Consider the following 72,089-nt stretch of genomic DNA (forward strand, 5'->3'; position numbering starts at 1 on the left):
TAGGAGTGGAAAGAACTGAAGACTCTACGGTCTACGGAAGTTATGCAAGCATCTTAATCTTACACAAACGTCAAATGCAAAGCAAGCAGCTTTTTGTTGAGCAGCACAACATATGATCCTGACTAGAGCAAGAGCAAAATATTTGCTAGGAACTAGCAAATATTTCTTTTTATTCCTCACAATAAACTCTCAAATGTGAGCTTTCATGTAGAATTTGGTTTTGAAATGTAAAAAATGTGAACACCACACCTTTAAGAACAATTCATCCACACAGACAAGTGAAAGTCTAAACAGACATTTAATACAAACTCAAGACGGTGTCAATATCATTTGATACACTTCTTTTAGACAACAAAGACTTTAAATAGACAACTGTGTGCATTTTAATTGTATAAAAAGTCATATAAATGAAGAAGCATTGAATAGCAGTGTTGCTAAAAGCATTGTTCTCCCCACTACTTTTTGTATTTTCTCTTTCTTGAGAGTCTTAGGCTGTTCCTGGCGGAATCAGTAAGGCATTGTGTTTTCTCTGAAGGAGGAGTGAAGGTGCTGCTGGGAGAAGAAACCATTGCTTCACTGACACTTTCAGACGTCCACATCACCACAATATCAGCAGAGTTGCTGGGGAATCAGTCAGGAAAGGAATTAGGAAATCCAAGACATTTGCACATTCGAAACGTTTAGCGAACAATATTGGAATTGTACCAGTTGCTCTTTGTAGAAACATCAGACGGGCCAGGCTCATCACTGGCAGAAACTGAAATGTAAGAAAAATCCTTAATGGCATAACTCAAAATATTTATTGGCCTGAAACACACCAGAAATGAGTAATATTACACACCAGTGCTTCTCTGTTCTGTCCGCTCCAGAGCAGAAAGCAGGCCGTTTTCCTGCAAAAGCAAAACGGTATTGACATGCCACAGAATGTAAATCTTCTCACCCAAAGGATAGTTCATGCAAAAATAAAACTGTACACACTACTTACTCAAAATCAAGTGGTTTCCTTCATAAGTTTCTATTTTATAATTGAAAACAAAAAAATGAAGATATTTTGAAGAATGTTGGAAACCAGTAACCATTGACTTCCTTAGTAGATAAAACAAATACTGTGAATAGCCATGTTTTCATCCACCTGTTTTATTAACATTTTGTAATATACAAATAAACTCTATAAAAAAAAATAAAATAAAAAAAACTTACAGTGCATCTGTAAAGTATTCATAACGCTTCACTTTTTCCACATTTTTTATGTTACAGCCTTATTCCAAAATGGATTTAATTAATGTATTTCTCAAAATTCTACACACAATACCCCACAATGACAATGACAAATTTATTAAAAATAAAAACCTGAAAAATCACATGTACATAAGTATTCACAGCCTTTGCTCAATACTTTGTTGATGCACCTTTGGCAGCAATTACAGCCTCAAGTCCTTTTGAATATGATGCAACAAGCTTGGCACACCTGTCTTTGAAAATTGCTGCCCATTCCTCTTTGCAGTACCTCTCAAGCTCTATCAGGTTGGATGGGAAGCGAGGATGAACAGCCATTTTCAGATCTCTCCAGAGATGTTCAATAGGATTTAGGTCTGGGTTCTGGCTGGGCCATTCAAGGACATTCAGTTGTTGTGAAGCCACTCCATTGATATTTTTGGCGGTGTGCTTTAGGTCATTGTCCTGCTGGAAGATGAACCATCGGCCCAGTTTGAGGTCAAGAGCACTCTGAAGCAGGTTTTCCCTCAGGATGTCTCTGTACATTGCTGCATTCATCTTTCCCTTTATCCTGACTAGTCTTCCAGTTCCTGCTGCTGAAAAACATCCCCACAACATGATGCTGCCACCACCATGCTTTACTGTAGGGATGGTATTAGCCTGGTGATGAGCGGTGCCTGGTTTTCTCCAAACGTAACACCTGGCATTCACTCCAAAGAGTTCAATTTTAGTCTCATCAGAGCAGAGAATTTTGTTTCTTATGGTCTGAGAGTCCTTCAGATGCCTTTTGGCAAATTCCAGGCGGAGAGTGGCTTCCGTCTGGCCACTCTACCCTACAAGCCTGATTGGTGGATTGCAGCAAAGATGGTTTTCCTTCTGTAAGGTTTTCCTTTCTCCACAGAAGAACGCTGGAGTTCAGACAGAGTGACCATCGGGTTATTAATCACCTCCCTGACTTAGGCCCTTCTCCCCCGATCACTCAGCTTAGATGGCTGGCCAGCTCTTCTTTGTCCTCATGCTTGGTTTGTGCTTTGACATGCACTGTCAACCCTGGGACCTTATATAGATAGGTGTATGCCTTTTCAAATCATGTCCAATCAACTGAATTTACCACAGGTGAACTCCAATTAAGCTGCTGAAACATCTCAAGAACAGAATGTACCTGAGCTCAATTTAGAGCTTCACGGCAAAGGCTGTGAATACTTATGTACATGTGATTTTTCAGCTTTTTTATTTTTAATAAATCTGCAGCAATATAAAAAAATCCTTTTTCACATTGTCCTTATGGGGTATTGTGTGTAGAATTTTGAGGAAATAAATGAATTGAATCCATTTTGGAATAAGGCTGAAACATAAAAAAAATGTGGAAAAAGTGAAGCGCGATGAATACTTTCCGGACGTTTGTGACAGTGAAGGGAGAGCAAATGATGACAGAATTGTGATATTTTGGGTGAACTATGCCTTTTAACACTTCGTAATAACATCAGAAAAGAGTATTATGTGTACTGTGTGTGTGCATGTGTTGGCACACAATGGTCACCTGATTAGCTCTTGAGCCTCTCTCTAAGCACAAAGGGACATGTTGTATATACTCCTTTAGTGGAAACAAACCCTGACACATGGAGCACTTCTCAATCTGTGCTGATCTGCAAAGAAGAAGATGATCAATAGGTGACTCCTTAAGTTTTTATGGCTTATATGTAGGTGTTTCTACACAGATCTGTTAGAATTTTCACAGAATGTTTGCTGAAGTTACTTCTCAGATTGATGAGTGTCCTCCATCAACTGTCTTCTGTTCCTCGTCCGCCGGACAACTACAATCACATCAAATCAAACAAAAGTAAAATATATTATGAATGAAGACACGCATATGTATCTCTGCTAAAATCTTAAAAGAAGTGTATTCTCTAATAACCTCATTCCAGCAATACTATGAAATATTTAAACCTAAAACAACTTCCATTCGGGATTAAAAAGTTTACTCCAGTTTTCTGTGTCCCATGATCCTTCAGAAATCATTACAATATGCTGTTCTATTATGTTCATCTAAAAAAAGAAGGAAAACAAAAAAACGTTTAAAAATTCATAAAAAGAAAATTCGTAATAACAACACTTAAAAGCATGATACATTTAAGTATTTAATATATATGTGGTAGATCAGGGGTGCCCAAACTCAGTCCTGGAGTGCCGGTGTCCTGCATATTTTAGTTCCAACTCTAATTAAATACATTTGAACCAGCTAATCAAGTTCTTACTAGGGCTGTTTCTCAATTTGCATTCTTCCGCGGTCTTGCGTCCTCGTGTTCTCCATCAGACAACTCTGCTCAATAACAGGCTAATGGCCGCCGATGCGCTGTCTCTCCGAAATTATGAATATTTAAAATAGGCACTATGATTAAAAGTAAACTGCATAGTTCCAATCAAAGCAACTACATTCTCGACTAAAAAAAGCCTCAAAAGTACATGATGTTGTCCAACAGCAGCAATGTGTCAAACTGTAGTGTCTCTGCTTGTCACTGTATGTGGGCAGAGTAAAACATCAAGTGTGAAGGGTAAAGAGGCTGTACGATTACAGTTATTTGTAGAATTTGGCACAGCTATCGACCAATCAGATTCAAAAACCAGACAGAACTGTTATATGTGTGTATATAAATACACACACACACACACACACACACACACACACACACACACACACACACACATAGACTTTTCTAACAATAGATATATTAACGACCAGCCAAGTATATTTGGTCACTTTTGGCGACACCACAAATTTTCGCCAAAATGCTTCTGACCGTAGTTTCTGAATCTCCTAAAATGTCCGGGATTCTGGTTTTACTTTCGCTTTCTAAAGTTGCCGTTATTTGTATGCGTTTTTGCAGCCGTGAGAGAAACTTTAAATGATTAATCATTTAATAAACGACTCAGATAAACTTTACTATATACTCGGAGAGAAAAAATGACATCTTTAATGGCAGCTAAATATTTGTTAGAAATGGCTAATCAAATAATTTGCCTTATTTTAATAATCTACACTTTTTATTCTAGTAATTATTATAATATTAACAATATTGTTTATTTTTCTATTCATTTTTTCTGATATTTATTTCTCATTTGCTGTATATTTTAATTTAATGATGTTAATATATTACATACTTTATACATATCTAAAATGCTTTGGCGATACTGTAAATGTCAAGCCATCAAAGCAACTTTAGAGAGAGAGAGAGCAGTCTTTACCTGTCAGTGGGTGTACATGGCTCCTAAATGGCACAAAAGTAAGAGAAATAGTGGATTTATTTTATTTCAGCAGCCTTTTTGTTAAATAACTTTAAAACATTGAAAAGAAAAGGTATGTAACATTGTAATAATATATAAAAATATAGTTGAAATTAGCATTATTATTTTTTGTTTGTCGCATGTAGTTGACCATTTATGTGCTGTGGTTAAAAGGTGTTTCAATCCGGCTACCACCACAAGTATATTTCAAACCTGTAGGAAGCACTGATATATATATGCAGTCAAACCGAATAATAAAAGTAAATATTTTAATGGTACCTTTGAATTCTATTGTACCGCAAAAATATGAATTCTACTACTGCTACTACTAATAATAATATTAATAGTTTCTTGAGCAGATCATCCTATTATAATGATTTCTGAAGGACCACACGTCAGTAGACTGATGAAGTTATGCTTCAAAATCAGATTTAAATGTATAAATTCAATTTTAAACTACAATAAATGAAAAGCATGTTCAATTGCAATAATAATTCACACTTATGACTGTATTTTGATGAAATAAAAACAGCCGTAGTAAGCAGAAGAGTAATTTTAAAAACATTACAGTTGTTACAGATCCCAAGGTTTTGATCAGTAATAAAAAAATACAACAAAATAAAATAAAAAAGTCTAAAATAAATTAATAAATTATTAATTTCTTCCAAATCTTTTTTTTAATTATTTCTCTCCCAGGAAACCCTGAAGTCCTTTAACACTTATAAGACTAAAGGTTTCCTTGCTGTAATACACCTAAAACATGGATTGCTGTAAAACCCATGGTGGGGAAAGTGCTAACAACAATACGAAATAACTAGATATGGTCATTATACCATCAGTAAAATGTAAAGGTGGTGTAAAACATTTTTCCAGTGCTGTACCTTGTGACTGCTGGTCCTGCTGGTCCGCTTCTCCATCACAGTAAGCTGCGTGCATCTCGATGCTGCTGATGGGGAAGAGTTTGGAGCACATGGGACACTCCATCTGCTCACTGAGAGGAGCAGCCGGCTCTGCAGGATCAGCATCCTGCTCCATCATCATCATCATCTCCTCGTCTGCTGCCGGAGCGTCTCCTCCATCCTCCACCTCCATCACCTCGCTGTCAGCACGAGACTGGGCCTGCCAACCACAATCAAATTAGATTCTGGTTTCTATTATATTTCTTTCTAGAAGTAGGTCATTGAAATGAACACAACAATTAATTTTGTAGAATTTTCCCTGAAAATATTCTAACAAAGGTTTATTATAATGTTTATGCACATAGAAGTTATTGTGTTTCACATTGACAAACCAATTAAAGACTTGATATATGATACTGAAAAAATCTGTGTTGTTATTATGACAATGAATGAAACTTTTAAAATGTATTCAAACATGAATATTTATTTCACAATGTTTCTTTACACAATTGTTTGCTGAATATTATTTGATGATTCTTATTTTTTTTTATTTTACAAATTACATAAAACAAAATGTTTAGATAAAAAAATACTTATAAACCATAGTGTATATATGTATATATATATATATATATATATATATATATATATATATATATATATATATATATATATACAGGGGTTGGACAATGAAACTGAAACGCCTGGTTTTAGACCACAATAATTGTAGGGCCTCTTTTTTTAGCCAATACAGCATCAATTCATCTCTGGAACGACAAATACAAGTCCTGCACAGTGGCCAGAAGGATTTTGCATCATTCTTCTTGCAGAAAAGTGGCCAGGGGTCCGTTCTTCATACCTCGCTTAAATGATCTAAGATGATTTGGCAGATCCTGGATCTTTTAATCTTGATAACTGATCTCTGGCTAATTTGGTTCTTCAAACCAGTTTGTGAATCAGATTAAAATGACAGGATGAACTGATCTGAGATCTCTGCGTGTGTTGTGAAGGACTGATCTTTCGATACTTGAAATCATGATCAGCAATACAACGATTGGCTGACGACACAGCAGTGTAATGACATCATCTGATTAATATTCAATTATTCATGTGATCAAAATGACAAAATTCGCAGTAAACCGTTTGTTATACATGATACGCAATAACCTTCCACATTTGTTGTGAGCTGCAGGCTTTACAATTTCATATGTCAAGAGTATTTTGCTAATTATCTAGTTTTCTATTTTGAACGAATTAATCTGTGTAATAACTGGCTAATTAAAAGCATTTTGATATTGGTGAAGGTGTCTGAATCTTTCACAAAGCATCATATCACCGGCACATTATCTGTCTAGACATGTCAATGACTGCCTAAATTATTATTCCTTTATAAAAACACACACACACAAAAAAACTGTTGATGATTGTGCATGTTGTCTAATAAAGCTGGTTATCATCAATAACCAAATCCAGCTAATTGAGTAATCCACGTACAAAGAACGGACCCCAGGTCACTATGTGATGCTGGTGGAGGAAAACATTTACACACTCGCTCCTCCAAACCCTCCAAAGTGGCTCTGGTGACTGTGCAGGCCATGGGATAAGTTCAACTTCACTTTATGTTCATCAAACCAGTCTGTCATCAGTCTTACTGTGTGTATTGGTGCATTATCATCCTTATACATGCCATTGCCATCAGGATACAATGTTTGAATATTGGGTGCACATACTCTTTCAGGTCTAGAACAAGTATTGGTCCTAGGGAAGGCCATGAAATTGCAGCTCAAATCATCCCTGACCCACCCCCTTGCTTCACTCTGAACATGCAACAGTCTGGGTGGTACACTTCTTTGAGGCTTCTCCACACCGTAACTCTCCCAGATAAGGGAAAAAACAATGAAGGTGGACTCAACAGAGAACAATACATATTTAACATTGTCCACAGCCCAAGATTTACACTGCTGGCCCCATTAAAACTGACGTTTGGCATTGGCACAAGTGACTAAAGATTTGGCTATAGCAGCCCGGCCATGTAAATTGACCCTGTGGAGCTCCTGACGAACAGTTTTGGAGGAAACAGGAGAGTTGAGGTGCACATTTAATCCTGAGTTGGGCAGTTTTACATTTTTTGGATACAGTCCAGGTTAGCACCCAAACATCCCTTTGAGACAGCTTCCTCTTACTTACACAGTTAATCCTGTTGGATGTGGTTTGTCCTTCTTGCTGGTATTACCCTGGATACAGGGGCTCTTGATACATCACAGAAATGCTATCTTGGTTACAGATGTACCAGCAAGACAAGCACCAACAATTTGTCCAATTTTTAAACTATAATGTTGTGCCCATCGTAATATTTTAAGCAAAACTGTGCTATTATTTTACTAATTAAACGTTCACACTCTGCTCTTACTGGTGGAATGTGCAATCAATGATGACTGGCCACCAGGCTGCTCACATTTAGCCATGAAACCTTCAACACTAAATTTGCCTGTTTTAATTTATACCACATATACTACAATATATATAGTACAGTTTATACTACAATATAGATAGGCCCGCACACATGTACGCATGCATAGTCAAGCCCGAAATTTTTCATGGCCCTGGCAGCTTTTATTGAATTATATAAATTTTTGTTTAAATGTAAAAAAAAAAAAAAAAAAAAAAAAAAAAAAAACAGATTTTTTTCCCCACAATGGCTTCTCTAGAACATTGTCCTATTATCTTTTGGGAGAAGAACTTGCTGGTTTTTTTTTTTGGTGCTGGTTTGTATTTTTAAAACTCATTTAAATCTTATTTGCAACCTTTCACCCTCCCTCGGGAAGCCAGTACGGAAAGCCATTTTTACAGCTGATAAAAACATGTTTACAGCCTGGTACAAACAATGGCTTTGGTGCATATAGTCATAATTAACCTTTATGACAACTGTGAGGGGGTGAATTTTAATTTATAACTCATCCGTTTTGTTTTTATAAAGTTATATTAAGTCTGCAAAAATTAAGGGCGTGGCCACTTGAGTGACAGCTAAGTCTTGCTGCTCGCTGTCTCGTCACTCGCCACTGAACTCAGCATATACATCGTATTTTTTGTTTTGTTTAATGTTTCTTTACAGAGTCAGTTGCCTTTTGGAATTATTTCCTGCAATTATCAGATACTATAGCATGCTGTTTGCACTTAAACCGTTTAAGCTGCCTCCATTTCCCAGGTGAGTGTAGTTATATACTTATATACCATGTCTATAAATGTATTTGTTTTACTTAAGATAATTTATCATTTATAATTTTGTTTAGACCTGTAAAGCACTTCAGAATCTGACAGAACCATATCTGAAAGTTGAAACGTTGAAATCTGAAACATTGCAATACAGTGTTATGGTTGATTTTCATAAATAGCCTTGCATTTACTAACACAGACTATATCTGAAGTGTTTGGTAGTAATTTGTGTTTTCCTCCTGTAGAAAAACATCATAAGAGCAATGTTTAGTGGCTCAATGTATTAAAAGTCTAAACACTTTATTGATATAGTATACAACCAAGAACATGTGGTCAGAACACAAACGAGTCACAGGCAATGAAGTATTAAACGCTTCTCCCAAAGAAAAGCCTGTCTAAGCAAAATGCCAGCATGTGTCTGTAGCTCTGCTCACGCTCCGCCTCGTTGCCCTTGTTTGGTATCCTGTGGTCGGTGAGATGACGCACAAACAAAATGGTAACGGTTGGCCACTCTTACGTGTAGCTTCTTTTGCAATGTTCAGAAACCTATGGGTGACGTCACCGATACCATGTCCATATCTTTTACAGTCTATGCTCTGGTGCAGCGTTGCAGTATGGTTTTGTTGTCAGTACTGGTGAATTTAGACAACATGTGCTTTACTGAGAACACTTCAGTGAGGAATTACTATGGACTGGTCAAACGTTATGTAATAAAGATTTATGACTTGTACAATACCATGTAAAAAAGCATTATTATTTCATTATTTTTTATATTATTATATTATTTTTCATTATTTCATGTGGGTCAAAATTATGAATGAAAATCATTAGAATATTAAGTAAAGGTCATGCTTCATGAAGATATTTTGTAAATACATCAAAACAGACAACTTTAAAGTTGGTTTTCCCAGTCTTTTTGATTTTATAGGAACCCTCAGATTTCAAAAACTGTATGATAGTTATATAGATCCGCTGTACCTGTGCAGGACTTGTCATCATCAGCTCTGGTGTGCTGCTTTCACTCATCTGTGTCTCTAGATTAAGACAAGTAAACCAATTTTACTTTTATACCACAGGAAAATGCATCATAAACTGTTTAACAACTGGTCACACACCTGGACAAACTGTCGGATCCTCTTCACAAGCCTCCAGATTGGGAGTCTCGTCTACATGCTGCTCAGCTGGATACTGTGATCCAGTTTCATCTGAAGTGTCCCATAGAGCACTGTTCCTGTCGATGAAATGTAGAAAAAGAGACTTAAAACAATTTTGCGCTTTTTTTAACATTTAATTTTTTTAGCCTTTCTAAACCATTTTAAGGGATGTAAACAAACAAAATGGTCCCAGAATATTTCCTGTTTTACATTTTTAATATCTATAGCTTCTGAGAATCCGAAAAGAGACACATATTGATAAATAATGTTATGATAGCTGTTTTAACATTTAGTTGTGATTGAATTGCCTCATCACAGTTATGCAATTGTTTGATAACAAGCAGGTAATGTTCATGGGCCAATCACATGACTACATTGAACTGGTCTCTAGAGCTTGATCAGCATTTTCACTATGGACAACTGGAGCTGGAATATTCTGGCAGATATTTATTATTTACTGCATAATTGAAAAAAAACAAATAAATACACGGTTCCCCACTTAAAGCCAAACATTTAATTCCTAGACTTATAGGATGAATTTAAATGACTTCTAATGACTGAAAAAACAGGTCATTATTGTGCTTATATCTTATATTAATAATATACCATTAATATAATATGTTAAAATAATAAAATAATTAAAATCAATAGTATATCATTGTATGTATCTTGAATATCATTTTGCATGACTTTAAATATCAGAAAGAGCTTTACTGGCAGGTGTGATCACACATACGAGGAATTTGTTTTCATGACAGAGCTTCTACAGGGCAACAGAATTACAGAGACAGGACAAAAAACAGATAATAAATATATTTGAAAAAATAGAAGTAGGTAGTGAATGCAAATATACAAATTGACAAGTGTATGTAGAGCTATATTTCTATATACAACGTTATATGTGCAGCTGTTATGTGCAAATTGGCATGTAAAGTGTGTTGTTAAATAAGTGTATATGTGTATAAAAGTGTATAGCAAGTAATGATGTTGGTTTCACAATTATTATTATCACGTGTTCATGAGATGGATTGCCTGAGGGAAGAAACTGTTTCTGTGTCAGGCTGTTCTGGTGCGCAGTGCTCTGTAGCGTCGACCAGAAGGTAATAGTTCAAAGAGGCAGTGTGCTGGGTGTGAGGGGTCCAGAGTGATTTTGGCACCCCTTTTGCTCGCTCTGGATAAGTATAGTTCTTGGGGAGTAGGAAGGGTTGAACCAGTGATTCGCTCAGCAGTCAAACTATTCGACGTAGTCTTTGGAGATCGTATTTAGTAGCTGAGCTAAACCAGACAGTTATTGATGTGACTGATTCAATGATGGAGGTGTAGAACTGTTTCAGCAGCTCCTTTGGGAGGTTTAATAGTGAGTATGAAAAAAAACAATGGATCATTTACCTCAGAATTTACATTTAGCTTTTCTGTCATCTAACACCCAGTCTTTGAAGCGGCCATTTTGAAGCCAAAGCTCTTAAAATGTATGTTACCCAAACATGTTAGCCTTAGGTAACAGAGTCTGGTGAATGTTTGTGACTGCAATTGACTGCCAATTGTTAAATGTGAAAAAAACTAAATAGAGCTACAAAATAGTCTAACAATAACAATAGTCATGAGAAAGCATAATATGGTATGGAAAAAAATGACATTTTGATAAATGGGAACTTAAATTTAATGCGACAAACAATTTTCAATGTCTGGAATAGACCTTCTGAAATGCCATAATATTCCAGAAATCTTTGTAAACCCTTTATATATATATATAACAGTTCTGTCTGGTTCTTGAATCTGACTGGCTGGTAGCCGTGTGATATTCTGCAATAACAGCACTGGCCCAGCCTCGTCACCCTTCACCCTTGTGATACATATATATTTATATATATATATTTATATATATATATATATATATATTTATATATATATATATATATATATATATATATATATATATATATATATATATATATATATATATATATATATATATATATATATATATATATATATATATATATATATATGTATATTTATATATATATATATATATATATATATTTATATATATATATTTATATATATATATATTTATATATATATATTTATATATATATATTTATATATATATATATTAATATATATATATATATATATATATATATATATATATATATATATATATATATATATATATATATATATATATATATATATATAGTTACCAGGGGGGAAAACATGAGACATGAGAAAATTGATATTTCTCTGATTGTATTAGGTCTGGTTTTGAGTAAAACGTTCATATTTGTTTTACTCTATAAAAGTGTGATAGCGTTTCTTCCAAATTTCAAATGCAGATAATGTATTGACAGAATGGTCAGAATAGCAAAAGTATTCATTAGTTGTATTTGAAAACCAGGGCTGCTTCATCAAATATTCATCTTTAGTTAAAACATTGACACTGTGTAATATATTACATTTTACTTTTTTTTTTTTTTTGAAGGAAGGAATTCCCGTCTTTTTATAGTTTAGTGAACAAAATACTATTATACCTGATATGTTTATCCGCAGCTCTAGTTTCAGGCTCTTCTTGGCTGAAGAAAGGGGTTTTGTCCTGTTGAGAAAGCAAACAAGATTCTTAAGAACATTCCTAACATTTTATTCCTGTCAATACTGCAGTGTCACCTTGTGGTTAATAATGGAATTACACCAAAACACACAAAAAAATAGAAACTGAGCAATGAATTCAAAATAAAAAGATGTACAACATGTACAATTCACAATTCGAAGAGAAAAAAAAGTTAAACTGCTATGGAAGCACCAACCATTAAACTCCTGCTAAACATAATAAATTAGAATTTTCCCTCACTTGGCAACAAATCCTTCAAAATGATTACATAATTTAATCGATCACTTGGAAATTCTTAGTTTCTCTGGATTTAAAATTAATAAAAGGTTGTATTTAGTGCATTTTTTATGCATTTACTCTAAATGACAAATACATAAGCTCTAATATTGTTATATTTACTTTTGAAACAAAACCATAGTGGCATTCCCAATACATTTATTTTAAACATATTTAAGGTAAAACTGAAACGTGTGGAGGGTGGGAAATACTCAAATGTTTAGATGTTTTGTGCACTCAGAATCAATTGCATTATAAAACCCACCATTGAAGAACAATTCAGGTGCTAAAAAGTGTGAAATCAGGGCTTCTGCAGGTTTCTTCAAGTCAAATTCAAGACTTTTAAAAACCCTTTAAGACTATTAAGAAGGACATTTTAGACTTATACACGGCTGAACACATATTTCTAATGGCCCAGTTAATTCTGTAATAGGGTCTGTATTAACGGAAGATCATGTAAAGGGATGTGTTGCTTTAGTTTTTTCCCTGATTAGGGCATTCAATTTTGAGAATCTCTAAGAGCTGTTTTTGTGTATCTTTGCACTAAAAAAAAGTTTTCGTCCAGGCCATGGTACACTGGAACAGCTCTATACCCTCACCAGGGATCTCGTCCCTGCATGAACAGAGTAGGAGTTTTGTTCACATTGCCGGCAATATGTCAGACTTGTTCCCAGTGCATGGTGGACTCCGGCAGGGCTGCCCTTTGTCACCAATTCTGTTCCGAATTTTAAGGACAAAGTGCAGTCTTGGGCTGGAGGGGTCCAGCTCGGGGACCACAAGATTTCATCTCTGTTAATCACAGATGATGTTGTTCTGTTGGCTTCATTGAACATGGACCTTCAGCATGCACTGAATGCACTACGACACTATATTTTAGGAATTCAAGACTTTTTAAGGCCTACATTTTTACTTTTTGAAATTTAGGACTTTTAAGACCCTGCGGACACTCTGAAAACATTCTAGAAAATATGGTCATTTCATATCCACAGACCCAAACAATTTTCCAGAATGAGATCACAATAACACCAAGACCAGTATACCAACCACTTGCTCATCTTTAGTCTCTGGAGAAGATAAAACAACATAGGTTTCGCTCTGTCCGCCGTCAGCATTATTAAGTGTCCCAACTGCAGACTTGTCCCTGGCTTCCTCCTTTTCTTCTTCTTCTACTATTGTGTTATTTTCTTTCTCAGCCTCTACTTCATTCTCCTCCTCTTCCTCAGACAGCCGGGTAGCTCTGTGGCGTTTCCATCTCCTCGCACCAAATGACCTTTCTGGTGATTCAGGACAAACCTGAAACAAAACAATGTAATGTTTAACAATCTGCTACATTACAAAAAGTACTGCTAAGTACATTGGGTTTTGGCAAATGATGTCATTTACCAGTTAAGATTTTACATTTAAGATTACCTTCACATTTATATTTACAGATATAAACAAATATCTTTAAATACAATATAAATAAACTATTATATCTATCTATGCTTTTAATTTATTATTTTTATGCACAATCAATCATTCTAAACAAAAACTAGTCAAGTCATCTGAGGAAATAGTTTTTTTACAGAATAAAAAATTGTGCAGCACTAATACAGTAGCTGAAATTAAAATAACTTTCACATATTAAAGCTGCTTTGTTTTATTTCCATGCTCCCTGAATGCATCTACATTAAAAGAACACATTTTAGAAGCACCCTAGAGTTAAAACAGTTGAGTTTTACCATTTCTGACCCCATTCAAATGATCTCAGAGTCTAGCAGAGGAGTACTTTTGGCTTATTTTAGCATAATCATTGAATCGAATTAGACCATTAGCATCTTGCTCAAAAATGACCAGAGTACAGGTGCGTGTACTCTCATTCCATCTTCATAATCAATGTACTTTGCTGCCATACCATGTCTGCAGCAGGCACAATATTACACAGTGCCTGGAAAAAAACCAGAATAATTTTCAGTCAGCAAAGTTCCTCGATTACAGTGCCAGAATGAGAGAACAGTTCCTAGCTATACCAGACAAGAAAACAGCAACTTTTCATTTTACCAGTGGTTTTAGTACACGATGTAACTACAAAAGAGTTCAGCTTTTAAAAGGGAAAATGATCTAAACCAGGGGTGTCCAAACTCGGTCCTGGAGGGCCGGTGTCCTGGAGAGTTTAGATCCAACCCTAATCAAACACACCTGAACCAGCTAATTAAGCTCTTACTAGATATACTAGAAGCTTCCTTGAAGCAAGTTGGAGCTAAACTCAGCAGGACAACGGCCCTCCAGGACTGAGTTTGGACACCCCTGATCTAAACACTTAAGTAATTTTTGAGATTCTAATGGTCTAATCTAATTCAATGATCTATGCCAAGCTAAGCTAAAAGTACCCAGAGACCAGCTGAACGGTGTCAAATATATGGGAGTTGTAAAATGAGCCTATTTGCAAAAAAGTGGATTGTTCCTTTAATGTGCCATTGTGCCTGACTGAATGAATGTTGCAGTGATTTACCGGTTTTCCCCAGTCTGCTTTGCGCAGCAGCTCTCGCTGGGCCTCCTTCAGGCTCTTCTCATACACCTCCATCTGACACATGATCACACGTGTGTACTCCTCTGGGTTTTGGCCCATGGGGCAGAAAGGCACTCCCCAGTAGTATGCGACTGTGCGTTCTCCATTTTCCTCTGAAGAATGTGAAGCTTTACAGTATGAGGGTTTGAATTCAGCGCCTCTGGATGCTCTCGAGTCCTGCTCCAGGACAGACCGGGACACCTCCGTGTCCTGTGTGGAAGGATTGTTGGTGGATGAAGACACGTGGGACTGCGTTGGAGAAATCTCAATATTGAGGGGTCGGATTATCATCTCTTTGTGAAGGACAGGACTCGGTGAGAGGATCTGGAAATAATGATAATTTTCAAATTAAGATGCAAAAATGTGGTTAAGCCTTGATGTTTACATGTTTTAAGAGAAGTCACCTTTTAATTCTATACAATACAATGTAGATTGTAGAAAAGCTGTTTTACATGGATGTACATGAAAAAGATACACTATATTTTCCAATAAATCTAAAGGGCCTTAACGACTGCCTTACTAATAACACTTTTTTGGGAGACATGACAACGCATAACTATTGGAAGATTTATTATTTTTGCGTGAACAACAGCTTTAATAATTACTAATCAATAACCAACATGGAACTAATCAGCTGAAAAAAAAAAATCAGTATAGGTCTCAATGGCAGCTTCTTTGTTCATGAAGAGGAAGGGGTAGAGCTTTTGAGCATTGATGTTGAATTATTTTATTTATTTTATAAATATTAGCAAAATTCTCCTACGAGAGTGATTATAGCGCCTCCCGATAGTGAATGCGGTTATACTCATGGCAGGTATTATTTGTTAGTTTGGTCATTTATTTCACTAATTTGGAAACCGTCAAACATCATCAGGGAAACGTTTTGAATTTTCGCTTGGTAAAAAAACATTAGTGTTCCATTTGGGACAACTCTACATACATATACTATGCTGGTAAGTGTAAGTGCATAAGTGTGTAGTGTGCCATTTGGGGGGCAGCTCTTGTAACATACAGTCACCATACTAAAGTGTTACCATATTTTGAGAAAATGATACAATTTTTGTGTTTTTAAAAACACAACTTTAGTCACTTTAACATAAGATGTAGTCTGATACTGTTCAGATCTTAGGAAAAGTCCATCAAGATATGAAACCTTGGAAACTACAGATGAGAAACACATGGGATCTTTAATCCATTACAAATTATTACTGTAGTTAATCACTCATGTTACAGATCATCATAGTGTAGGTTATTATGCATGCATGGCGATACATTAAGAGAACTTAATGATTGATACAATACCCTACGCTGCAATGCGGGATTCGCCGGCCATTTGCTATTGAAGGAGCAGCAGAGACTATGGGACTTTGTCAGACTTTGACAGGGACTTTGTCAGTAACTTTTACAGTTCAAATGGACCAGTTTCCTCTTTTTCCTCATTATATTAACTTATTATGTTATAAGTTGTAATGGCCCCACGTGGCTTGTAATCATGTATCTATTACAGATGAGTGCTTGTACTGTATCTCTCAGATTAATGGGGCTGTTCACATATCGGGTCCAAAACCACGTTAAAAATGTGACGGATGCTTCTTACTTTACCAATTTAAATGTGTTTCTGAACTAGTGATGCTCTGCTGTTTGTTGCTATGGCCACCATCAGCTGTTCACACATGCGGTGCGGTCAATTTTCAAAATAGTTCAACTTTTGCCACTGTGTGGATTAATACTTAATGTGTGTTATTATTACTTGTAGTTAGGTTTAAGAACAGAGTAATATGCTGGTGTTTAACTGCATTGCTTTATTGCATTCCTGCATTGGGCTCTCACATACTTTCTGCTACTTCATACTGTAGCCGTGGTGTCAACCAATCACAACAGACTGGGTCATCAGTCCAATCAGCGCAGCTTAGCATCGCGTTAAGGAGAGGTTTGGGAAAAAATTAATTGCTGAACGATTCATATGGGAGTCGCTGGGATAATTAGGTAAAAATAAATGCATATTATAAGACAATGAAAGTGTTTTTTGACCTTGCACACATATTAGCATGTTGTTGGAGACCCCAAAACCAAAATATGACCTTTTTTAATGCAAAATAGGGGCTCTTAAAAATATGTATTTATAAGCGTTTCATGGTCAGACACAATTTTAAGGTAGGACATTTTAAATGATTCACAAAAACATTTGCTTTAGAAAATAAATAACTTTTAACAAACTACTAGAATGAGTTGCTCAACACTAAACCTACAGTTGCTAAAGCTAGGATGTCATGGTCCACATTTTCACCTGCAACATCTTTGGTCCCGAAGTCACGAATGAAAATGACACAGACGCACATAACAGTTTACTAAGCAATGATGCTATAAACTGGAGCAAGCTGGGCTGATAGCCCTGTCAGATTTTTTAATAGCCCTGGTTTAGCCCCCCAAAAGTTTGGCAAAATGTCCTGTTTTTCCTAGAAAAGTCCCACATTTGAGCTCTATTATATGTATCCCATTATAAAAAAAAACAAAGGTGTTGCCAAGCTCATCATAGAACAAAATTACCGTTCATTCACATTTGTGTGACGTGCCGTGCCATAGTAAGTTTATGAATGTCAATTAGTTTCTTAGCATCACATACAGGGGTAGGACAATGAACCTGAAACACTGGCTAATTTAGTGTTGGAGGTTGCATTGCTAAATTTGAGCAGCCTGGTGGCCAGTCGTCATTGACTTGATTACTGATGTCCATCTAAACATAATTTTTTGCCTTAATCTAATTAAGACAATAAAAAGATTAAGGTGTTTACATGAGGAGCTTTTTGAACGTTCCTTTCATGATCCTGTTTTTCATGTGTTTAGTTTAGTTTGTTTTGTTTTTTACATTTTTTTGTAATTGTTGAACATTTACAGTGAAATGCATAACAAATCCTACAATAAGATATTCACATTTTAGCATAACATCTGTAAACAAAGTAACAAAAAGAAAAAAAGAAAGAAGAAAAACAAAACAAATAAAGAACAAGAGAGGGTATTCATAACCTTTACCATTGACAAGAGGAGTTTACAAGAGTGTTGTTTTAATGGAAGTTCATACCGCATGCTGAATGGAAGAAAAAAAACCTCAGAATTTAACGATGCAGGTGTCTGTGATCTGCACTGATTCGGTAAATGCAAAGAATAGTGTCAAACAGTCGTGTGTGTGTGGACCATCCTGTCACAAAACGTGGTGAAAAGTCCTACATGAGAGTAATAGTTCGATGTAAGGTGTTTACATGTCTGTACTGCACTTCAATAATGCGACTAAATTCAGCATAATCCACATGTCTGGAAGGTTTGTGAAGGTTTAATTAGCAGAGTAACAGCACAGTTTTGCTTAAAATATTGCAATGCGCACAACATTATGGGTGACATATCAGTACAAAAGAGGACAAATTGTTGGTGTGTGTCTTGCTGGCGCATCTGTGACCAAGAGAGCAAATCGTTGTGATATATCAAGAGCCACAGTATTCAGGTTTATTTCAGCATACCACCAAAAAGACGAACCACATCCAACAGGAGTAACTGTGGACGCAAAAGGAAGCTGTCTGAAACCACAGCTGCCCAACTCACTGCAGAACTAAATGTGCACCTCAACTCACTTGTTTCTACCAAAACACAATTTGTCGGGAGCTCCACAGGGTCATTATACATGGCTAGGCTGCTATAGCCAAACCTTTGGTCACTCGTGCCAATGCCAAATGTTGGAGAGTTGCAGTGCAGCGAAGCCCCAAAGAAGCGTATCACCCAGACTGTTGCATGCCAAGAGTGAAGCATGGGTGTGGATCAGTGATGGTATAGGCTCCAATACGCGTGGCATTTCCTGGGCCCAATACTTGTGCTAGATGGACGCATCACTGCCAAGGACTACCAAATCATTCTGAAAAACCATGTGCACCTAATAGTTCAAACATTGTATCCTGAAGATGGTGCTGTACATCAGGATGATAATCACCAATACACACAGCAAGACTGGTGACAGAGCGCTTTGATGAACATGAAAGTGAAGTTGAACATCATGGCCTGCACAGTCCCCAGATATATATATATTACTGAGAAACTTTGAGGTGTTTTGGAGGAGTGAATCAGGAAATGTTTTCCTCCAGCAGCATCACATAGTGACCTGGCCTCTATTCTGCAAGATAAATGGCTCAAAATCCCTCTGGCCACTGTGCAGGACTTGTATCTGTCATTCCCAAAATGAATTGATGCTGTATTGGCAGCAAAAAAATGTAAACTATACTAATTAATGATTGTGGTCTAAAACCATGCTTTTCCGTTTCATTGTCCGACCCCTGTATTTGTCTAACTGAAAGACATACAGAAGGCAATTCAGAGAAACTGAAAATTTAAAAGTATTTTACAATTTTTTTTCAATAGCTGTAAAATTTTACTTTTATTTTGAACACATTTTCAGAATATATACATAATCTTGATCTAATTAAAATGTATAGAAACACTGGTTATGGCAATAACCAAAAAACTGATCATGACGATATACTTGCTCATGTTACTGTCTCTCCAACATTAATCAGGGTAGCACCATGTTTATTTTTTATAGAATGAAAATTAACCTGAGAGGATTTAAAATTACAGTAGCACTTGAGGGTATTATGGCTTGACAACTTATCAAAATGTTTTTTTGGGAGAAAAAAAAAATATACAAAAATACTCTATATATTCATTCATTCATTCATTCATTCATTTTCTTTTTGGCTTAGTCCCTTTATTAATCTGGGGTCGCCACAGCGGAATGAACTGTCAATTTATTCAGCATGTTTTACGCAGCGGATGCCCTTCCAGCTGCAACCCATCACAGGGAAACATCCATACACACACACATACACTATGGACAATTTAGCTTACCCAATTCACCTATACCTCATGTCTATGGACTTGTGGGGGTAACTGAGGCACCCAGAGGAATTTAGCTACCCACTGCGTCACCCCACAAAAATACTAAATAACATATATAATCGTTTAAAAAACTGCTTACCTCTTCACTGCCATCATCTTCATCATCATCTGGTAAAAGCAAGACCATGTGACTAGTAAATCCCTCCCAAGACTGTGTCTTTAAAGCAGACTCTGCAGTTTAAAACAAGATGACATTGTAAAGACTAATCTGCACATTCTGTTGAAATTCACTTTACTGCGCTACCATTCCATTCAAAAGTGTCTGGTCTGTAAGATTTCATGTCTCTAACACTTTTGTTTTGTTGGATTTGTCAAAAAGTTTAAAAGAACAGCATTTATTTGAAACAGAAACCTTTTGTAACATTATTAATTTTTTATTTCATTTGTAAATGTAATCTGTTTTAAAGTGCATTCATGTCTTTAAAAATACAAAATAAATAAACAATGAGCCCAAACCTTTGACTTTAACTTTTTTTAAAGGCTGCACAATTATTCTGGATAAATATGTATGGAACCATCGCACAGAGAACCCGATATCTTGACAGGCCCTGTCGGCAGGAACCAAACTTGCTCTGTGTGGTATCGAATACTGCAAAACACTGCTCAGTCTTGCAGCAAATGTTGGTTAACCACACATGTAACTTGTAAAAATAACTGATTTTATATCACCAGAAATCTACATCCAATTGTCTTGATTTAATCAATCTTATTTCTCAACTAAGAGCAGGTACTGAACAGATTGTTTTGTTACAAACTGGCAAAACTTACCACACTATTTTAATACATTTTTAAAGATCACACTGGTTTGTAGTGCAATTTTTCATTATATCCCTATCAGAAACTGATTACTTTCTACATAAATATAAAAACCACTGCCTCAATGTCTTCATCTCGGGGGCTTTTTTTCAGTTTATTCATGACAACTTGCTTTTGTATAATGTTATTTTGTATTATTAATTACATGCATATTTATTTTTGTTTTATTAAAATCAAGCTTAGATTTGTCCACCTGTCAGGTTTTGGACCATATGGGGCATAACGTGTATTTGGATATAACTAATCAAATAATTGACCACTCTTTATAATTATTGTTCCTTTATTCGTTTGCTGGAAATCAGAACTGAATTTAGAAATAGTTTTGAAACAAATCTTTGGGCTTAACAAACAAAATTAATTATGTAGACTAATGGATGTCTTCAGTGGAGTGCGTACAACACGTGTCCTTATACATGAAAGAGAGAAAGAGAAAGTAAAGGCCAATTGGATGAGGGTAATTATTCTCTTGCTGCAGATGCTGTTTAACTGTCTACTCGCTATTGAATCGTTCAGTTTTTCCACTGCAAAGTCCAACATCAAAATAGCAAATGCGCCATGGTGCGACGCAACTGACTTTTAAAGGGAATGGGAGATGAAACTCTGACATAACTCATTGAGAGAATAAAATCAACCCTGTTAGACCATGCACTGTGGTGCAGAGTATTTTTCCGTCCTTAAAATAGCAAAAGTGGATTCGGACATGCCCTTAATACTTTTGCGCCATGAGCTTTAGACTTTGCGCCTAGATCGTTAAAATAGAGCCCCAAGCATTTGAAGGATTCGGATTTATACCTTCCAATCAATCTCAGCATGGATCATTTATTCTTTTTGCATCATCCTGTTTCTCATTATCTTTATTAAATATGATTATTTGATTGCTTAAATGAGTATTTAACTTTGAAATGATTTTAACTAATGAATAAGTTAACACACTGCTCTATGTAAGAATTCAGTGCATTTGCCTATCTCTGTGTATGATTTTCAGGAGCCACCAAAGTAGGTCAGAAGTCACGGAGACCTCGAGTGGAACTGAGGGCTAAGGACTGGAAGCAACTGTCTCAATTGTTATTTCTAGAAGTTAATACTATCTAAAATGTCTAAAGAGATTTAGCTATTTTTAAGGTTAATTCTTTTAAAGTGATTCTACTTTTTATTCAAAATATAGTTTGTGTAGTAAGGATATTATAACTGCCTGAATGTAGATGATACCGGTTTTTAACCAGTGTTGATAAAAACGGCTGAGAGACCCTCAGCCTTGGATAAGAGACAGATTATACTTTAAGTGTGTGTGTTCTATTTGATTGTGGATCCGTTTTACAGGTCTGGAGTCAGCTCTAAACAGTCTAGTGGATGTCTGACGTTTATATGCTTAAGATATTGTTCAGAATTGTACGCATGCACTCCATATGGAAATTTTCCTAGTCTATCTGTGTTTTAACCAATCATTTTAGAACACCTATATGTGTGACGCAGTTAATGACCTTATGTGAGAGTATAATTGTCACTGATTTGTGATGGTAAGCAGAGCGGCCTAGGAACTCATTGCGAGTGTTGAAGCTAGCTTCTGCTGATGAAACTGCAAACTATCTTCAGTAAACTTCGTTTATTTATTTGAAACTCTGACTCCAGCTCTTCTTCATCTGATAGACTGGTCATTCTTTGGGTTAAACTGTAAACCATCCCTACACGTTTCATTTGACAAAGCAATAAATCACTTTCATTACATGAAGACGTGAAGCATGCAAAGTCATTTGTGTTTTGTAAGCTAAACACTGTAAACTCTTGCTTCTTTCCTACATAAAACAAATTCTAAATTTGTGAATTAGCGGTTTATGGTTTTGATCTCTGCTCTGACAGCTTTGGATGTGGAATGGTTTAACAAACTGACCTTTATTGAGATTTTTAGTAGTTTAAAACAATATATAAATAATATATACATTTTATTGAAAAAGGATTAACTTATTAAATTAAGATAAAGTAACAAAAGCATTTGTTGTAATAACATTTTGTCTTATCTTTTTTCTTTTGTATATTTCTTCTTTTACAGTATACACTTAAAAAGTCAATTAAAGTCACTTTGTAACACTGCAGAGTTAAATATTCATTTATAATTTTTTCAGAGCAGAGATCAAGGTCCCATAATGCAATTTATTTAAAGTGCAACAAAATTAAAAAAGAAAAACACCCATAAATCTTGTTCTAACAAGAAACTGTTAATTAATGGATTCTTTTTAAAGTGTATGGCTATTTACAGAGTAAATAGTGCAAACAACGTCAGCAATGGCACAGCAGAGCAAGATGTGTAAGAAATACCATACCAGTGACAGATTCTTTCTCTCTCAGAGTGGTCTGATCCTCCACTGGCTTTTGGTCAAGGGTTCTCTGTTAAAATGATCACACAATAATAGTTAGAAATGTCAGTAAGGGGCTCAAACTGGCCTCTGGAGATCTACTATGCACCAATATGCTTTATGAAAATATACAGTTGTGGTGTGGAAAACGTGACATATGCCTTTCCATTACTGTTTAATGAATAGAAAGTATAAAAGAACATGAAATTGAAATATTTCTAACTTATCAGAAGTAAAGAAAAAATATTTATTTCAAACACAAAAAAGGTAGCTGGTAAGGATGCACAATGATATCTGAAAGTCTGATAAATTGGCTGTGAATGGCATGAAATGTAGACATTAGCATTGGGCTCATATGAAAAAATTATGCTGATATACCTTTCCAGGTCAGGGTATATGCAGGAATCCTAAAGGTAATTTTAATTCCTTTTTAAGACTTTTTAAAGACCTTCTCAGAATATTTAAAGAGCTCATCGCCACTTAAAGTTCTAATCAGTATTAAACCTTTACCTTAATAAACAGTTGTAGTTAAAGAAATCAATGAAAAACAACCATGCAACAGAACTCAGATTAGCTCGGAAGAAACAAAGCTTGAAATAATACATTACGTGGTTGTTTTCAGCGACAGGCTTTAGTCACTGTTTAAACTAGTCTTTCTCCAACCAGAAGTACGCAAACTTACATTTCCCAATTTTGCTTTCTGTTTCTCTATATGGTTTCGCTACATGTGGAGAGCGTCACATCACCTTCCCGGGTTTGTCGCAAATTACATGACATGACCCAGACAAAGGAGCTTGGCCGGACGTGCCCTGGCCCGAACCAATCGCGTGGATCGAGCACGCCGTTATTAATATATTCAATTCACCTTTATTTGTATAGCGCTTTTACAATGTAGATTGTGTCAAAGCAGCTTCACATAAAAGATCATAGTAAATTGAAACAGTGTAGTTCATTTTTCAAAGTTTACGTTCAGTTCAGTGTGGTTTAATAATCACTACTGAGGGTTCAAACACTGAAGAGCAAATCCATTGATCCACAGCTCCACAGATCCCGAACCATGCAAGCTAGTGGCGTCAGCAGCGAGGAAAAAACTTCACCAATTGGCAAAGGTGAAGAAAGGAGGATTAAAATAGGAGGAAGATAAATATATTTATGCTGCTTTGGAGTCAAACACTTTGGACAACGCTTGAACAAAATTTAAGACCTCGTAAAAACGTGATTAAGACTTTTTAATAACTTTTAAGGGCCTTAAATTTTTTTAATACTTAATAAGTACGTAGCCTACAACACCGTTTCCTTACCCACGAAAGAGAGAACGAGAAAGTGAAAGCAGAGATTGATTGGAGGCTCATTCTTTATCCTTGCGCTGCAGATGGTCTGTTAAAACCTTTTTTTCCGCTAGTGAAGCGTTCAGTTTTTACACTTACAAAATCCACCATGTAAATAGCAAATGCGCCATGGTGTGACGCAACTGACTCTTAAAGGGAATGGGAGTTGAAACTCTGATAGGTTTATTCTCAAAACCCACTCATAACTCATTAAGAGAATAAGCACAACCCTGTTGGACCATGCACCGCAGCGCAGAGCCTATTTTTTCCATCCTTAAAATAGCAAAAGTGGATTCGGACACGCCCTTAATGCTTTTGTGCCCTGCGCTTTAGACTTTGTGCCTAGATCGTTAAAATACAGCCCTTTGATTTTGTTAAGGTTCAGTGACATATTGATTTATTTATGTTTTTTTTTTTGTCAGGCAGTATATTTTTTTTATATAATAGAGAGTTGGCCATAGAAAATTATAATTGATTAATACAAGTTCAGAGATTAATTAAAACTTTCTTTTTATGTGCCATGTTTTGAAGAGAGGTGATCCCTGCCAGGGACAAAGTCCAGATTCAAATAAATTGGTTTTAAAATAAAAATAGCTTCCCCTCTCCCCCAAAAACCTAGGAATCTGTCGCCAAGCTTTAATAGAGCTATAAAGTATTGGAAGATAAAATGTTCTAGATAAAAGATAAAAGAAAAAGTTTCTAATATAAAAACCTTATATTTATATTATCGCCTCCAGATACCGGCTATCGGTCAATAATTCTGTATTGGTGCATTCCTAATTTGCAAAAAAATTATAATTAAAAGTATAGACGGAGGGAATGGAAATCTCAGTTGTGTCATTCATGCTTTGTGTAAGCTGAGAAAATATTATATGCTATTCCTTCTATGCTAATGAAGGACTACTGAGACATTCCAAACATGGGATGAGTCCTCCTGGCGTGGTAGAGTTCATCACAGGTCCAATACACATCTCTGCCATGTGCTAACAGCAACCATGTGCTTTTCACTATACACAATTCATCTGCCTGTGATCTTTCTTTATATAACTTTGCCATGTTTGGTGTCATTTGACAGTTTGTGACTAATAGTGATGAAATCAACAGAAATACTAATGTATTTCAATATACAATCGGTTTACTATTGTTGACACATGGCCTGAGGAGAGCATGTTAATGTACTTCTCCCCCCACTTTATCTTCTCAACTTTGCTTTCATGTCCAGCAGGTTTAGGGGGTGGGTTTTCACTCATGTTTGACAATGCTTTGCTCATGGCATAACAAGGAAAGGTAACTGTTGATCTGGGAGAATGGCTTTTACTCTGCATCTCCCGCACACCGGTGCATAGCCTCATATGCAAACAAAGGCAGTATCACTGTCTTTGTTGCTCTGCAGTGCATATGTTACAGCTAATTTCTTTATACAGTGTGTTAGTTTGTTTCATTCTACTGTCTGTATATTTAAACATGTAACTTAATAAACAACTTTGCCTGCTTTAAGGCGTTAAGATTCTCTCTTTATCAATGATGATAACAACTTAAATGGAGTCAGATTAATTACAATGGAGTCAGACAAATAATGGATTTAAACACAAAACATCCTTCAACTGTTTCTGTTTCCGATTATTGGTTAAGAATAGCAGTGTAAGCTTCAAGTCTTACACTTGGTGTTGACTGACTTATTTCAAAAACTTCGGTTTAGACACCAAAAACTATACATGGTTATCAAAGAGCAATGCCCACCAAACAGTGTATGCAAGCTTTTGGTCCAATTATTGGCAATACGATGGTAAATTTTAGATTAATGGAAAAATACATTCATCATTCACATAAATGGCACATCCATCCACCTATTTGGAATAATAATGATATTCGATCTGGGGGTGCACCATTTCTTTCAAGGAAATGTTTGGAGAAAGGCATTTATACACGAAAAGATATTTCTGGTTCTGATGGCATATTAAGTTTTCAAGAACTTTGTGAGCGGTATGAAATGGAACCTTCTCTCTTTTTATATCTGTGATTAATCATTGCTTGGTTTGATCTGTCCTCTACTAATTATTTTACCTCATGGATGTACAGAAAGGCTTTAGAGGGTACAGCGAAGCATTTAGCTAAACAGCGAAGTTAGGAAACTGACTGTCAACTAGAAGAGGGTTTTAGGGAAAGAGTCCGGCAGAACATTTTAACTTCATCTAAAAATCCCAATCACCAACTCATTCACTATAACTTTTGTCATAGAACCTACTGGACCCCACTCAAAATACATCGTACACTCTCGGAAATAAAGGTACACGAGCTGTCACTGGGGTGGTCCCTTTTCAAAATGTACACAATTGTACTTAAAGGGTCCATATTGGTACCTAAAAATTTTAAGAGGAACACTTTTGTACTTTTTAGGTACTAATATGTAGTTTGAGGTATTGATATGGACCTTTAAGGTATAAATTCTTACCTTTATAAAGGTACCACCCCAGTGACAGCTCGCGTACCTTTATTTCTCAATGTATCAATGCCTCCTTTAGCCCTTTCTGTGATAAATGTCCTGACCAGGAACTTGGATCTTTTTTCCATATGATGTGGGAATGTGGAAAAATACAAAAGTTTTGGAATGAAGTCTGTGTTATCTTATCTAAAATTATTGAATATCCTGTACCAGTGGATACTTCCATTCTATTACTGAGCGATGATTCTACGTTGAACCTCACCAAGCTACAAAAAGCTGTTTGGCTGGCTGGCTTAACTTCTGCAAAAAAACTACTAGCCCAACAATGGCTGCCTCCACATAATTTGGACATGTACAAGTGGTTGGTACAACTTCAGGACATTATAATGTTGGAATTATCCCCAGCTCGAGTGAACTTGGTACAAATGAGTGCATTAAAGATTTGGACTTCAGCTGCTGACAAAATCACAAAAGAATGATTGCTTTAGTTTGTATAACTGATACTGTATTTTGTTTTTGTTTTTCTGTTAACTTCCATTCATTGAATCCCCCAGTTTCAAGAGACTGTAAGGGAGGGGGGTGGGGGTATTTGAATTGATATATTTCATTATATAGATTTTTCAGCCTGTATGTTTTGTTAACAATTAATAATAATAATAATAATAATAATAATAATAAAATAAAAAAAGAGCAATGCCCACATAAACACAATGCCATTATTTACTCATAACAAGACAATAAAATATATAGACTTTTTCACATTACATTACTTTGCATTGCAAATATATCTTATATAGGTTATAAACACATACTTGAGCCAAAATATCAGCTTATCAAATACTGGCATCCCTAGAAACCAGTAAAACATCTGTTGTTTGAGGATGTCCTACTTACACCTGTTAAAGTGGCATCTTCCTTCATTTTAGGCACACATTTTGGGCTTGACAGCTGGGATTTCCTCGATGGCGAAAGGCACGTATCTGACTCTGTGCTCAAACCTTGGCTTGACTCTGTTGGTAAATGCGTATCTTCATCGGGTATTTGAGTTTCATCTTCTTTCCCATTGAAACTTTTATCATCAGCTTTGCCCTCTACTAAATTGATTCCTCGTCTTAAGTCATTCTGAGTGAAGACCGGGCATTTGGGTAAGGGTGAATCTACCTGCTCGGGAAACTGAGATCCATTGGCACGGGAGGGAGTGACAATGCTGTTCTGTGTGTGGACGTTTACTGAATCTGCGCTCACTGAGATGAGCTCCTGACTCAGTTTCTCCACACAGACTACAGGTCGCCGATTGGAGGAGCTTTGTCTGGTCAAGACAGGGGACAACTGGGACTCTGAGAGAGATTTGAAGATCTCAAATTCTGGAGTGTCGCTGATGGCTGTCTGTTTGTCCTGAGGAGATGCAAAATTATGAGAAAAACAAAGGAAAATGTAAATTCTTTTATAATTATCCCTGTATGCCTTTACACTTGACCTAAGAGTTAAACCATTGGTAATCAATCAACAGCCACTTTTCCACCATCAGGTCGAACGGTTCTGTTTGCTCAACTGCTTCATATTGTGCCGATCTGAGACAGTCAGCATGAAAGTGGTTTCATTTTCCACTGCAGCACTGATAACGAAACTGGAATACAATACAAATGCGCCATTCATTGCCTTGGTAACAGAAGTGTAATTTACACAGCAACATGGATGATGATGAGATATTCCGTTTTAGGGAATTTTCTCTGATATTTACTGTATTTCGTTGAATAACAACAACAACAAAAAATACAACTAAAAATAAATAAACAAATAAGACCTAGTCGGTTTTGGTGTCATTGGCTGCTAGGCAACAAAGTGGTGACATCATGCGCACATATGCTATACCAGTCCAGCATTCCTAGAACAGTTCAGCCTAATAGTTGAAAAGTGGCTAATCAGGGAGTCAAGGCCCACTATGAAGTGTATTAATATCAAGCAATTTGTGTACCAGTGACAAGAAATGTCTCTGTCCACAGTACTGCGACACGACACAACCATTTAAATACCAGACATTCAGAAGCACAGAATAATCAAATGGACAGGTTTATAATGTAATTAACAAATATTAAACCACATTAGCATTATTAGAAATACATTTTGAGTGATTGATGTTGTTGGTTCGCACTGTGTCACAGACCTAACGTCTATATGTTATATCTATGTTTTAGTGGTGTATCAGATCAGAAATCTGCAGTTCAGATTACACTGCGGTTTTTGGGTCACAGATCGGACCATTTTTCGGATCAGCAAAAAATGGAGGAGACAGAAGTCATTTGCTTTCTATTTATACAAAAATATTACTGCAAAAAACATTAGTTTTAACAAATGGAACATAAAACCTGTAATTTTAATAGAAAAAAAAATCAAGAAAGATCAATTCGAAATTTCAATTCGTTCAATAAAAAAAATCATCTTTGCTACTGTTATTGATAATGCTAAATATAGAAATGTAACATCTTGTACAACATATCCTATTTATTTTCAATTAATGATTCAACAATTCACACTTAAACTTCATGTTTTAATTATAGGTGTATCATGTTTGAAAACATATTCAGTGACATAATTTTGATGGTTGTTTGTCTCCACCTGTTGGTTCCACACAATGTAATTGCTACAACACCAGCGTCAAGTTCCATTAAATAGTGTTTTAATCTTTACCATGAAGTTCAGTGTTTATCTGAACTATAACCTGTTCTCCGACTACTTCTGTGTTATTTATTTGTTTGTAACTTACTAAAAAATTCAAACGCAGATTGAAACATCATCATTTATCATTGATGTTGCGCTGGTTTGAATTGAGATCACGTTTTTTTTATGTTTTATTGTGCAACTTTACACTAAATGCATTAATGCAAGCTGAACAAACAGTGACAGAAAACACATTTAATTATTGTAAAACCCTATAAAAGCATTTAGGTAGGTCCCACCACAACTTTTTCCATCATCATTATATTTTACAGGGAAGCCAACATGTAAGTGTAAATGTATAAATGTGTATATATATATATATATATATATATATATATATATATATATATATATATATATATATATATATATATATATATATATATATATATATATATATATATATATATATATATATATATATATATATATATAAAACAAAAAAAAAAACAAAAAAAAAATCCAATTTGAACGCAATATATTTTAATTTGAGAAACATTTAAAATATTTTGGAACAGTAAACATGTCAGGCTAAATAAATTCAAATGAATCATTAACTTCTGCTGTCTTCATTTCTAAAACAGTGATTTCTCTATCATTTAAAATGGCATCTATGGATATATTTTCTGCTGGAGATACTGTTGTCCTAAAAAAAACATAAAGAAAATATATAAATGAAAAAATCTTACATATACCCAAGGAGCTGTATAGAAGAAAATGTTGGCAGTTTTAAAACCTTGATTTTTCCAAACAATGGTTTACCTTGAAAACGGTTATCGTCCCATGCCTAGTATTAGTATTATTTTCAAGATCTGAGGTAAACTATTGGTTGGAGTTTTTAGAATGGTAATATATGTCACATAAATGGTATTCAAACTCTCACTGTTAATATTTAACACTGAATAAAGCACATAATCAGTACCTGAAGTGATAATTTTAATAGTAGGTTGTACTGTATTTCTAGCCACAATGTTACAGAAATGTTTCTAATATAGAAACCTTGCACATCATCTTTGAGGATGGTGAGCTCATTTTATTGTGCTCATTTTATTGTGTGTCACAGAGCTGTGTCTGCGCTGCGATGATGTTGTTTGGACAGTGTCACAATATCAAATGTTAGGTTATTTTACTTCATAAAAATATATTAAATACTTCACAACCAATAAAATGTTAACCATGATCTGAAGGTGGATATTCTTACAGTTATACTTAATTGCTACAAATTGTATATAGTTCAGTATTTTCACAGTAATTTAAAAAGAAAATATAATGTAATCTAATATAACATAAGGACATTTCATAACAACTAACCTGAGTGTCAGCTGGAGGCCTGGATATGTGAGCTGGACTCATGGATGAAATATTTGAGGAGGTCGTCTGTGATAGATCTGGCATTTCTGGAAGTGGACTAGTTTCCCTTTCTATCTCATTGTGTGTCTGATCTTGGCTGGGGTAGCACAGTTTTCGTCTCAGATTTGTTGATGTTTCTGCTTCATTCTCTAGTGGTTGATCAGAAGAGCTGCCTGCTTCATTCTCCAGACTGTCAGATGGTTTTACAACGCTCTCCTGCAAAGCACACGCAACAGGTTTAATTAATGACATTCTGTTCTTAAATTGGTCAAACTTATGAAAGGCTGGAATACATAACATGAATTATCATAGCCTGGATGATGCGATGCTAGCTAGTCATTGCCAGTCTGCCAATTTTAGCCAGCTGAAGATGAAATACTGCAAATGATGAATATATAATGTGTGATTTAGCTTTAGACTTTGATTCCATACCCTCCTTCCAGGACTATCAGGAATGGTTCAGCTGTTGATGACCAGCTGAACTTTAATGACCACATTAGAACTGCCCAATCGCGACACTTCCTACAACTGTAAAACAATGCTGCGTTCCACACAAAATCCATCAGACCTCTTTTCTTGTAAATGAGCATTTTCTATCAGGCTCCTATAATTAGGTTTAGAAGTTTCATTTTATAGATAATGAAAAGGTTATAAGCTAGTAAATAAATGTTTTTTGTTAAATGTCACTTTAGATAATTCTTTGGTTTTTAACATGGTACATTTTCTTTTGCGTCAAAACCAGCTAAATCCACTTGTGCTTTTTTTGCAAAAACCTCTAAATCCACCTATTGGGACAAAGCATTGCCATTAGCAATGATCACTAAAGATGCATTTAGAAATTATTTTACCAAACATAAAACCTATTACACAGACCACCTTAAATTAAAAATACATATATCTGTCAAGTAAGAGACTGTTCATTCCGCTGTGGTAACCTCTGAGGCAACATATACCATAAACCAGAGACTAAAGGAAAATGAATGAATGAAATCTGTCAAGTAAGTGCATTAATTAATAACATTAAAATTGACATTAATTAAATCTTAACAATCTGTTGTCATTTCTGATATTTGGGATTTAGATTTAATGCAAGTAGAACAGTGTAAACATTGCAAACATTGTAAGCTTGTTAGATTCAAATAATGTAGTGTAAAAATATTGTGAAACATCAATATCTGTGCATTGTCCATTAACATAAAAGCTTACCAGATGTATAGGTAAAGTAGTAATATAAATAACGTATAGTTTTATACATTATATTTATCTTTAAAAAAACAGCTTTAGGGTGCGTTCATACCTGTTTTGTTCGAAACAGGGATTAAAATTGTTACAATGTTGCACTTTGTACTTGGTTCGCTATCACACTGCAAAGTTTCTAAACGGACCAAAAGAGCTAAAACAAGTCACGTTCGAGTTAACTCTCCTCACACTGGTCAGAGTTTCACTGTTTATTTTGCAGAGTCCCGCTCAGCTGTCATGCGTCCTTATTTTAATTTATGGCAATGAGCAACAAGACATTATAAGCTGCGCTTTAATTTTTAATGGTGACAAGTATAAATCCGAGGTAAGACTTTCTCTTACAGAGCTCTTGATTAGAATTATGCATTATAGCCTTTAAATTATAGAGAGAAATGACAGATAAACCAAGACTGCAGTTCAGTCAGTTTTCCTAACGGAAAAAACAGCTCTTGTTAATAGTTCAGCATGCTTTCACTTTCGTATTTGACATGAAATGCACATTTACCGGTGGGAATGACATCTCGCCCTACTCATAATTCTCTTTTCATATAGCCATATATATGCCTACTACATGTCCATAATACACTGTGATATGGCCAGGCTCGGATCGCTTTGCTTTCTCACTACAATCAATCTGCTCCAGAGTTCGTTTCAATTAAGCCGAGACCACCTCATTCAGGCGATCTCAGACCGATTGATGGATTAATCGGCACGGATCAGAGCACGATTGCTGGATTCACGTATGCCAAACGAACCGCGCTAACTTGGGAAACGAGACAAGTTCCAAAACGAAAGTCTAGGTGTGAAAGCACCCTTAATTAACAAATAAAACACAAGGTAGGCCTCCTGGTCAAAAAGGGCAAGTCTCTTAAACACTTTTAGAAGCTGTCATTCACCATATATTCTCACCATATTTAAGGTCTTGGTCTCTTTTTCGTCTCTTGTTTATCCTCAGCATCCATGTAGGATAAAAGAACAGCATCTTAACTTTGTCTTTCGTGAAACGCACTTGTCTTTTAAATGTATAGTAAATCAGACTCTTTCAAAGTGAAGTCGCTTCGCAAAAAACGTTATGAATGTATGCTACACTTCCGACTGTACATTGTGTTTTCTTTTTCTTATAATGCACAGAGTTTTGAGGTAAGGGATGTTTTTATTTGCCATTCACTCACAGTCGGACAGGCTCATCCAGTTTATCAAACTCCGTCTTTTTAAATCTAAATCGAAAGCGGAATAAAATAGTCTCCTCATAAAAGCCGGCGTGCCAGCGCACTGCTACATTGAGAACATACGATTCGATTTGTGCCTTCTGATTGGTTCTCGGGATATAGGAGCTTTTGCTGTCAAAGGCAAGTGGCGTTTAGAGGCTTTTGTATACAAACTGTTATTTCTGAATGCACTGACGCTGCGATTTAGATGATTTAAAGCAAAAATATTTGTTGGACATGTACTACGTGCCTAAAGTATTCGCTCAATGTCATTAGCTCATTTCTGGCAGAAGTGGCGTTTAGCAGCTTTAGCATCTGACCTCTTCATATATATATATATTTGTTGTTTTATATTCATTTCAGTAATATGCTAATGTTTATATGATTTATTTACAATAAAGTTTGTAAAAAAAATGTATAGTCAAAGTTATATCCAGTTGAAGTCAGAATTATTAGATGATGTTTAACAGAGCAAGGAAATTATGTATGTCTTCACGCTAGAAAGCATGTTTTATGCGGCAATGTAACTAATATGATATACTGCAACGGTCCCTTTAAATACGAGATCGATGCAGTGGATTTTGATGCCGGAGCTGAAGGCAGACAGCAGTGTCGCTAGGGCGGCCAGAGCGACCTTTGACGCTCTCGCCGCTTTCTGTGAACGCACAATAAGTCTTCACTACATGATTTAGTAGCTTCCAAATGTTATTCTCGTTGCTTAAACAGCATAAATAGGCAGAACAACATGTTTGGTCGTGTATTAAACATGCAATATCTCCATCACAACGGCATTGGCAGGATGGCCATGTGCATCAGTAAACTGACCATCTATTGGTTTAAAGTATAATGTAAAGTAAATAATTGATCTTCTTTTACGACTGTCAGTTTTTTAGTGAATAATGCCCAGTTATTCTCTGTACAGATACTGTGTGGTATGTAGTGTTTAAAAATAGGTGGAATCTGTTCTGATTTTAGGTCATGTAGTGCATTCCAGTCTTTTCTGAAAAAGTTTCACCAACATTCAGACTCTCGGCGATGGCTTTCTGTATGTCGCTGTCTTCCAGCTCTTCTCTCTGGGCTGCAGAGTTTGCTTCTTGAGCGCTCAGTCTCATGGCCAGAGCCAGCATCTCCTCTTCTGTCATGTCTGAACACACAAACAGAACCGGAAAACGTCTGAATGAAACACACGTTCCGATTTCATGCAAAATTAATGATTTATTAGTAACTGGCTGTACCTCGTAAATGAGACTTATTTTCTCTTCGCTTCCACCGCGCTGAACGAGATGAGCAGTTATTGGTACATTCTTCCTAATAACAAGAAACAAAATAAAAGTTAGTTGTCATTACTTTCCCCTCAGCAAAGCACAATTTAGCCTAAAATCGTCATAGTGAAGAGTTATATATCTTTTTTTTTTTTATTCAATGCCATGTCAGCATGTCAGTCATTAATAAATATACAATTAAAACCACAAACAAATGGATTCATAAATTAGATATGATTTTTAAAAGGTTAAATGTCATATTTAACTTATTTATGCGTTTTAGTGAAAATGTAGGTCGCAAAAAAAGTATGTGGATCTTATTTCTTGGTTTCATATTAAAAGGGTTTGTTGTATATATTTAGATCAGATTTATTTTCTTATTTTATTTATTAATCAATTAATCTTTGCCCACTACTAAAAATATAAATATATAGACTCTGAGACTTTAAGGCTTGTGTTTTAGAATTCAAGTCTGTGTTCAATCATCAACTATATTAACTGAGATTAAGGTTAAGTGACCTAAATTTGTGTATCTGTAAAATAGAAATTAGAGATTAATTTAAATTACCAAGAAATGTATCGTTACCTTAGAATTATTAAGTTCTATCTGATTTTTGTCAAAACTGAGTTATTTTTATATCTTATTAAATGATAACTTATTTACATTATGTGATGTTTTTTATAAGTTGTTTACATTTTAAGACTTTTTATTTTAAAAAAGGTTTTTATTTACAAAGTTGAACTTTAACTTGGCTCAATAAGGTGAGCCAATCAACATATTGAAGGCACGCACGAGGACCATGCAGGTTCAGCTTTCTTTGTCATTCCGCCGGATTGCTCCGTGAAAGACCAGAAAGAAACACAAAATTGAAACCGAACCTGAAACTGAAAAGATGTGTGCATGTAAATGTGATGATTTAGAAGCATTTTTTGACATTGAGATGAAATGTTAAATTTTACATTGTTGAAAAAGAAACAGTTACTAAAAAAAAAATAATTAAAAAAAAGGTTCGAGCCTCGGCTGGGTCAGTTGCCATTTCAGTGTGGAGTTTGCATGTTCTCGCCGCGTTCGCGTGGGTTTCCTCCGGGTGCTCTGGTTTCCCCCACAAGTCCAAAGACATATTGTTATTTCTGAATGCGCTGACGCTGCGATTTAGATGATTTGAAGCAAAAATATTTGTTGGACATGTACTATGTACCTAAAGCATTCGCTCAATGTCATTAGCTCATTTCTCGCAGAAGTGGCGTTTAGTAGCTTTTGCATCTGACCTCTTCATATATATATATATATATATATATATTTGTTGTTTTATATTCATTTCAGTAATATGCTAATGTTTATATGATTTATTTACAATAAAGTTTGTAAAAAAAAAATGTATAGTCAAAGTTATATCCAGTTGAAGTCAGAATTATTAGCCCCGCTTTGAATTTTTTTCTTTTTTAAATATTTCCCAAATGATGTTTAACAGAGCAAGGAAATTATGTATGTCTGACAATATTTTTTTTCTGGAGAAAGCCTTATTTGTTTTGTTTCGGCTAGAATAAAAGCAGTTAAGGTCAAAAATATTAGCCCCTTAAAGCTAATTTTTTTCTGATAGAAAAAACGGTAAGACACGCTCTCATAGAAAAAAACTGTCTACAGAACAAAACATCATTATACATGAACTTGCCTAATTACCCTAACCTGCCTAGTTAACCTAATTAACCTAGTTACGCCTTTAAATGTCACTTTAAGCTGTATAGAGAAAAATATCTAGTAAAATATTATTTACTGTCATCATGGCAAAGATAAAATAAATCAGTTATTAGAAATGAGTTTGCGTGGGTTTCCTCCGGGTGCTCCGGTTTCCCCCACAAGTCCAAAGACATGGGGTACAGGTGAATTGGCTACGCTAAAATTGTCCGTAGTGTTTGTGTGTGAATGAGTGTGTATGTGTTTCCCAGTGATGGGTTGCAGCTGGAAGGGCATCTGCTGTGTAAAACATATGCTGGATAAATTGGCGGTTAATTCCACTGTGGCAAACCCAGATTAATAAAGGGACTAAGCTGAAAAGAAAATGAATAAATGAATGAATGATACACACTTTCTGAAATCTTGCCGATTACAAGGTTAAATCACTCAACCAATAGCATGAGTTTGGGGGCGTGACTATGTTTAGCAAAACAATGACAAAAGGGCAAATGTTTAAAAAACCTGTTTAATAATTGTGCAATTGTGTGTGGTGACGATACTGGAGAGTAATTAGCATAACATTCTCAATGCTTTATATGTGATTATGACTATGAAATTTAGCAGAAACAACTTTTACCATGGTAAATCTTTAGGAGTGCTTATTGTTTATCCCAATTTACCCACCCAGAAAGCTATAAACGAACTCAAACAGACACCAAGTCTGCTGCGTGTATAGTAACTCACCTCTTCATGATCAGAATCAGAAATAACCAGGGGCTCCTCATTGAGCTCCACTCGGCTGACTTTGGCTCTTCTTCCGCCTTCATCCCCTGTGCGCTTCCGGCGGGGCATCCTGCGCCTTCAACAACATTAATTCTCTCTCTTTGCACACTCCTAGACGCGCTCTCCGAGACTCTGCCTCAGCTTAACCGCCCATGAACTTTTACAAAACACATTTAATGTTCATATTCGGCATTTCGGTGTTGGTTCGTGCAGTAAAAGGCTTCAGAAATAAGGATTTCGATTCGGAGATATTTTCGCAAGCGGTTGTCAGGTCACGTGACACGAGGGACAAGGAAAAGTGTTACGTCATAGCCGACAGCGCGCGCAAAATCATAAGAAGTTCCGAGTCATTTGATTGAACCGGCTTGTTTTCAATGAACCGGTTCAAATACGATTCCATGATTCATTCATTCACGCCAGGACGTCGAAACAATTTTATGAAAAAAATAGGTTTTAGACGTTCAAACATGCTTTAATCTGAATAAGGATGCGATGTCAACTACAGAAAATTAATGTAATTAATATTAAAGAACATTACACACATAATCAAATCATTAAACAGATCATTTTGGGTCTTTTTTTGGTTGGAAATTGTCCTACAGTTTTATTGAATTAATCTGTTTTAAAATCGTCAATATATTTTTGCTTAACAACAACAAAAAACACACTTTTCTTTTAGAAATATGATTCTCGAAACTCTATTGGTACATTTAGGCGAGGTTTATTAGGGACATGATGCTATTAATTATATATTTTATTTTTAATTTTACCCGATGGGTTCAGACCAACTGACTCACGGATAGATTCGACTCCAGCTCCACTAATTCACTGATAGAGTCGACTTCATAAAACGATTAAATCATCATCTACAAACCAGACAAACTGTCATTCTAGTCAAGCCCACGACCAGATAACATATTTTAGGTAAAACAGGCACACATATGTGTTGAATATAGATTATAAAAACAAATCTTAATAATTCCTTTTGTATAAAGCACCGGTTAGTAAGTACTAAATGAACAGCCAGCACTAATAAGTCACAAAATACGATTTATTTAACAAAATAAAACAGAGTACTTTAAATAAATTCGAATTATATATGTGTGTGTGTGTGTGTGTGTGAGTGAATATTACATTAAAAGAGATGTAAAGTGGATGAATACAGCAAATTGGTTTTTACAGCATAGAGAGACTTGTTCAGCGCATGTATTGTCTGGGCATGCGCGATCCGCCTCCAGCAAACATCATGGCGCAGCAAGAACCGAATGGAGATTTTCCATATTTACCTTCAGGGGCGGCCGAAGGTAAGAAATCGCTAACACTCATTCAAAATAAACAGCTTTTACGTTCGACACATTGTTTACAATCAAAAAAAGACGCTTATAGCCACAATGTACAGCGCGTGAGCGAGTAAAGCGGCGTAAAGCATGGCTACGTTAGCCTAGCTCAGTCTCCCGGTGCTCCAGCACTGCTGCTTTAGTGTCTGACGAACAGTGTATCCAAGGTCGATGTAAGACACGCTCTCACATTAGCGAATAAATGCATGGAAAGTGTTTCAGGTTTAATTTGAGCGTAGCGTACTTTGCCGCCAAAACGTTGTGTTCGTGTTTCTTGGATTTGATCATGAAAAGCCTCTTTGTAGTAACCGTGCAATGTTGACCTGTTTTTCAGTGAACCGAATGATAAAGGAGAACAGCAACTTGTTCTCTGATTCTCAATGTAAAGTGTGTAGCGCCGTCTTAATCTCAGAATCCCAGAAACTTGCACATTACCAGGTAAGATTTTGCCCTTTTAAGTTTATCATCACACAACATCCTTTTGTTCTTTACCCAGAGGCTGTTTGAGCTCTAAATACTGATTTTTGGGTGTTTCAGGCTTTTTACGATGCTAAACTAGCATATTTATCATATTATGACTGCAGTATGTATGCACTCAATACACTGATGCCCTACTGAATTAGTTCTGATCTCCATTATACAGTAGGTCACATTGTTCTAGGTTGTACTATCAAACACACAGCCCTACAGGGCCTTTTATTAAAGGGATGGTTCACCCAAAATCGAAAATTCTGTCATTGTTTTGACCCCTTTTGAGTTTTTTTTTAATCTGCTGAACACAAAAGGAAATGTTTTAAAGAAAGCTGAATAAAAAATATCATGGATTCACAGTATTGTAATTACTGCTCTTAAATATATTCTTATTTCTACTAATATATTTAAATGTCTGGGTCAAAAAAAAAACTGTTTTCCCCTTTGAACACAATATATTTTAAGAAACATTTAAAATATAGGAGCAATAAACATGTCAGACTATCTGATTCAAATGAATTATTGACTTCATGGGAACCTGCATGGGAAATTATAAATGTTTTCATGAAAAAATGTGGATTTATCAAAACTATGTAAATGTGTTTTAAATTTTTAAAACGTGCAGCAACGGCTTAAACTATGTTAGCAAAAAGCACATTTGGTTTGTGCAGAAAGCCCTTATAGTGTTTTCATGACACCTCATCAGTCGGCCATATTGGAGAGACAGAATGTAAAAAATGCCTCTCAACCGACTGGAAATTCTCATATTATGGGGGGTTTTGCTGGTGAAAAGGATCAGTTATTCTCATGTTTTTGGGCTGGACTAATCAGCCAAATTTAAAAAGTAAAGCACTATAGACTGACAAAAGTAACAAATCAAGCAGAAGAATTAAAGAAGCCTGTGTAATGAATAAAATGTGCTTGTAGATAAACTGAACCTGGATTTTCAGCGCAAGGGTCTTGACAACGTTCATGTTTATTTCCAGTCAAGTTGGTGAAAAATATTAGACTAATATGTTTATCACTTTTCACATATATCTTTTACCACCTATTTAATGCTGTTAGTCAAAATATTCCAACTTTTCCGTCTAATTTAGCAGTTTCCACATGTTTTTTTTTCATCAATTAGATTGTATAAATAGGCAGACGATAATCTTAAACTGAAAGTACATTTGTACATTATCAGTATGGCGGTGCATATGGGTAACTGACCTAATGGTGACCAAATTTAAAACCCTTTATTTGGAGATGGTTTGGACATGTTTTAAGCAAATGACTTGCCTTGTGCGTAGGGAAAAATGGTTAATTACTCGCTCTCATGTGGGCGCTTATGGCGTAGTGGTTAGAGCGTTGACACATGCACTCAAGTGCTGATGGCGACCTGAGTTTAATTCCCGCCTCAAGGTCCTATGCCGATCATTTTCTTTCTGCTGTCTGCGTTTTGTTCATTTTCAGAACACGTATTCAGAGATTTTTAAATGAAATCCTAGAGCTATCTCGCCCTCCTTAAAGCCTGATTTAAAGCCTGACTCGTATTAAATAATATCTGATGTTTTTTTTTTTTTTAGCCCACTCCACAATCACTCCACAATTCACTAGTTTCTGTTCTCCATTTATATGCTAAAAGGCAATAATGGCCCAATATTTCTGACCATTATCACCAATAAAACCTAGAAATAGGGCATCAGTGTATATAGTAAACCGACAGGTTCAAATATTCATTTTCAGTTATCAATAAATAATTTGTTACTTCATTTTAGTTTTGTAATAATCAAATTGTTTTAAATTCAAAATTGTTATATGAAAATATAAAAAAAACATATTTCTGTAATTGTGTACCTGGGTCTTCACTTTTGCCATGGCCTCCTTTTGGTTTTAACAAACTTATCCCTCAGGGTTTTCTAAATTTTTTTTACAAAAACTTTCCTACTTTCCCACTACTGTTGCAATTTCTATCCAAGAATTATTGATCATCTGGTTATCCCTATGTTTCAGACAAAATCTCTTCAAAGTGTTTTATATTCAACTCAAATCAAACGTGGCACCGCGCAAACTGTTCGCTCGAGTCTCAAAAAAAAATCATGCGCTCTGCCAGCCGAAATCATTTCTCACTCACCCAAAGCGAACCTCTGCAAACACAGGGATGACGCCACATTCGCCGCCTGCACTCAAGCGATCTAGCGGACATGTAGAGTATAAACCAGGCGTCAGACAGCAACAATTCTGAGACAATCAAAGTCCAGAAAAGGAATGAACCATTTTCACATTTCCGGTTTTCTCAGCAGTGGAAATCGTCATAGTTGGGAAAACTTCGAGTGGAGTGAATGGGAGAGTACAACTAATAATTTTTTGTGCATTTCTCTTTGCTCAAATATTAAAAAGAAATCTGCAAGGATAGTCTTATGAAGCCTTTCAGACAAGCTAAAAATAAAATCGTGAGTCTCATAGCCTGTTCCGAAGTCAGAATTCTGAGTTATAAAGTCAGTATTGCGAGTTATAAAGTCAGCCCGTTCCCGCCACTGAATTAAAAAAAAAAAAACTTAAAAAAAAAAAAAGGTCAGAATTTTGAGTTATAAAGTCAGAATTCTGAGTTACAAATGAGTTTCCTGTTATGCCGACTGGCCATAAATGGAGTTTTAAAAACGCATGCACATTAGCTCATAATCACAACATAAAGCCTATATCTGACATTTAATGTTTATCACGCTTTCAAAAAGGAAATATATAGTTGAACTAGGCTGTCTATTTATTTGTATGGATTTGTTCTTTTTTTAATTATCACCAATGGTCTAAATAGCAATTATAAAGCAATAAACAGAGCACCCGAAACTAGCTATAGGTTGTGTGATTCCTCAAAGTCTAAAATTAGGATTTCTATATTATTTATCTATTATATGTGTAACAATTATATGATTTACATTTTGTCGCAGCTGTTATTTGTTTCATATTGCAAGAGTGCCCTCGTATGGTGTACTTGGGAGCTGCAGACATATCGTACATAGACATTATAAAGGGCTAAATCTAAAAGGGTTGTATTAATTTATATTTCAGTTCAGTAAAAGTGTCAACCAAATACTGTGTATTCCTGACCTTTATTGGTAAACTGGGCTGGGAATCCATACCACATCACAAGCAGAGAACCTAAAGAAAGAGTCTTTAACACTTCATTTATGGCCATTCGCCATAACAGGAAACTCCTTTAAAACTCGCAATTCTGACTTAATAACTTGCAATTCTGACTTTATAACTCAGAATTCTGACTTAATTTTTTTTTTAAAAGTTTTTTTGTAAGTTTTTTTTTTTTTTTTTTTTTTTTCACTTTATTATTATTATTATTTTTTTTTTTACTCATCCATGCGTTGGTTACTTCACATCTTGACTACTGAGCCATTCATATGCCTCTGGTTGCACAAAATAGTGGATTTTGATGCTAGTGCAAATTTTTGTGTGTGTAGTCATTATGTCCCTACATTAATTTTCTACATTTCACTTTATTTCTTGCATTTACTTTAACTTGGTCCTAAAATGTCTTTTAAAATCTTAAATCTTTTGTCTTGGTTGAGCTAATACAGCAGGGGTTTTCAAACTTTTAGGACACGCGCCCTCCCAAGTTTGGCGAATTTTACGAACATTGAGTACGTTTACATGGACACCAATACTTTAATAGATTATAATACAATTAAGACAATACTTTTATTAAGAGTCACCATGTAAACAGTGATTTTTGATTACCTTAATCCGACTAAAGTCATAACTGAACTAAACAGAAATGGAATTAAGACGTGGAGTATGCATAAATTAGGGGCATTATTGAAGTTAACACCATAATCAAACAATTACCTTCATGTAAGGCTTTTCGGCATATTTTCCGACTAGATCCACACACTGTCAGTAAAGGACTGCAGACACACATGCACATTGCGAAATGCGGAAGTTTTTTCTTTACATTTGATGTGCTTCACTAAATTCCATAACACTCTCACCAGTCCTTACTCCTTATTTGCGTCTAAAACCCCAGTTTGTCACGGGGGCATGAATGAAATATTCATGAGTGAATGTGTAACTGCCGAGCTGCAGTTAAAGTCAGTCAAAATGACAGGAAACTCTTACATTAAAGCACTTCACGTAAGCACCCTAATTATATTATTGTCTATTAAGGCAAATAACTAATTGCAGATGGTCATCTAAGTGGAAGTCAGTATTGTCTTCGAAGTTAGTGAAAGATCCAGAAGGGCATCCTGCTGATTTGTTTCAGAAGGGCACTTTTTTTTTTTTTTTTTGTCAGACACTCACCGGTTTGACTTTCATTCATTCACTGTCATTATTTTTAAAAAGCACCCGGTCTATTTTATTTGTATACGTTTTACTGAAACGCATAAACTCGACAGGTGCCTGAAAGTTAGCTGTGGTGCTAACAATAATTATTGTGAATAATAATAATTCACTCTAGTGAACGCATACAAATTGTCATCATAATTTTCTCAAATGCTCGCCTCAATGTCTCGCGCCCCCACAGTTTGAAAACCCCTGTAATATAGAGTATGGGATTGTTTTCTCAAATGGCTGAAAGAGACTATTCTACGAACTTTTCCATAATAGTAACTGACTTGTTAAAGGACAATTGTCTTCATTTACTCACCATTTACTTGTGTTAAACCTTTTATGAGCGTCTTTCATCTGTTAAACGCATACAATAAAAAGGTATTTTGAAGAAAGCTGGTCACCTGTAATCTCTGACTTCCATTGTATTTGTTTTTCCTCTTTCTGTGGAAGTCAATAGTTACAGGTTTTCAGCTTTCTTCAGAATATCCTGTTTTGTGTAGAAAGCAATTCATAAAAGTTTGAAACAAGTAAAGGGTGAGTATTTTGTCCCTTTAAACTATAGTAACTTAATGTTAATTTTCTGCCTTTTCTTGCAGAGCAAAAAACATGCAAGCAAAGTACGCCGATACATGAGCGTTCATGGCAGTGATGAGCCAATCGCGAAGCGGTTCAAGCCTTCAGGAGATGATGTAAGTCACATGAATGGATTGATGTGATTTGAGACTTCTTGAATATTAGATTGTGGATACGTCTGTGTTCTGCATTAATGAGAAACGTAATGTTTTGCAGCAGAGTAATGTTGATGAAAAGGACAAATACAAAGCATGCAGTGTGTGCAAAATGACCTTCTCTTCCCCGGTGGTGGCACAGTCCCACTACCAGGGCAAAGTTCACTCCAAGAATCTTCGCATGCAGAGCATCAGCTCTCAGACTCCTGGTAAGACGACTTGGTTAGCTTCATATTTATCCACCTAAATGTAGTGTGTAGTCACCTAAATATGTTGATGGACTCGGTTGTTTTTGCTCAATTTCACAATGCATAGAATGCATTATAGTTTTTAATAAAAATGAGGAATATTGTTTGTGTTTTATAATACAATATCTGACAAATTAAATGGCTTTGACTTAAAGGAACACTCCACGTTTTTTGGAAATAGGTTCATTTTACAAGTCACCTACAGTTAAACCACTGAGTTTTACCATTTTTTTCATCTATTCAGCCAATCTTTGGGTCTGCTCTGGGTGGGAGCACATTTAGCTTAGCATAAATCATTGAATCGGATTAGACCATTAGCATCTCTCTCAAAAAGAAAAAAAGAGTTTTGATAATTATTCGCTGCAGTCATGGTATGACAACAAAGTTTCTTGATTATTATGCTAGCATGAGAGTGTAGATCAGCCTACAAACTATCAGCTTTTTAGTTTCCATCTTAGTACAAATACGAGAGCTTAACTTTTTTTTTTTTATTGAAAAAGATGCTAATGGTCTAATCCAATTCAAAGATTTATTCTAAGCTATGCAAAAAATGCTCCTGCCGGACCCAGAGACCAGCTGAATGGATTCAAAAATAGTAAAACTCGACTGATTAGGTGCGTTCGGCATGAAGCACGCTTGCAGCCAGCAATCAGTGAGATTTGCCGAGCAGGGGTGGAGTTAAAAACTGAGTTGTCAAGCTGGACACAAAGTTGCTGCAGTCATGATGACCGATCACATGGCGTGATCATTTGCTTATTTATTTATTGCAATAACAACAAAAGATTTACAGTACAAATAAAACAGAATACAGCCTCTACAAGGTGTAGTTGCAAAGTGCATGAGAAATAAGGGAAAAACAAGAGGGCACATAAAGGAAATGAATATCTACGAATAGGCCTATTAAACACAAAACAATAAGCACAAATTCTAGTAAAAACATCAGTCTTTAGGCTACTAGATGTTGAATGCAGCTCCATAGAAATCCTGGAAAAGTCATGGAAATTTGACATGGCATTTTCCAGGCCTGGAAAAGTTTTGGAAAAACGGAAAAATCCACAAAGTTTTGGAAAAGTCATGGAAATTAGTTTAACAAATATCTGTAAACTTGTATATAGGTTAGTTGTCTTAACTTCTTTTCTGTCTTTGGAACCATGGAATTTTAGTAGTAAAAATGTATATGAACCCTGTGAATGGTATGTAAATACTGTTCCAGTTCTTGTTTGAATATGCTAAAAAAAGGTTTACATTTATTTACATTTATAAATATAAATCTTTCCTATATATATAATGTAAAACCCAATTTGATTAAAATGATTAAGATTATTTTGGATGATGAAAGCATTTTAAAAAAAGCGCTTTAATCCAAAAAGATTGAACAAAAGGACGTTCCTAAAATATGTGAGCTACACTTTAAGTAAAAGCTTCCCTGAAAGAGCAGGTACATCAATGTCACTTTTAAAACTTGTGCATAAACAGCTACACAGGAAACAAAATAGTTTATAATCATACATTTTTATATTTCATATATTTTCTTTTACTTAATTTGTTAAGAGCTTTATATGGGTGTCAGGATCAATGATGATAATTATTTTATTACAAGTCTGTAAGATTTATTTGAGTTATTATTTAGGTTATTTACTAAAATATATAATTTAACTCTGTGGTGGGAAAACGTTTTTGACCTGAGGGCCACATCAAGTTTTGCAAACCAAGTGAAGGGCCACATGTCAAATCCTTCAAAAAATATCTTTTATTTACATGTAATATCTGACAGAAACATGTCACATTAACACAAAACAGATTTTTTAAATAGTTATTGAGTCAAATGAATTTGCACTGCTATTTATATTTACTTATCAATCATCATAAAACAATCCCTTAAAATATAATAATAATAATTATGTAATAATTTTTACAGTGGATTATAGAAAAGATATTGTCTGAAAGAAAAAATCTTAACACATTAAAAATAATAAAGTTTACTACTCAGTCAAATTTACAATAATCTAATGTGCACTGCTTTTAGAATATACAGGTCAATCATCATAAAACTTGATAAAACCACAAATCTTTAATTAAAAAACTTTTTAAAGTGGCTGTATGCATGGAAAATATGTTCTATGACACAATTAACCAGCAATTATGTCATTTGAGTAAAATTCACAACAATCTTATTTGAGCTTGTATTAATATGCTCATTTCAACAATTATAAAACTGAGATAAAACGGAAGAATCTTAGTCTTTGTTATTCCAAGTCATGTTATTATGAGTGTGTTAATGTGAACAATGAGCCTGAAAATAAAGTTATATTAATAACAACAGCAACACTCTCACAAAATACCCAGCTGATTTAGTCATTGCCTAACGACACAAAAAAAGTGCACAGAGCTCCTCTTTTTCTTGTCAACAAAAAGGCAGCGCGGTGCACCTAGCGTTTTTGGAACGTAAATGCGCGTTCAGTGTGATCGGTCCCTTAGGTTGTAGTCTTTAAAAATGGCAATACTTTCTTGGCATATTAGACCTACCGCTTTCCCTCATTTTCAGTCATTAATGGTCGAGTGCATTTTAATATCTGAGAGTACGTTCTAATTCTGCTGGTTGCACTAACTGTACCGTTTGCAATACTGCCATCAAATGGCGTTCACTTGTATTGCATTATTCATTTATAATTCTGAAACCAAACCGTTACTCAGAAGTAGCATTTTAAAAACTCCCTCGTGGGCCGGATGAAAGTGTTCAGCGTGCCGCAGTTTGCCCACCTCTGATTTAAATCATTTATGGAGCTGAATACATTAAATGGTCTGTATAAAAAAGGTAATATAAACCTATGCAAACAATCTAGTTATTATGAACAAATTATTTAACGAAAAGATGATTACTGCAGTAAAATATTTGTAGTCTTTTAATAAGCATGATGTGTATAAGTTAGAGATGGTATAAAAAGGTAATTGTTTTGTACTTTGTGAGATGGAAGTTGTTCAATAGTTGTTGTCATGCAGTAAATCCAGCCAATCGTGTAATATCGGTGTCGTCATCTGAGCTTGTGCAGTCGCTCTTCAGATGCAGTCGTGGGACTTTAAAGGGCACCTAGGTTAGCCCTTTTTTCAGATTTAATATAAGTGTTTTACGTCTCCAGAATGTGTCTGTAAAGTTTCAGCTCAACACTCATCAGATTTTTTATTATACCTTTTATTAAAGTCCTATTTATAAATTTTTGTACTGGGTGGCGGTTTTGGTGTACTGCTCCTTTAAGGCTAGTCCTCCCCGCCCACCGTTTTTACGTGCCTTTCTGCGTGCCTTAATCTCCTCCCTTGGCTGCGTCAGACAACAGACAGACATAAAGGAAGCTGATCTCACGTAGCGTTTGTGAGAAATACTACAGTAAGAACTTTACCAATGAGTATTTGTGCACACACACCGCAGCAGACAGACAGACAGACAGACAGACAGACAGACAGACAGACAGAGCGCCCGTTTAGCTTCTTACTCTGTTTGCACACATATGTGACAGGATACAGGTTAATCTCCACTGCTGTATGGATATCTGTTATGTTAATGAACAAAATAAACCTGATTTAACGTCCACAAACCGGGATTGAAGCGTCTTGCTTTATAATTGTTCTGACACGCGGCTGTGCTGATGAAGTAAAGCTAAGCTAAATTGCTGTAATTCATGACGCACGTGCACTGTTTTAAAACATTTTAAACATATGAAACTCACTCTTGATCACATTTGATGATGATTGATGAACCTAGCAAACTGAACAAACCTTTTATTCCCGGTTGCTTTGCGCACGTCTGGTCTTGCTGGTATGATTATACACGTGACTACCGGACATGTTAATGCTCGCAGCTGTCAATCAATATTGGTGGGCTGGGGGACCGCACTCCTACGTAAAGTTGCGGTCGATTTGAAAACCGCTCCAATTGGTCCACCATTTTTATGTTGCTAAATTGAAAAAAAAGGACTGGGTGTGTTTTTCACCCCAATATGACGGTCTATACACCATACATACACATGTGTCTGTCCAAACAACTTGAAAAGTAGATTTTTCACCATAGGTGCCCGTTAATGGCACATGTGAAAGTCACGTGGCATCTGTGCAGCGTCAATCCAGACACAATTTCTAACTGGCATGCACCAGTTTAAGACTGATTCCGATCGATCTGCGCAGCACTGCATAAAGTTGAACGTACCTGTTATTTTTAGGAGAGTCGTAAAGTGAGTGTTTTTTCAAAATGAAATTTGATTCTTGATTAGATTTCAGTGTTCAAACCAGACATTTTTACACCAAAAAAAATGCAAAATATTTGTATTTATTTTATGTAATGCAGCATCATATTTAATTTGACTTTGTTTCATGTACTAATATGTATTAGTATAGCATAGACATTCGAACATGGATAGAAATGACAGTTTCATCTGAAAATCTGACCTGCTGTGCTTTGGCTTATTCCCCAGGATTACCTCAGCCCAAAGCGCAGGCGAAAAAGGATGACGGTATGCAGGGGCCAGCAGACCAGGACCCCAACCGTTTCTGCTCCATCTGCCAGGCCTCCTTCAACAATCCCCTCATGGCTCAGCAACACTACAGTGGCAAGAAGCATAAAAAACATATGAATAAACAGAAGCTGATTGAGACCTTTGGGCCCTCCACTGCGCCAGGTCAGCTCACACAAAATTTTTTACGTTTTTCTCAAAGCTTGATTTAAATTGAATCGCTTCAATAACACATCCAGGTGTTCTAGTGATATCTGGAAACATTGATGGTCCACCAATATAAGATCTGACCATTTCAATGTGGTGATGTCATTGGCCCATGAACATTTAATGCTTGTTATAAAACCATTTCTTGACTATAACAAGAGGCAATTCAATCATAACTTAAAGTTAAAACAGATATTACATTATTCATCAATATGTGTCTCTTTTTGAATTCTCGGAAGTTACAGAAATTAAAAATGTAGAACAGGAAATACGTTGGGACCATTATTTTTTTTATATCCCTCAAAATGGTCTATACATAGCTTTGCAAACATGACAGATAATTTTATCTACACCACTAATGGTTTAAGGTAGTTTCACACCAGTGGAACTATTGGCAGAAAGACCTGCTTTTTAGACCTTATTTAAGGGAAAGTTCATCCAAAAATTAAACTTCTGTCATTAATTACTCGTCCTAATGACCCAGTAAGACCAATGGAAAATCACTGCTTTACAACATCATTTAGCAACTTGAAAAGCTTGAAATGTTGATGTTCTCTTATTACTCATGAAAAAAATACCCCTATAAAGACAATCATAAGAATATAACAGTAAGAATATAATTAAGTAATAATAATCATTCTAATAATAAAGCAATAATGATAGCGAAATAGAAATAATAAAACATAGAAACATAAATTATCTAAATCATGAACTAATAAGCTGTTTAATGATAAATGTGGTAATCAAATGTTAAAGTCCATCTGAAAAGTATTCATCGCGCTTCACTTTTTCTATATTTTTTATGTTTCAGCCTTATTCCAAAATGGATTAAATTAATTTATTTCCCCAAAATCCTACACATAATACCCCATAATGACAATGAGAAAAAAAGAATTGTTGAAATTGTTTATTAAAAATCAAATTTATTAAAAATAAAAAAACAGTAAAATCACATGTACATAAGTATTCTCAGCCTTTGCTCAATACTTTGTTGATGCACCTTTGGCAGCAATTACAGCCTCAAGTCTTTTTGAATATGATGCCATAAGCTTGGCACACCTGTCTTTTGGAAATTTTTGCCCATTCCTCTTTGCAGTACCTCTCAAGCTCCATCAAGTTGGATAGGAAGCGACGATGTACAGCCATTTTCAGATCTCTCCAGAGATGTTCAATAGGATTTAGGTCCGGGCTCTGACTGGGCCACTCAAGGACATTCAAGTTGTTGTGAAGCCACTACAATGATATTTTGGCAGTGTGGTTTGGATGATTTTCCTGCTGGAAGATTAACCGTCGCCCCAGTCTGAGGTCAAGAGCACTCTGAAGCAGGTTTTTATTCAAGATGTCTCTGTACATTGCTGCATTCATCTTTCCCTTTATCCTGACTAGTCTTCCAGTTCCGGTTGCTGAAAAACATCCTTGCAGCATGATGATGCCACCACCATGCTTCACTGTAGGGATGGTATTAGCCTGGTGATGAGCGGTGCCTGGTTGTCTTCAAACGTAACACCTGGCTCCAAAGAGTTCAATTTTAGTCTAATCAGACCAGAGAATTTTATTTTTTTTATGTCTGTGCATTCTGTGCTCATTGGAACTTTCAGAGCAGCAGAAATTTTTCTGTAACCTTCCCCAGCCTTCTGCCTCAAGACAATCTTGTTTCGGAGGTCTACAGACAATTCCTTTGTCTTCATGCTTGGTTTGTGCTTTGACATGCACTGTCATCCCTGGGACCTTATATAGACAGGTGTATGCCTTTTCAAATCATGTCCAATCAACTGAATTTACCACAGGTGAACTCCAATTAAGCTGCTGAAACATCTTAAGAATGATCAGTGGAAACAGAATGTACCTGAGCTCAATTTAGAGCTTCACGGCAAAGACTGTGAATACTTATGTACATGTGATTTTTCAGGTTTGGGGTATTGTGTGTAGAATTTTGAGGAAATAAATGAATTTAATCCATTTTGGAATAAGGCTGTAATATGAAAAAAAATTGAAAAAAAGTGAAGCGCTGTGAATACTTTCCGGATGCACTGTACATAAAATAATGTGAAGACTTTTGCGACTGCCTTTATGTTTCTCTCCTGACCAAAACATAATTGGCTGAATCGTAGAAATGCTGAATTAAGATCGTCTGGGGGGTTGAATAGAGATCCCTTTTTTTTTTTTTTTTTTTTTTTTTTTTTGATTATTCGTGCAGTCCTACAACAAAGTGAGTAATCTGACCAATCAGAGCAGAGTAGGCTCACAATAATAATAAACAAAACTTTAGTGAGGCCAGATCTTTAAAGTGAAATTGGACACTATTAAAATGGGTGTAAAAAGTTGAGCTGTTTTTGACTTTGGACGTATGGATTGTTTAAAAATTGCATAATAGGGGCCTTTTAAAGATATGCAGTCATGTGGTGGTAACTCAGCAACAGAAGAGGAGAGAGTGGGTGTAGCGATTAGTACAGAGTATATAAAAAAAAAAATCAATTGGGCAGTCTGGTAGTGACATTCAAATGATTCAGTACTAGTTGTAATGTTGCCAAAGTGTAGTTGTTTTAAGTATACTGATGTGCGTGTGAATGTAGTTTATTTATTATATTTTTAACACTAGTAAATGTTATGAAATGTGTTTTCTTTCTCTTTCAGCCTCCACAGTGAAGGGCTACCCATGTACTGTGTGCAATATTGAGCTGAACTCAGTGGAGCAGTACCAAGCCCATATCAGTGGCTCCAAACACAAGAACCAGTGAGTAATCATGCTGTAGCCCAGGGGTGTCAAACATTGTCGAGGGCCAGACACATTTTTATTAATAATTTATGTTTTTATTATCTTTAAGATACAGCAAACTACTGTATTAACCATCTTAATATATTACAATTTTTGCTTAAATACTGAAACCAGAACAGGTTTAAGAAAATAATAAAATAAAAACTGAAAAAAATATCAGGCTTATATCTTTAACTTTATTCACTTTAATTGTAACCTAAATCTTTTCATCACAGACCATCAAGGCCAACACCTAAAAAAATATCTCTTTCAGCTTTGAACAGACCATGCCATCAGTAAATAAAATATTTATCCATTTTAGTTTTTTTTCACTGTTCATTTACTCTGATGATGCACATGGGTCCAAGCCAGATACTTGGCATCGCTTTTTACATGGAAGTGCATCAATTTCTGGAGTCAGGCTCTGCGCAGAGGAAATCCTCAGAACTGAATGAAGGTGTTCATCGGTGAGACGACTCCTATGTGGTGTTTTGTTCATCTTCATCAACGAAAACAGTTGCTCGCACAGATATGTGCTCCCGAACATAGAAAGCATTTGCGCAGCTTGGGCACGGAGTTCGGGCAGCGTGTCAGGGAGGTAAGGTGGAAATTGCGCAGCACCGACAGAGTCATATTTTGACTTGAGCGTGCCATGGCACTGCAGCTCAATAAGCTCCATTTGGAGATTGCTTGGTGCGTTATTCACATCAAACGTAAAGGGGTTGCTAAAAAGTTCAAATCTACATTTTTGGGCTTCAAAGTCGGCAAATCGTCGGGCAAACTCAGTGCCAAGTAGAATGAGTTTTTCAGCGAACTGTGCAAAAGGCATCACGGCGGTAGCGGTCTGCTCTTTCATGACTTGGCAGCACAAAAAATGAGCCAGGTTTCCCTGCTGCATCTGACTCTCCCACAAGCGCAACTTGGTTCTAAAAGCCCTCATGGCATTGTACATGACTGTGATGACGTGCGCGCGCCCCTGAAGCTTCAGAATGAGCGTGTCGAGATGATTCATGCTGTCACATAGAAATGCAAGCTCACATTGAAACTTTTCATCCCTGAACTCTGTTGTGTCTTTGCCTTTGCTTTCCAAGAAAAGACAAATTTCCTCACGCAGCTCAAAACACCTGTTCGCCACTTTTCCTCGGCTCAGCCACCTCACCTCTGTGTGATAGGGCATGTTGCTATGATCTGCACCCAACTCCTCAAGGAAAGACTTGAACTGATGGTGATTCAAACCTTTTGCTTTTATGAAGTTGACAACTTGCGTTACAGTGTTCATAATGTGATCCATTTTCAAGGCTTTTCCACACAAAGCCTCTTGGTGTATGATGCAGTGGTAAACTGTAAGCTCACCTGCCTGCTTTTCCCGCATCTTGTCTCGCATCCTGCCGACCAATCCACTCTTTTGACCACACATCGCCGGTGCTCCGTCAGTGGTCAGTCCCACAAGCTTATCCCAAGGCAGCTTTATTTCATCGATACATTTGGATACCTCCTCAAAGATGTCTTTTCCTGTCGTTGTGCCATGCATGGATTTTAGTCCTAAAAGTTCCTCTGTAACACAAAGATTTTTGTCCACTCCACGAATAAAAATTGACAGCTGGGCTGTATCAGAAGTGTCGCTGCTCTCGTCCACAGCAAGTGAGTATGCAACAAAATCTAATCCCTTTCTCGTCAGCTGTTCTTGTAGATTGGTGGCAACGTTGGCACCACATACAAGACAGATGGGTTTGTCCTTTACCATGGTGAACATGTAGTCTGTCTCCCATCTATCTTGAAAGCTTCTGTTTTCTATTTTTCGTTTGGCCATTTTTCGGGAGGTTGGATTTGAGCGTGTGCTTTGTAGCAGCTTTGCTAATGAGCGTCAACACAAGAGGTGAGTGTTTCCGGGCTCCGGAGTCTGGCGCCAACGCCGTGACGACATCTGGGCGCGGCCAATAGGAGAGAAGCTGATTTTTAGGTCGGACGGAGTTCCCGATGCGGAGCAGTAAGCCCGCTGCTAAGCGATAGAGCAGAGTTTTCTCCGTGGTGTCAATTTTAATAAAGTTTAATACGTAGTGTCGCGGACGGCAGTGCCCCTTCTATCGCTTAGCAGCAGCTCCACATCGGGAACTCCCGGCACCGGCTGCTCTCATATGGGCCGCCCGTAGATGTCATCACAACGTTTTGACGCTCGAATTAAAAATATTTTAAATCGGGAGTCAAACGCCACCCTTGCGCCACCCTTGTCACTGACGTCGCACATACACAATGAATGGCTGCGCTGACGCCACCCAGCGCTTGACGCGTTCAATGTGTAGGCACCATTAGCGGTACGTGCGCTGTATAACGGGCCGGCGGGCCAGATGTAATACATATTTGAAATCATCTCGTGGGCCAAATATAATTGTAGTGCGGGCCAAAATTGGCCTGCGGGCCTGAGTTTGACACACAAAGATTTATTCAATTCAGGTTTATTTGTATAACACTGTTCACGATGATTGTTTCAAAGCAGCTTTTCAATAGGTGGACATTATTGCATTACAATCAAAGTCAGAAAAGTTACAAGTTATTAATTAGTAATAGTAATTAGTTACTATAAATGTATTTGTTACTAATAACTTTAATTAGTAATTATTTTAGAGGCTTTTTCAGAGTTTAGGAGCCATATCAGGACTCTGCGGAAACATTTTTTTATTAGGAGCACTTGTGCAAAAATTTAGGAGCATGTACTTTTTTTTTTTGTCTTAACACAAAATAGTTTTACTATGCATAATATACAAAAGTATGGAGGGAATTCCTAATATAAAAAGTTAAGAAACATAGCTTTAAATAAGCATGTATTATTCTATATTCTATATTTATTTATTCAGGATATTGTTTATGCATTTATTATTTTTTTTTTGAAAAGTCTACTTTTACAATTTGACACACGCAAATCACTGCAGAAATGTTCTAACCAACAGGCCCATGTCATATACAGTACAGATACCTAATAAATGAGCTACTATAAAATAAAAGCATCATTGTATGCTTTGTTTTTTGTTTTCACAAGCTTTGGAGACGTAACGTAAATTCCGCTTTTAAATAATAGGCCAATGTTGTCAAAGTGCACTGCGAAGGGAGCTCAATTGTAAACATGAAGATCGCTAAAACTGAACTTTAAAAGTACTTTGAAAGCAAATTACACCTAAGAGAGATGACTTTAATGTTTTTAAATTATTTCAAGTTAAATGTTAGAATGTTCTAAATGAATAGGGCATAGGGGGATAACTGGGAATAGAACACAGCCAGGAACTATGTTTCTAACTACATCTCCAGAGGTGTAGTTGCAAGCGCACAAGTTTGCGACACAGTTTGCGAATGTTAGTCGCAACAATGGATTTGGGAAACACTAAATCAACGAACTATGTTTGTAACAACGCAACTTGCGCCCTTAGTTGGCTAATGATGGTATTCAGAAATGCACCCCAGGTCAGTCGCATAACTGCACCTTGATATTTTTTCCTGGTTGCACATCATAATTAATCCAGAGGCTATTCCAGAGTTCAGGAGCCATTTATGAAAATGCTTGACCTCCTTTAGTGGACTTTGCTATTCTGGGTACTACCAGAAGCCCTGTGTCGGGGTAAACACTAGATGTGACATTTCTGGTGACCTGTTTCTTCTGTTCTTTATTTATTTTATTTCATTTTACTTATTTTTTTATATTTTTGTTTGTATGTTAAAATTGTTTAAATAAGTAAATTGTGGCATTTATGGGCCACTTTATTCTGCATTCTAGCACCCAACTTTCTGCCTTATAGTTGTTTTAGTTGAATCAAATAAACTTTTCTAGTTATCTCAACTTGCATCAGTTAGACTGACTAAAACTATTAAACTTTGTATAACTATAAAAATATTGTTGATACCTGATTAAATTAAAGTTAAAGCAGCATAAAAATATTTGTTGTTTTGAATTTTTGTCATATTTTCTATAGTGTGTACTGAGGATGCTTTATGCATAAAATCTAAAATCAATCTGCATTTTGACAGTGCCAAGCCCAAGAAAGATCCGAATGAGTTCGCCCCTCCACCTGACAACTACCAGCCTGATTACCAGTATCCCGCCAACGACGATTGCATGGAGGATACCGGCGAGTGGGACAGCTTCAACGAGGCCTACGAGTGAGAAGACGCCTCCAGCATCCTCAGCCCTTTGCTCATTCGTGACAAGCTTCCTCTGTTTAGGCACAGGTCAATGTGTGTCTGCACTGTGCATCTCCTAATACCAGCTCTTTCTCCACATAGCATCTCTTCCTTCTGTCACTCTCACGCTCTTACCGCTGAGGGACCACAATAATCTTCCACAGCTTTTTTTTTTTTTTTTTTTTTACTCCATTTTTCCTCTGCAAAACTTAGAGTGCTGCATTTTCCCCAGTGTTAGGATTGTGTTTATTAGTGTTACAATTATCAGTTTACAAGAATTCATTTTCATAATCTCCACAAGCAAGCGCAGGCTCCGAAGGTGGTTTCAGGAGACGTTTTTTTTGTCTAAATGCGATTCGATATTCTTATTTGTTGCTTTTTTATGTTAAAATGCTCAAGTGTGTGTTGTGTTTATTGAATGTCTGTGCAGTACAAAGCTGTTGAAGTTGATAGTGTGCAACAATTGGAAAAAATGTCTTTGTTTTTTTTTTTTTAAAGCTTAAGAGAGCTTTTTATTTTATTTCTGTCATCTTTTAAGGAAAAAAAAAAAAGGAGAAAGTTTTTAACCAATTTTAGTGATTTGCTCTGTTTGTCCTGGACTTCTCAAGGCTTCTCTCCGTCTTCATGTAAACATACATCTTTAAATAGGACGTATACTGTAATTTAATATGCTTAGAGATTTAGGATTTAAGCATTTATAAGTGGTGCTTCAGTTCTCACATTCAAACTGAATTTGTCCTAGTGATTTAAAGTCATCCCATCATAGTGTGTTAGTTCCACTTCATAAGGGTGATTATTTATTTAGTTCCTATGTAGGTGCAAATTCATAATTGTCATGACATAGATTCTCACGGTGTATTCTGGTGTACAGCTGTTTTTTTTTTGTTTTTTTTTTGTTAAAATATTGATTAGTTTTAAAATGACTCTTTTAGGGGTTAATGTGTCTCAAAAATCAACTTTTAAATGAATATGTGACAAGTTTCTGATGATATGTCTAATCTCTGGCTTGCATTACAGGTGTAAGAAGCTAATGCTAAGACGTAAAAGCAGCAATAGTTCGATTAGTGTTTAGTACCTTCATATGAATTCTTAAATATTTCATTTTATTAAGGGGGATTATAGCTGAAGTCATTGTGGAAGTTTGAAGTGCTACTTTTGTCACTGAAGAACTGATTGTGAGAGATTTTCTTTTTCTTGTGTGTTTTCAAACAAGTTTTCTACTCCCAAATCCGCCATGTTAGATGTGTGTTTGAGGTGAAGGTTAATGCAGACTCATTCAGTAGTCTGTCAGTAAACCCAAGAAGATCGACTGAAGAACTACTGTAATGAATCCAGGCAGTGTTGCTAAGCTTGGGAGCCTGAGATGTTCAACTAATGTTTTTTTTTTGTTTTGTTTTTTTATTCCCCAATGTTAAAGGCTTCTGAGCAGCACATCTGCAATTATGTGCTGGTTTAAGGCTTTTAAACATGGTAGCATCTGTTGTTTTTTTTTTTTGCTTTTATTGGTCAGTTTAATTTTCAAGCGACTGTGTGAGCCTAAAGAGATGTACGTTACTTTTCATCCAGTAAAATGTTTTGAGGAAATCAAATTGGTGTGTGTTTTAATGAATGTAAAACTGCTCTCACAAATTTTGATGTTCATGTTTTTTTGATGGAGTAAGCTATTACTTCAAGGACTGATTCCAAAAGCGCTTCACCAGACTGAAGATCGGCTGAATGGATTCCAAAAAATGGTAAAACAACTTTTGGAGAGCTGAAAAATAAGTCTATTTCCATAAAGTGGAGTGTTTCTTTAATCCTGCTTTACAGAGGTATCCTAAAACAAAAATTGTTTAAAATCACCAAAAATATTTTGAAAAGGGTTGTAAACCTTGTAACCATAGTATGAACAACAAATACTATGGAAGTCAATGGTATTTATTAAATGTTAAGCTAAAGATTTATTTAAAGAAATTAATATATCTTTTTTTTTCTTTCAAATTCCAAGAACCCTAATTTAAAAAAACCTTTCCTGATCTTTAAGACATGAAAATGACCTCTGTTGGGACTAGCCAAATTGTGGATTACTTAAAGGGATAGTTTAACCACAAATTAAAACTTACTCTCCAGAGCTGTGTGTTTCCTTTTTTGTTGTTGAATAGAGAATAAGTTATTTTGAAGTGGTAATCATTGACTTCCACTGTAGGTAAAACAAAAACAATGGAAGTCAATAGTTTCTGGTTTGCAGCATTTTTCAGAACCTTCGACAGTACAAAAAAAAGTTTTTGTAACAAATTTGACAAGCAAAGGCTGAACCTTTTCAGTTTTGGGTTAACTGTTCTTTAATTTAGCTATTTTAGTATAATGGCCTCTATGTTAGAATGCATACATTTCTGAGCATGTGAGTCCTTGGATGTGATGAATGGTGGGATATATAGCCTCAAACACAATTTAAAATCGCTATAGACTTGCAAGGTCTTCTGCTGTCATGAGCAACATTGAAAATGTTAATTTTGAGGTATTCAGATGACAGTTGATTAAAAAAAAAAAACATTTCATAAAAGGTGTTTTATGGCGGGGGGGGGGGGGGGAGCTTCTTACTAAAATGTATTTGACTAAAAAATTGTTCTTTTAAAAAACATTCACTAAAAGATTCATTTGGGAACAATAAAGGCTATTCTATGGCACCACTTTGGGAAAAAAAAAACCTATTTGGGTTACGTTTTTATGTTTTTCAATCTTGTATTCGAATATGTTCAGACTTTGTCCACAAGATGGCATACATTACACACTGGCCTTTAGCTTTTTGATAATTCCCGTCTTTCGATGATCAAGAGAAATACCCATTGTATAACAGCTCTTCTCTGAAGTAGGCTACATCAACATTAATTAATACTTCAAATGTGCAATATAAACCAGCTAAAATTGGTTTTGAAAAACTCATTTATAGCTATGGCTGAAGTGCAAGGTCATATATTGAGTACATGACTATCTATTTTTGCCGATAAATGTCATATATATATATATATATGTCCTATATATATCCTATATACAGGAATGGGCATTATTTATGATACATGTATTTCAAATACGTATTTTTAATACGGTATTTTGTAATTTGTATTTGATAGGGCTGATGAAAATGGCTTAATATTTAGCATCAAAATAATTTAATGTCTTGTATTTTTTTAAATACTGTAAAATACTTTGTAAGAAATCTACATCAATACATCAAAAATGCACCCTCTGATTAGTGCTTTGGATGTTATTGACTCTTCCATTTAAAGAATTCAAAAAACCTTAGGAGAAAGAGTATACTGTACAAATAATAGTAGTTTTGGATGGATTGCTAATGCCAAATGTTTGTCGTTAAAACAAACAACATAAAAATAAGTCATCCATGGCGATTCTACTACTTCATTAGCTGGTTCAAATGCTAGTTGATCAGTAGGTCCACTATATGATTAATAAAGAGGAAAAATGTAAGCCTTAAGATGTCACAACATATGAAACAAATATCTAATTACCAAAAACTCCTAATACAGTTTTTAAGAGATTGAATAATCATTGTACAGAGATGATGGCCCTTTTACTGGTCACATTTGCTATCAAACATTACTAAGTCACTTTAATGGTGAAGGGATTGATTAGGTCTGATTGATGGAAGACTTGCAAAAAAGAAATCTTGTTCCTTTAAAAGTAATTTGCAGTATTTTCAAAATACTAAATTCTGTATTTTATTTTGATATATGTTGTGACAGCTGAATTTTTAAGTTTTTGATACACCTAAAAGCTATTTGGTATTTTATTTTAAAATACTTTTCAATGTATTTTTGCCCAGCCCTGTATACAGTTGAAGTCAGAGTTATTAGCCCCCATTTGAATTTTTATTTCTCTTTTAAACATTTCCCAAATGATGTTTAACAGAGCAAGAAAATTTTCACAGTATGTCTGATAATATTTTTTCTTCTGGAAAAAGTCGTATTTGTTTTATTTTGGCAAGAATAAACGCAGTTTTTAATAATAATAAAAAAATGTAAGCTCAAAATTATTTGCCCATATATTTTCTCGATAGTCTACAGAACAAACCATCATTATACAATAACTTGCCTAAGCCTATATATTGCCTAGTTAACCTAATTAACCTAGTTAAGCCTTTAAATATGACTTTAAGCTGTGCAGAAGTGTCTTGAAAAATATCTAGAAAAATATTATTTACTGTCATCATGGCAAAGATAAAAGAATCAGACATTAGAATTAAAACTATTATGTTTAGAAATGTGTTCAGAAACTGGGGAAAAAAATAAACAGGGGGGCTAATAATTCTGACTTTTCTGTATATGCTACTGAACACAACAAATAACCTCAAATGAAAAGAAGAACAAACGAGCACTTAGGCATAAAAGCTAGCACTATTTAGCTAAATGAGCACTATAAATGCTAATGCGTGGCAATAACAGCCCTCATGCGTGGCGAAAACGCATTTTGGTATTTTCATTCATAAAATGGCAGCAGGGAGGAGGGTTGATTATTTTCATTGATAAGATCTATTTACTTGAAGGGGGAGGATCTGGAGCCTTTCCATTCACCGAGAGAGCGGCTTCTGCCTCCAGTGATGTAAACAACAATCCAGTTCAGTTCAGCGCACTAGCAGGCTGAAACAGAGACCCAGTCAACAAACCCACCGTCAGCTGTCCCTGTGTGTGTATTCACTCCTGAGAAATAAGCACAGCACGGTTTCCCATCCGGTAAAATACATATTCAAATATTTATTGAAATGTATTTAAAAATTGAATTAGCCTATTATAGTCAACATTTGAAGTCGATCAAAAAAGTTCAAAATTGACCGAAGACAAGTAGCCTATTGTTGAACAGTTTTCTTATCGAAAGGTTTTTAAATGTTGACTACTGTGTATATAGCATAGACTGGTATATAGTAGTCAAAGGTAGTTTTGAGACAAGAATGTGTGTTGTTCAATAGTTTTAGATAGGTTTTTTTTAGAATTTTATTTTAGTTTCACATGTTGATTAATGTTTATGTATAGCCTGCATGCATATATTGTAAAGGTCAAAAGTGTTCATACCCCTGGCTGATTCTGACTTAAAAATTCTGCAAAGTAAGTTTTTCCTTTCTTCTACCTCAACCTCTTTATTTCATTTTATTTATTTTTTTAGATAAGATGATGTACAAGAGGCATCACTGAGGAAAAAGATTTCTCATGTGTTATATACATTGACCAAAAACTTTAAGGCAGAGTTTGCCAGAAGTATATGAATAATTTCGGGTTTGACTGTTTATACAGTGCATCTGTAAAGTATTCAAAGCGCTTCATATTTTCCACATTTTTTTATGTTACAGGTTAATTCCGAAATGGATTAAAATCATTTATTTCCTCAAAATCCTAATACTCTATAATGACAATGTGAATTTTTTTTTTTTGAAATTGTTGCAAATTTATTAAAAATATATAATATATAAAAATATCGGACTAGTCCAAGTGCTATGAATACTTTGTGGATGCACTGTAAACATATAATCAAAAAATTTAAATAATTTTTGACATATTTGATAAATTATGTAAATATAGACACTTTAGACTTTCTCGGATACTTTTAAAAATGTATTTGGAAAAAAGGTTTGAAAGCTCCTAAAAATAAATGCATTTTCATACAAAAAATATACTATTTTTCCTTATAATTTTGAATATGTATTTGGTTGAAAAGTCCTAATATATGACAACCTTGAAAAATAAACTAAACTTTTATTGACTGCCACTGTAACAAGCAAAAATATTTATATATTTGTTGTGCTGTGCATAATTTGTTTCTCTATTCTGTACTCTAATTTTGAGAACATAAACCATTTTTATTTTTAATAATTATACTTCAGATCTTCGTCCACAGTTTTTTTAAGGTTTGAAAATGTAGTTTCTTGACCTTAAAATACATTTATATATTTTGATGCATGAAAGACTTGAAATTACACACACATACAGTTGAGGTCTTAATTGTTAGCCCACTTGAATTCTGTTTGAGAAGATTTGTTCAACACATTTCTAAACATAATACTTTTAATAACTCATTTCTTTTATCTTTGCCATGATGACACAACATATTTTTTTACTAGATATTTTTCAAGATACTAGTATTCATCTTAGAGTACGATTGAAAGGTTTATCAGGGTTCATTCGGCAGATTAGGTTAATTAGGCAAATCATTGAAGGATGGTTTGTTCTTTAGATAATCCAAAAAAATATTGCTTAAGGGGGATAATAATACAGACTTTAAAATGGTTTTAAAAATTGTAAAACTGCTTTCATTTTAGCCAAAAAAAAAAAACAAAACAAAAAAAAAAAAAAACAATCAAGACTTTTTCAAGAAGAAAGAATATAATACACTGTAAAACCCAAAAAGTAAGGTAACTCAAACCATTTGAGGACACAGATTGCAAAAAACCATTCAAGTTAAAAAAGTAATCTTAATGAGTACTGTGAACTTAATCCATTTGAGTAAACGAAGAAATTTGAGCACAGTAAAACCCAATTAATTAATAGAACCAAGACCAACTGAGTATTGTAAAACCCAATAAGTTAAGGCAACTCAAACCATTTGAGGAAAAACTAATTTATATTAGTACTGTGAACTTGGTACATTTAAGTTGAACAGGTATTTAATTAACTCATTACCTTCAACACTGAGTTCAAAACTCTTTTCAAATGAGTAGAATTAACTTTCAGTCAATTTTGAGTTAACTACACTCAATTCATTTGATAAAGTTGACTGTTGGGTTTTACAGTGTAGTGGAAATACTGTGAAAAATTCCTTGCTCTGTTAAACATCATTTGGGAAAAAAAAATAATAAAAAATTAAAGGAGGGCAAATAATTTGGACTTCAAGTGCACATGAACACGATTAATTGAATATATATAATCTATATTTTAGCCGGAAAGAAAATGTCCATATGGGTTTGGGTTTAGCTGTCCAGTGAACTGCTGTTATTTACAGGGATGACAGATTCATCTCTACAAATTTCCCCCAACAAAAGACGTTTAGAGTTAACTAGAGCTCACTGCTGTAAAAAATGATAGTTTCAGCCTGGTTTTAGCTTTGCATGCTGTAACTTTAGCCGTATATTGTGTAGTTTTGTAGTTTGACCTCAACATTTCATCCAGAATGAGGCCCAGAGAGCTTTGGGTCATGTGGAGTGTATCCTGATGAATGAAAGCTGGACTTTGGCAGACCCGTTTCACGTTTACACTCGCGTTTCTAAACATGCCCTTGTGTATTGAGCGGCCACATGGACACTTGTTTGAACCGAGGCCTGTTTGCTGAAGCTCTCTTTACTCGCAAGACTTGTGGATTGAGCAGAGCAAACCTGTTTGTCTTTTTTTATCTGTTTGGTTGGGTTTTTCCTCCTAAATCAAGGCACTGCATGACTAAGATAAATAAAGAATAAACTTGACCAACATATATCAGAATACTTGCAGAGTTCATTGATCACAGCACATCAAGATGACGTATATACACTCATCGGCAACTTTATTAGGTACATGGTCAAGACGATATTTTGCAGTTCAAACCGAGCATCAGAATGAGGAAGAGAGGTGATTTAAGTGACTTTGAACGTGGCATGGTTGTTGGTGCCAGATGAGCTGGTCTGAGTATTTCAGCATCTGCTGATCTACAGGGATTTTCATGCACAACCATTACCAGTGAATGGTCCAAAAAAGAGGAAATATCCAGTGAGCGGCAGTTCTGTTGGAACAAATTCCTTGTTGATGCCAGAGGTCGGAGGAGAATGGCCAAACTAGTTTGAGCTGATAGAAAAGCAACAGTAACTCAAATAACCACTCATTACAACGGATGAATGCAGAAGAGCATCTCTGAACGCACAACATAACGAACCTTGAGACGGATGGGCTACAGCAGCAGAAGACCACACCGGGTGCCACTCCTGTCAGCTAAGAACAGGAAACTGAGACTACTATTCTACTATTCATACTATTTAATAATTCTGACTTTAACTGTATATTCTTTTAAACTACTAAAATGTCAATAAAGGTCACTTTTTTAACAGCAAAAATTCTACAGAACAGAGGTCACGGTCCTATGAAGCAATTCATAACCGTAAATAAACAGAAAGCACCCATGAATCACAAAAAATAAATAAATTATATATATATATATATATATATATATATATATATATATATATATATATATATATATATATATATATATATATATATATATATATATAGCTGAAGTCAGAATTATAAGCCCCACTTTAAATGTATTTTTTCCTTTTTAAATATTTCCCAAATTATGTTTAACAGAGCAAGGAAATTTTCACAGTATGTCTGATAATATTTTTTCTTCTGGAGAAAGTCTTAATTGTTTTATTTCAGCTAAAAGCAGTTTTTATTATTATTATTTTTAATTTTAAGGTCACATTTTTTTTGCCCATTTAGGCAATATTTTCTTTTAATAGTCTACAGAAACCATTGTTATACAATAACTTGCCTAATTACCCTAACCTGCCTAGTTAACCTAATTTACCTAATTAATGTCACTTTAAGCTGTATAGAAGTGCCTTGAAAAATATCTAGTCAAATATTATTTACTGTCAACATGGCAAAGATTAAAATATGTCAGTAATTAGAAATGAGTTATTAAAACCATTAACAATTTTCACCTTAAAATGGTTTTTAAAAAATTAAGAACTGCTTTTATTCTTGCCAAAATAAAACAAATAAGACGTTATTTTTTATTTAGTTTTGTTTATATTTTATATTAAAGTTGAGTGTTTGTCAGTATTATAAATATTTAAAATGTCTTTAGTGTTCATTTATATTTTAGTTTTTAAAAAAATAAGGTCAAGAATCTTTGTGTTTCATATGAGTTTCAGTAGTCATGTCACAGCAGTAAGTAAATCAGCACACAATCATCTCAAAAACATTGCAAGAATTAGATGCTTTGTTTCCAGTGAAGACTTAGAGAAACTTGTTCATGCTTTTATCAGCAGCAGGGCGGATTACTGTAACCGCCTCCTCACGGGCCTTCCCAAAAAGACAGTCAGATAGTTGCAGCTCATCCAGAATGCTGCGACCAAGATTCTAACCAGAACCAGAAAATCACAGCACATCACACCTGTCCTCAGGTCTTTACATAGGCTCCCAGTTACATTCAGAATAGATTTTAAAGTATTACTACTTGTCTATAAATCACAAAATGGCATAGGACCTCAATACATTATAGAAATGCTCAGTGAATACAAACAGATCACTCAGATCATTAGGATCGAGTAAATTAGAAATTCCAAGAGTTCAGTCAAAGCCGGGTGAATCCACCTTTAGCTACTACGCCTCAGCTTGAGGCGAAAAGATCAGACGTGCTCCAACATAAGGCACATTCAAATCAAGACCTAAAACACATCTGTTTAGCTGTGCCTTTACTGAATGAACACCGTGCTACTTCCGTCAGATCGCACTATTATATCTTTCTTTTCTTTTTCATTCTTTTAAAGCCTATATAATACATTTTAATCTGTTTTTAATCATTTCTATTCTTTGTTCTTATTTTCTTATACTTGTCTCTTTTATTCTTGTTTATGTACAGCACTTTGAATTACCATTCCATATGAAACGTGCTATATAAATAAACTTATCTTGCCTTTTAGTTGTTTTAGTTTTATGTTAAATTAAGCAAAATGCTTTAAGATGTTATTTAGTTTTTTTTATAAATCTATAACAACCCTTTTGTTGTATATATTTTTTTGTATATTATTTTTTCAAGAACATAATTCAATGGTGATAATTTTGAGCAGTCTCGTTTAGTAATTTAATAATGGATACATAATATGACGCAATAATGGGACATTTAGACAAATAGTAACGTAGACAAATGAAGCCAATATCCTTGCTTTCCAACAAGAACCTCTTTCAGAAACACATTAGAAATGAAATGAGCACAGCTGCTGCCCCACATTTTTCACCCTGGATGAGCAAAAGCTTAGTTTTAGCCACAGAAAGGGCTGAGCCTTTCTCCTGAGGTTTTTGCAATCATTTTTAAGTGTTTATCCTCCAGAAACAAACAGCCCAAAAAAATACATGTTAGATTGCAGCTTATTATCTGGAGAAAAAAAAACATAATTTCCCCAGAGTCCAGGTTCCAGGAATTAACACCAGCAGACGTTCATGGACAGTTACAAAAAAAAAAGAGTTTCAAAACGTCAAATCGGATGTTTGCTTGACATAATCCAACAAACATGAGCGAATGTTAAACTGCTGATAAGAAAGGGTCAAACATTTGTTTGCCCGTCGGCTGAGATGTTTCAGCTTCAGGACTGCTTTTGCAAACCCTAAACGAACGGACAACGGAACGGAAACAAATGAATAATACACAACAAACTACTTTTAATAAATGTTTTGCTTGAGAAGTGGACTTGTGCAATTTTTAGGGTCACTGATAAGATCGTCCCTAATTAAGAAGAAAATTATTGCAGACATCTAGTTTAAAACACATGCGCCAAATTCCTAGAAATGCACATTTCTGCAATGTGTTGTGTAATAGTTTCCACACTCTTTTTGAAAATACAGATTCTTTATCGCTGTTGATTCTTTACCACAGTGAACTGCACTTCAACTGCATGTGCATATGTGCTCATATAGGTTCTCTTTCCATATGGGACTGTAGAGCATGTGATACTACAATATATTACAGTTTACTGTAGTTAAAAAACAGTATCCTACAGTACTTATTTATCAGTAATAAAAGTGTCAGTGATTTCAATGGTAGTAAACTTTACAAATGCTACGGTATAAATCTGTAACATGATAAATAGTAAGTTTCCATAATATATGCGTAAATTCACTTTCCCAGAATTCCCTGCACGACACACCTCTGTTTATGATTTTTTTTTTTACTGACTATGGACTATGATTACTATGGTTCTTTTTAGTTTTTTCTCTTGAGTTATGCACAGTAGAGTTATGTTACATCTAATGTTGATAAATAATGCTTATTGCTTTACTTTAATTATTATTATTATGTTACTGTTTAGTGGCCTAGTTGTGTGAATAACACTGAGCACCATCTATATACACTACCTGACAAAAGTCTTGTCACCTTGTTTTAGGAACAACAAATAATATCTTGACTTCTAGTTGATCATTTGCTATCAAAATAGGCTTATATGAAAGGCAAAGGCCTCTAGATTACAATTATTTTACCAAAATAAAAGTAAGGTCTGACTTTGGTTAGACAAAAGTCTTGTCACTTAACAGAAATAATGTCCAGTATAGAATATAAAGTCATGGTGCAGCGGAAAAGGAATTAATATTGTGTTTGACTCCCATGAGCTTGGAGGACTGCATCCATACATCTCTGCAATGACTCAAATAGCTTATTAATAAAGTCATCTGGAATGACAAATAAAGCGTTCTTGCAGAACTCCCAAAGTTCATCAAGATTCTTTGAATTCATCTTCAATGCCATGTCTGGTTACTGGGCTGGGCAATCCTGGAGCACCTTAACTTTCTTTGCTTTCAGCAACATTGATGTGGAGAAGGAGCGCTATCCTGCTGAAGAATTTCCCCTCTCCTGTGATTTGCAATGTAATGGGCAGCACAAATGTGTTGATACCTCAGGCTGTTGGTGTTGCCATCCACTCTGCAGATCTCTTGCATGCCCATATTGAATGTAACACCAAACCATGATTTTTCCTTCACCAAACTTGACTGATTTCTATAAGAATCTTGAGCTCCAAGAGGTCTTCTGCAGTATTTGTGATGATCTACTATAAAAGATCTGGGTGTCATATTAGACAGCAATTTAACTTTTAAAAATCATATATTCCATGTCACAAAAACTGCTTTCTTTCATCTGAGAAATATCGCTAAGTTACGAAGTATGCTATCCATCTCAGATGCAGAAAAGCTAGTCCATGCTTTTATGACTTCTAGGCTGGACTACTGTAATGCACTGTTTGCTGGCTGCCCAGCATCCTCTATTAACAAACTTCAATTAGTACAAAATGCAGCTGCCAGAGTTGTAACCAGGTCTAGAAAATTTGATCACATCACCCTAATTTTATCCTCCTTACACTGGCTGCCTGTTAAGTTTCGTATTGAATTTAAAATATTGCTTCTTACATATAAAGCTTTAAATAATCTAGCTCCTGTTTATCTAACCAATCTTCTGTCTCGCTACAATTCAACTCGCTCTTTAAGGTCTCAAAACTCAGGGCTTCTGGTAGTACCTAGAATAGCAAAGTCGAGTAAAGGAGGTCGAGCCTTCTCATTTATAGCTCCTAAACTCTGGAATAGCCTTCCTGATAACGTCCGAGGCTCAGACACACTCTCCCAATTCAAAACTAGATTAAAGACCTATCTGTTCAGTAAAGCATACACTTAGTGCACCACTTAGGGGGCTTCCACACAGGTTATGCATCTTGTTGATATACACTGTGAACATCAGCTACGCTAATTATTTTCTTTATTCTCCATTTCCACCTGGGGATACTCTTCCCGAGGCCCTCAGACTATGCAGAGTCACTGATTCGATTCAAGACCAACGACGAGATGATCCCAAGGTTTCCATATCCTGGACCTTGCTGAATCCTGAGCAGCTACTGTGATGGTCATGGAAGAGTGGAGAACATGAGACTGATTCCTGTGATGCTCCAGAGACAGACGAGTCTTTGCTGAGGCCAGCTTCCAGCCTCCGCCACTGAGACTGCAGCTCTGCACAAGACGTTTGGCCAGCGGAGAAATTAAAATGATCGTGCCCAACTGAGCCTGGTTTCTCTCAAGGTTTTTTTTTTCTTCACTTCCGCCATTAGTGAAGTTTTTTTTTCTTCTCCGCTGTCGCCACTGGCTTGCATGGTTCGGGATCTGTAGAGCTGCGCATCGTTGGATTTGCCCTTCAATATTTGGACTCTCAGTAGTGATTATTAAACCACACTGAACTGAGCTCAACTGAACTGAACTTAAACACTACAAACTGAACTACACTGTTCCTATTTACTGTGACCTTTTATGTGAAGCTGCTTTGACACAATCTACATTGTATAAGCGCTATACAAATAAAGGTGAATTGAATTGATTGGGATGCAGTTCAACAGATAATTTATCAGATACCTTCTGCCACTTCTCCAAATGATCAACTACAAGTCAAGTTATTATTTTTTTTTGCTCTTACAACTGGGATCGATGACAAGACTTTTGTCAGGTAGTGTACTGGTATGCTTCTTCTCTGCTTGTGGCATTAGTTGTAAGTGATGATGAGCATTGGTTCATCAAATGACTTTCTCATTCACACCTGCTTATAGTTGTAGATGTCAGTAGGCTACTTCAAAACATTTGTGTAAGATTTTTTTTTCTACAAAATACAGTAATTTACTGTACAATTTAGAAATTTCTTTTACATTCCTATTTTACCATATCTAACAGTTTAATTCTAGCAACCACAACTGCCATTTTTAAACTGTAAATTGTATGGATTTTTTACAATGTAGTGTGTGCTGTAGCATTCATTTATGAGAGTTGTAAATACTAAAATATAAAGATACTATAGTATTTACAATAAATTAGTATTTGTTCATGTCGGAATGATTCCTCACATTCCAACAAAAAAGTAAGTTGTTTGAGAAAATTCTTTAAAATACTATGTATTTAAAGAAATAATATAACTTTTGTCAGCCTAAAACAAAATAATATGATGCAAGTTTTTAAAATTATGTTTATTTAGTTTTCAATATCAAATCGGGGTGGTCCAGCGTGTATTTTTAAGGCAAAACAATCACGTTATTTTTTCATATATCTTACTTTGATTATATACTGCTACTCAGCTAACATGATAATGGCTGTCATATTTCCTAGTTCCTTCGAAAGCCTGCCCTCAAGAGGCTCTGATTGGTCAGCTAACATAATGTGATGTAATTTGAATATTACCTCCACATCACCAGGAAGCATCTCTGTTATAACATTACAGGACCTCTGGCCACGGCCCTTCGCTGTATGGGGTGTATGCACATAATCTGAAGGGTTTATGACATCATTAACCTGGATGTATTTTTTTGTAATCCCCAAACCTCCAACATAAGCTCATTTTGAAAATGTAGTCCTATATACATTTCTGGAGACCGCAAATTATGTAGCCAGAGGTACGTGTGGCTGTATTTCATTTTTAAAAGAATGCTACGGAGTGGTATGACGCCATTCCTTTTTGCGCTTACCAGCTGACTGCTTGCCTCTGTGTGACGGCTTTCCTGCTATAACAAACGCGAGTCAATTAATAAAATTGGTTGGGTTTAGGGAAGGAGGAGGCTGAATCAGTCGATTGGTCGGTCAGTCAGTCATTCAGTCAGTGAGTCAAACAGTCAGTTAACAGCAGCCTCTGGTGGGTTTATAAGAGAACAGCAGGCGCGAATTGCACTTGCGAGAGAAATTTGAGATACGAAAAAGCATACACAGCGGCCTCTCATGGATTCGCGAAAACAAAAACTGCATGAATACACCCCTTCTGGGACGTATTTCGCGGCATCCAGATATGTATATAGAGGTACATTTTCAGAATGAGCCTGTTTTGCAAACTTCGGTTGCTGTAGGCTTTGCTAAGCTAATTCTGTAAAAGCCAATGTCTCCCTTTGCATTGAACTATGAGCGTCTTACATTTAGAGATGTTGTTTATGTTCACAAAGCTACATTACACATCAACTAAACTTTAAAGGGCACATAGGTTACCCCTTTTTTCATTTTTAATATAAGTCTTTTGTGTCCCCAGAATGTGTCTGTAAAGTTTCAGCTCAAAACACCCATTACATTTTTTATTATAGCTGTTTGAAGTGTCTATATTATAGCTGGGAAAAAGTTTTTGCTGTTTTTTGTACTGGGCCTTTAAGGCTAGTCCTCCTGGCCCACCGTTCCCACGTGCTTGTCAGCAATCGCTGCCCTCGGCTGCCTCAGGAAGCAGACCTCACATAACGTGTGTGAGAAATACTACAGTAAGAACTTTAACAATCAGTTTATGATGCATTTTTTGTGGAGTTGCAACAATGAGTCACACACAATATTATTACAAAGTTCATGCACACACACAGCAAAGACACAAACACATAGCGCAGACACATACACACACACACACACACACACACACACACACACACACATAGCTCAGACACACACACACACACACACACACACATAGCGCAGACACACACACACATATCGCAGACATACAGCGCGTTAAGCGCGTTAAGCTTTGCACTCGTTTTGCACGCATATGTGACATGATACTGGTAATATCCACTGCTGTATGGATATCCGTTATGTTAATGTAAAAAATAAACCAGATTTAACGTCCACAAACCGCGATTGAAGCGTCTTTTATAATTGTTTTGACACACGGCTGTGCTGATGAAGTGAATCTGAAGTGAATCGCTATAATTCATGACACACGTGCTCTGTTTTAAAACATTTTAAACTTGTGAAACTCACTCTTGATCACGTTTGATGATGATTGATGATCCTAGAGAACTGAACAGACCTTTTATTCCCGGTTGCTTTGCACTCGTCCTTTCTTGTTGATATGATTATACACGTGACTACCAGACATGTTAATGTGCGCAGCTGTCAATCAATATAGGTGGGCGGGGGGACCGCACTCCTACGTAAAGTTGCGGTCGATCTAAAAAACGCTCCAATTGGTCCACCGTTTTTATGTTGTTAAATTTAAAAAAAAAAAGGACTGGGTGTGTTTATTTCACCCCAATATGAATATAAAATAAAATTTTCACCATAGGTGCCCTTTAAAATATGATATCGTAGTGGACTTCCCCTTTAAGCAAAAGCATTCATATATTTGTAATTGTGACCAACATGGTGTCTAAAACATTTCTAACATTAGTAGGATATTTCTAAATGAGTCCATCGGCGTATTTCTTCTCATTCCAGCCCAAAACAAACCCCTCTCTGCATCAGTCCCATAAAGGAAGCCGCCTGTGTCTGCATGCAATTCTCAAGTAGGATTAGTTCACCATGAGAGCTGAAAGAAAGACCCATGT

At 35.6% G+C, this 72,089-nt stretch overlaps 2 protein-coding genes and 1 non-coding gene across 3 annotated transcripts; 1 reads left to right on the forward strand and 2 right to left on the reverse strand.

Annotated features, from left to right (window-relative positions):
• Window positions 1-279: 279 nt before the first annotated feature.
• Window positions 280-37,589, reverse strand: uimc1 (ubiquitin interaction motif containing 1). The gene is made up of 18 exons (XM_056446459.1): window positions 37,271-37,589; window positions 34,825-34,897; window positions 34,609-34,733; window positions 31,104-31,358; window positions 27,969-28,469; window positions 23,271-23,334; window positions 20,216-20,307; window positions 15,142-15,522; window positions 13,695-13,943; window positions 12,298-12,359; window positions 9,725-9,840; window positions 9,588-9,643; window positions 5,379-5,616; window positions 2,972-3,029; window positions 2,756-2,861; window positions 842-890; window positions 706-757; window positions 280-621 (listed from the first exon to the last, which is right to left on the reverse strand). The coding sequence occupies exons 1-18, from the start codon at window positions 37,376-37,378 to the stop codon at window positions 456-458; spliced, it is 2,751 nt and encodes a 916-aa protein (XP_056302434.1). The 5' UTR covers window positions 37,379-37,589; the 3' UTR covers window positions 280-455.
• LOC130215318 (small Cajal body-specific RNA 14) lies at window positions 20,640-20,769 on the reverse strand. Its single transcript, XR_008835702.1, has one exon. It is a non-coding gene; the product is annotated as a small Cajal body-specific RNA 14 (non-coding RNA).
• A 920-nt stretch (window positions 37,590-38,509) lies between the features above and the next one.
• znf346 (zinc finger protein 346) lies at window positions 38,510-57,636 on the forward strand. Its single transcript, XM_056446576.1, has 7 exons — window positions 38,510-38,613; window positions 38,981-39,084; window positions 44,037-44,129; window positions 44,230-44,377; window positions 48,880-49,083; window positions 51,760-51,859; window positions 55,895-57,636. Exons 1-7 carry the CDS (start codon window positions 38,514-38,516, stop codon window positions 56,028-56,030), a joined length of 885 nt encoding a protein of 294 aa, XP_056302551.1. The 5' UTR covers window positions 38,510-38,513; the 3' UTR covers window positions 56,031-57,636.
• The last annotated feature ends 14,453 nt before the right edge of the window (window positions 57,637-72,089 follow it).

The sequence above is a fragment of the Danio aesculapii genome, chromosome 21 (genome assembly GCF_903798145.1).
Source record: "Danio aesculapii chromosome 21, fDanAes4.1, whole genome shotgun sequence".
In the NCBI taxonomy this organism is placed as follows: Eukaryota; Metazoa; Chordata; class Actinopteri; order Cypriniformes; family Danionidae; genus Danio; species Danio aesculapii.

What these genes read in the sequence shown, in the direction of transcription:
- uimc1 (XM_056446459.1), bottom strand. Translation starts at nt 37,378, where the DNA reads ATGCCCCGCCGGAAGCGCACAGGGGATGAAGGCGGAAGAAGAGCCAAA. An exon ending in CTGATTCTGATCATGAAGAG is followed by an intron (nt 34,898 to 37,270) that starts GTGAGTTACTAT and finishes TCTTGTTATTAG; the next exon opens with GAAGAATGTACCAATAACTG. An exon ending in GCTGCGGATAAACATATCAG is followed by an intron (nt 9,841 to 12,297) that starts GTATAATAGTAT and finishes TTTCATCGACAG; the next exon opens with GAACAGTGCTCTATGGGACA.
- znf346 (XM_056446576.1), top strand. Translation starts at nt 38,514, where the DNA reads ATGTATTGTCTGGGCATGCGCGATCCGCCTCCAGCAAACATCATGGCG. An exon ending in CATCAGCTCTCAGACTCCTG is followed by an intron (nt 44,378 to 48,879) that starts GTAAGACGACTT and finishes CTTATTCCCCAG; the next exon opens with GATTACCTCAGCCCAAAGCG. An exon ending in TGGGCCCTCCACTGCGCCAG is followed by an intron (nt 49,084 to 51,759) that starts GTCAGCTCACAC and finishes TTTCTCTTTCAG; the next exon opens with CCTCCACAGTGAAGGGCTAC.